The 72,089-nt window shown below is 36.7% G+C and overlaps 1 protein-coding gene, 1 long non-coding RNA gene and 1 pseudogene across 2 annotated transcripts; 2 read left to right on the top strand and 1 right to left on the bottom strand.

Moving 5' to 3' along the window:
* The first annotated feature begins 6,631 nt into the window (after nt 1-6,631).
* LOC114182656 (uncharacterized) lies at nt 6,632-8,133 on the top strand. The gene is made up of 4 exons (XR_014986213.1): nt 6,632-6,774; nt 7,271-7,393; nt 7,577-7,654; nt 7,732-8,133. It is a non-coding gene; the product is annotated as an uncharacterized LOC114182656 (long non-coding RNA).
* A 16,050-nt stretch (nt 8,134-24,183) lies between these two features.
* LOC146881695 (uncharacterized) lies at nt 24,184-27,497 on the bottom strand. The gene is made up of 3 exons (XM_085669309.1): nt 27,060-27,497; nt 25,159-25,263; nt 24,184-24,612 (listed from the first exon to the last, which is right to left on the bottom strand). Exons 1-3 carry the CDS (start codon nt 27,495-27,497, stop codon nt 24,184-24,186), a joined length of 972 nt encoding a protein of 323 aa, XP_085525435.1.
* A 7,023-nt stretch (nt 27,498-34,520) lies between these two features.
* On the top strand, nt 34,521-64,590 carry LOC146881694 (uncharacterized; annotated as a pseudogene).
* Nucleotides 64,591-72,089: the final 7,499 nt, after the last annotated feature.

Raw genomic sequence — 72,089 nt, 5'->3', positions numbered from 1 at the left:
ATACTTGGCAACATTATTTTGCTTCCTAAGGAATTTGTAATTCATAGTGATCATGAATCCCTTAAATATCTTAAGAGCCAAGGTAAACTCAATAAAAGAAATGCTAAATGGGTAGAATTTATTGAACAATTTCCTTATGTTGTTAAGCATAAATCAGGTAAGGCAAATGTTGTGGCTGATGCATTATCTAAGAGGCATGTATTATTATCTATGGTTGAAACTAAAATCCTTGGTTTTGAACTGTTTAAGGAATTGTATGTGGATGACCATGATTTTGGTGAAATCTATAAAAGTTGTGAAAAAGTAGCTTTTAAAGAATTTTTCAAGCATGATACATTTCTTTTCAAAGGAACAAAGTTGTGTGTGCCTAAAGGGTTAATGAGGGAATTATTTGTAAAAGTAGCTCGTGAAGGGTGCTTAATGGGACATTTTGGGGTTCAAAAAGACCTTAGACATATTGCATGATCATTTCTTTTGGCCTCACATGAAACATGATGTGCACTCTTTTTGTAATAAATGTATCACTTGTAAGCATGCTAAATCTAAGTCTATGCATCATGGGATGTTTATGCCCTTACCTGTTCCTAGCTCTCCTTGGATCGATATTTGTATGGATTTTGTTTTGAGTCTCCCAAGGTCCAAAGGGGGAAAAGATTCTGTTTTTTTTTTGTGGTTGATAGGTTCTCAAAGATGGCCCACTTCATTCCTTGCCACAAGAGCGATGATGCCAATCATGTTGCCAATTTATTTTTCAAATAAGTGGTAAGATTACATGGCTTTCCACGGAGCATTGTCTCAAATAAGGATGTCAAATTTGTTAGCTATTTTTGGAAGGTCTTGTGGGGTAAGTTAGGTACAAAGCTTCTCTTCTCTACAACTTGTCATCCTCAAACAGATGGCCAGACAGAAGTGGTAAATAGAACTCTTTCGCAACTCCTTAGATGTTTTGTAAAAAAAAATTTGAAAACTTGGGAGGAGTGGTTACCTCATGTGGAGTTTGCTTATAATAGGGTAGTTCATTCTACTACTCAAATGTCTCCTTTTGAGGTAGTATATGGTTTTAATCCTTTAACTCCATTAGATTTGTTACCTTTTACCTGATATTGATTCTATGACTAATAAAGATGGACTTGCCAAAGCAACCTTTGTCAAGAACTTGCATAAAGAGGTAAAGGTCCAAATAGAAAAGAAGATGGAGAAGTTAGCGTCTAAGGCTAACCACGGGAGGAAGCAGATCAAGTTTGAACCTGGTGATTGGGTGTGGGTTCACTTTAGGAAGGAGAGATTTTCTTCTAAAAGGAAATATAAACTTTTACCAAGAGGAGATGAACCATTACAAGTTCTTAAAAGAATCAATGACAATGCCGATGTTGTTGATCTACCTGAAGATTTTGGGGTAAGCTCTTGTTTCAATATTAATGACTTGTCTCCATTTGATGTAGGTTCGAAATTGAGGACAACTTCGATTCAAGAAGGAGGGAATGATAGAGGACTATTCCTAGATTCCATACAAGAAGAACTTGAAGATGAACATTTACAATTCAAAGGACATATGACAAGGGCAAGAAGCAAGAGATTGGAAAATCACATCTATTCAAGACTTTGGATACTACAAGCAATTGCAAATGGAAATTCCAAGGATATGAAGATCATGGCTTGGAGCACTCTTGAAGGATAGTTATTAGGAAATTAATTTATATTTTTAAACTTTGGGTTTTCTTTTAGAAAATAAGTTATGTTTTTGGGCTTTGGGCTTTCTTTTATAAATTAGTTTATGTTTTTGTTTGGGCCTTCTTGTAGGGTTCTTAGGTTTTCTTAAACTCATATGCCTATATATAGGGGTACCAAAAACTATTGTAGACATTTTTAGTCATATATTGAATTTGATTTCATTAAAGAGAGGATTCTCTTTGTTCTTGGCTTAGGCCTCCAGTTCTTATCAAAGATTAACATCTTTGTGGTGAATCTTCACTTGACTTATCAATCTACTAGATTGTGACGTCCTTCATTTATGTCTTATTTCACGTTCTTCTCTGATTTATTCGTGTCATGCCTCTTGAGGATTCAAATTCAGAAACGATCATACTCTTTCCTGGATAGGATCGTATAAACTCCTCTCGCCTGAGCAAGGGCTCCTAGCTTGAGCGAGACCTGACGCAGACCGCACTGTTTTCTCACATGGTTGTTAATGATTGTATGATTGGATGATTTGCTCTGGTTAAAGTATTAGGCATGTGAATATGCATGAAATCTCTGATTGTATGGGCTAGATGATGACTTTGGTATGGTCTTGGCATGGAACATGAATGGGATGGTTAGTTATAAATGTTGGTATGGAATTGATGAGTTTGGCATGATATTCACATGATATATGGTTGAATGGTTGATAATATATTGGAATGAGATTGGTATGCATGATAATTTCATACTTGGTTAGTGAGACATGATTTTATGTATGGTGAGGACGTAATTCCATGAAGGTTTCGTGGTGGGGCCTCATTGGTCAGGACGTAATTCCATGAATCTCTAGGTTAGATCTCATCGTGGTGCCTCATTTGTCAGGACGTAATTCCACGATGGTTGCGTCGTGGTGCCTCATGTTAGGACGTAATTCCATGACCCTTGTTAGTGAGAGTTCATGGTGGTGCCTCATACTTAGTATGTAATTCCACAAAGTTCGTGGTGGTGCCTCATTATATAATTTGGTAAGGATTCAAGTAAGGATTGCATCCTAACACTCTAAAGAGTCAGTGAGTCTCACATAGAGCGTACTGACTCAAGTGGTGTGAGTAGCAAGAGGCCCTAGTTTTTGGCAGGATAATGACCTTAGATGTTTGAAGGCTTACCTTGTGAGTGGTAGGGTGAAACCCATTGGCAATTGGCTTTGCAAAGTAGTAGAGGCCACCACAAGTGCAAGCATCCGATGAATCTGACTAATTATATGTATCCGGATAATTGTGTCTTGAGTCGTCGTGTTTCATTTGCGAGTCTTCATATGTTTGGTTGATGTATGTATCTTTGGCTGTAAAATTGTATGCAATGGCATGATAAAATGTTTTCTACTCTAGCTTACCCTTTCTGCTTGTTTGTATGTGCTATGTGTGGTTTTTCTCCTTTTGCGATGATCATCAATTTATTGATGTGAGCATATGCGAGAACTCCTTGTGGTCAACTGGGTAATGGAGATTCCGCTGCTTAATTCGTCTTGGATCGGATTTCGCTTTTTTTTCTGAGTTTACTTTAGGGTTGTGGCCCATGTATTGTCTACTCTTTGAGCATTTATTTTTGGATACTGTCGATCCCTTACGCTATTTTGTTATTGGCATCGTGGTGTGCTTCAATATTTCATTATAAGTACCTTGGATATTTGTAAGGAGAAATATTATTGATGAGTCATTATTTTCCCCCATTCCACTAGACTTTGTGTACCCATTTGATAGTTGTTCAGTGCTTAATTGTTTATCTTTAGTATGTTTTCATCTGTTGGGCTTTATTGGGCCACTATTCTGAATTTGGGTAAATTTCACATTATTTGGCCTAATTTTCGTTTTTAATTATTTTTAGGTATTTGGGTGAGGCAATTTTGGAGCTTGGACATTAATATTTAGTTGAAGAGACTTGCCACATCATTGCCACATCATTTCCACGTCATCTAAGTGAATGGGCCAACATTTGAGGCCTAGTAGTGTCATTTTTGTAATTCTGCACTCAATAATGACATTTTTGTAAATAGTAGTGGCAGAGTTGATTTGACCACGAGATTTTAGGTCATTTAGCATTGGCAGCCGCATCTCTTCTTCTCCAACCTCCATTTTCACGTTTTCAAGCTTTGGTGGGTGTCCATAGAGGTGCTCTCTTCGTTTTTGATGTTTTTGCACTAGTTTTTACCATTTTTATGCACATTTGACAGCACCCAATGTGGGATTTACGTTTTGAATTCATTTGGTAGCTTGGGCATCTTGTAATGTGGATTGTATTGACTTAGAACAACACCCATTGATGGGGTTTTCAGTTTTTATACCATCGCAGTGTTTTTCGTTCAATTGAAGCTCTAGAATTTTGCTTTTGATGTTGAAATCGCATTGGGAGAATTCGTAAGTTAGGGTTTTTGATTTTGTTTTCGTGATTCCAGTTTTGAAGAGCTTGTGTGCTCCATTTTCCATGTCTAGCTAAGCTTTTTGCATTGATTCTTTGACGAAATTGAAATGAAACCATGAGATTGTTGGTTGTTTTTGTGTTGTATTTGGAATTGCCTCTATTTCAGGTTGCGTTTTGATGATAAATACGTTTTTGATGCATGCTTAATCTCAAATTTGTGTGTGCACATTTTAATACCTTGTATCCATGCTTAATGTTTATGGGTTTTGTCACAACTTGCTTCAATCTGTGGGTGTTGACTGCCTGGAATTTGTTGTGCTTAATGACATATTGAATACATGGTAATTTTCACTTAGTTGATTACTTAGGGTTCATGAGAGCATATTCGAATAGAACAATTAATTTTGTAATCTGTGATTGGTGGACTTTCAATTGAAGCAAGGAATCATTGTGTTTTCATATAACTGTTAAATTTCTCTGCAATTTTGTGAATTAAATTTTGCGTGAATCTGCCAAACCCCCTGTGTTATATTGTTGTGTCACTACAAAAAAATTACTTTTTAGTAGAGGTTATTTTGAGGAGGTTGTTCAGACCTCCACAAATTAAAATGATTTAGGATGATTTTGAGAATTGTCTAAAATGACAATAATTATAGGAGTTTTAATTATTTTTTAAAGAGGTTAATAACCTCTGCAAATTAAAATACATTTTCAACTTTTTGTGTTTTCTTCCTTCTCATTTTTTCTTGTTCCTTCCTTCCATTTTTTTTCAGTTGCTTATGGAGTTTCGTTTATGGTGAGTTCTCTCGCGCCTGTTCTTCATCTCTCTAGCTCCTTATTCGACATTCTCTCACATTTGTTTTCTTTTTGAATCGGATGACTTTCTATGATGATCGGGTGTAGCTCGCAAAAGCACCGTGTGTTGCTCGTTGACGATTGGAGAAGACGAAGTGGGTACGATCCTTTTTTATTCTAGGTTTTCGAATGGAGTGTGATAGCGGGTTTTCGAATGGTTTTCAATTCTAGGTTTTCGCTTCTACAATTTTCTTGGTCTTGAATTTACTTCATATTCTGAGTGTTATCTAACGGTAAAAAATCACTGGTTATGAGGGGCGCGTAGTGGTACTAAAGGCCGAGGCAGTTGGAGAGGATTTCGATGCGACCTGTGATGTCGAGGTAGTCGTATTGTGATGGGAAGGGTTCCGACAAAAGGTATAAGGGTTGGTAGACTTGCTGCTGCGACAGAGGCAACGAGTGATGCTTCTTGAAGGAAGAAGGGTTGCTTAATTGTTAGTTTTTTTGAATTTTTTTCTTTCCTTGGTTTTGTCAACTCCTGTATGTGATTTTTCTAATCGATTTGAGAAAGCATTTGTGAAATGATTATTGTTTTCTCGAACATATTAATGGTTTGAGTAATCGATAATCCTACAAGAATAATGAAAGTCAAATTTTAATTTCTATGGGGCCTTCCAAGGGTTTTTCTTAGGGTATTACTTTGCTTGATCCTCATTCGATTGTATTATTTATTCTTACAGTTCAAGATGAAGCATCAATTGAATTATGGTGAAGATGATTGTCCTATTACTGCCCTTGATGAAGCAACCATTGCATAGGAAATCTATTGACACATTAGGCCAGAGAACTTCTTGGTATAGAGGTGTCACAAGGTTGGTTTACTTTTTTTTCAATGTTCTTGTATTTTTTTTCTAAATGCTAATTTGATGAGTGGTGAATTTTCTTTGTGAACCGAAGATGGTTATGATATGGAAGAGAAAGCTGCAAGAGCATATGATCTTGTAGATCTTAAGTATTTACAGAGGAGTATAGAGGAGTACAGAGGAGTGACAAGGTGTAATGTTGTTTCTCTGCCACTTTTTTTTTATGTATTACAAAGATTAAACATGGTGGTTAAGTAGGCTAAATAGGTTAAATCCACTTTTCATTGTTGCACAAGCACCACCAGCATGATGGATTTAAAGGGGTGATGCATTGTAGCTTTTGAGATATAATAGCATAAACCATCATGGGATCACTAATGCATTTATCAGTAGCTTCTTCCCCTGCACTTTAAAACATGTAAAGTTATGGTTTTCTTATGTTGCCATTGTCATAAGTGAGCAATGACTTTTGAATTACATTTTTTGTTCTTTTGATTTTTTAGTATCACACCTAGTAACATGACTACCACTTCTCTTTGTTATCACCATTTTTTCCAAACTATCTGAACAACTCACTAAAAATCATCTTTTGGAAAAGAAACTTATGAGTAAAATGCATCTTTTATTATTAATTGCTTCATATTAGCTACATATTGTCTTGGTATTGGGAGGTTTGGGTTTGAGCAGAGTTCGTATTCTCTCAGTTGGAGTGTCAATTTTTGTCTTTATTTTTCAGCATTTCTACTGTTTCATTAGTGATAGGTGTTCTGTGAAGTTGTAGTGAGCTATCTTAAAACAACATTCAGTTTCTTTTCTACTTTATTCCTCTGGTTGCTATCATAATTGTTTGATTTATGTGGATAATATCAGGAACCTTGACAAGCGCAAGTGGCTGTTGATTGCGATGGATGTGGCCTTTGGCATGGAGTACTTGCATGGAAAAAATATAGTACACTTTGACTTGAAAAGTGACAACTTGCTCGTGAATCTCCGAGATCCACACCGTCCAATATGCAAGGTTGAAATATTTTATTCTTGTGGTCATATTTAAAATCTTGTTCTGTATTTATTCAAACTAAAGATGCATACACTATGTTGTAAATAAGGAAATGAATAATTTGCGGACCAATTTCCTTGGATCCAAGTTTATTAATGATTTATAATTACCTTCATAGCATAGAGCAATTGAATACAGGGCCTGTTTGTTAAGATTTTATAAAAAGTGATTTATTTTTTAGAGTTTTATGTGAGGGAAAAGTAGTTTTTTGTTTTTTTTTTACGAGGAGTTTAATGGTATGCAATGACGGTGTAAATATATTTTACATAACTACTCAAAATTAACATAAATTGGTTTCCTATAGATAATTTTTTTCTTCTTCGAAAGCTTAAACAAACCCATAAAATTATTGAAGTGATATTTTAGAAGTAAAGGTGATTCCCTCTTAAAAATGTCGATACAAATGGGCTCATAGATTTTGTATCCCAGTAATCCACCCTTCTGACTTTCATTTCAGGTTGGTGACTTGGGTTTGTCCAAAGTAAAATGCCAGACTTTAATATCTGGCGGAGTTAGAGGAACTCTACCTTGGATGGCCCCATAACTGCTGAATGGGAGCAATAGTCTTGTATAAGAGAAGGTTTATTTTGTGCTTTAACTTGTTAGAAACATTGATTTATTTTTATGCTTCCTTCGTATTTTGTCATGCTATAAACAGTTTCGCTTCTCATATTTATCGTTATAGGTTGATGTGTTTTCGTTTGCTATTCTTGTTCTTACTAACTGTGTAAAGATCCAATTGTTTGTTCTTGTCATGTAAAAGGTGGATTTGACACCTTGTGTGGAGAAGCATGAGTTCTATTTTGATGTTGTTCTTGATGAGAATGTTATCAATGACGAAGTAAGGCAACTCCTTAACAAATATTAAATCTTTTTGTAGTTTCTTATTTTAATCTTTATGCTGTCTTGTTTTTGCAGCTATGAAGAGTACATAAAGATAAAAAGGTTAGAGATCTTGGAATGCATATCTTTATGTGAAAGATTTATCTTTTAATTTTCCCTTTTAAATCATTGGAGTACTGTGGGCGTGGACCAATTCAACTGAGATGGAACTACAATTATGGAGCAGCAGAGGAAAGCATTGGTAAATGGTAAGTTGAATGTGATGGAGGAAACCTTGATATTGTTCAGGCTCGTGTTGATTACTACACACAATACTATTCAAAGCTTGGAGCTGCTCCTGGTGATAACTTCACTTGCTAAGCCATCTTAGTTACTCAATGCATCAAGGATATCTTACTGGGATGGGTTGCTCATAAAGTTGGGTTACATGTTGAAAAAATCCCTTTTGTGAACAAGATTCAAGAGTCTAGCCAAGGAATTCTTTTTTCAACATTATGTATTTATTTTATATTTATATTGTAATTGACAATGAATAAACTTTATCTTAAATCATCAATAAAATTAATGTTGGTTACATTTTTGTGTATTGTATAAATTTATATATTTTATTTATTTCTTATTAGAAAAACAGATTCTATTAAATTAAGAAATCATTAATGCAGTGAGTGATTAAATAAAGGAGGTTTCAAACCTCCACAAAATAATATCATCAATAGAAGAGGTTAAAACCCTCCATTAAAAGACTTCTGCAGTATAACTAGGATACCAGAGGTTAACAAAAACCTCCGCAAATAAGTTGTGGCAACTCTAACTGTGGAGGTTTAGAAAACCTCTGCAAATTAATTTGTGGAGGGTAAAAACCTCCGCAAATTGAAATAAAAACCTCCACTAATCATCAATTTTTTTGTAGTGTGTTCATCTAGAAATTGAAACTTTGGACGAAAATATTGGTCGTTGGGAGACGACTTGGTTCAACTTTTGCATACTGCATTTAACTGTTTTAATTATTTGGTGGGGTACAACCTCCATCAATTATACTCCATGGCTTTGCTTCTTATATTATTTTGTGTAATGTTTCATTTAATTATATTATTATTTAAATGGGACGTTACACCTAACGGATGGTTCCTCATCCTCCAAAGGTGTCTTTAAACCTGCAACCTCATCTACTCCCACCGTGATAGAGGTCGTACCCCACGAAATTAAAACAAATAAATGTAATATGTGGTAAACAACCAGAGTCGTCTCTCAACGACAAATGTTCTTGTTCAAAGATTCATTTTCTAGACAAACACAACACCTATAACACAGGGGGGTTTGAGTGATTCAGTTTCAACACAAAATTACTAAAATGTAATTGGAGTTTTGATTAAACAATCACGAAAACAACAATGATTCCTTCCTTCAAATGAAATTTCACCCATCACAGATTACAAATTGAATTGATTTCGTTATTCCTCATAAAACTCATTGTTAAACAACTAAGCGGAGGTTAACCACAAATTGAACATGCAATTAAGTTATACAAACATTCATGAATTTGTCACAGTTCATTAAGCATGAAAATCAACTAAAACGAATTTAACACTCTGAAAATTAAGAAAAACATATTGGGTTCTTCAATTAAAACGCAAATCCACAACGAAGAAACAACAAAACCCAACCGAATTACAAAAATGCACTCCTATTTACAAAAATGTCATTCTGCCACTTAGAATTATAAAAATGCCACTATAGGCAGAAAATGATGGCCCAATGACGTGGACGGGCTGATTGACATGATGCAGACGTGGCAATGATTTGAAAATGACATGGCAACTCTCTTCATCTGAAGATTAATGTGCTAGCTCCAAAATTGCTTCACCTAAATACCTAAAAATAATTAAAAACGAAAATTAGGCCCAATAATGTGAAATTAACCTAAATTCAGAACAGTGGCCCAATAAATCCCAACAGATGAAAATTCACTAAAGATAAACAATTAAGCACAGAACAACTATCAAATGGGTACACAAAGGCTAGTGGAATGCAGGAAAATAATGACTCATCACACCGAATAGGTGATCATCGCAAAAGAAAGACAAACAACAAGAGACACAAAGTGTAAGGGTAACCTAGTTTATAAAAGAAATAATCATATAGCATTTAAACTTGTTACATTATAAAATAGCATATTTCAAGCATTCATAAAAAGAAATACCATACATATAATTGCAGAATTTCTAGACTCAATTATCCGGATCCATGCATTAACTCAGACATAGAAGTTGTGCACCTGTCATAAAAATGGATTGTGGCAAAGGCCCTGACTCCACTTGGTCTAACGAAAAGTGGATTGCGGCAAAGGCCCTAGCTCCACTTGGCATAACCAACATGAATCAATTTCCTCTGGACAGGGTAAGTTAGTTATGGCATCACCAGATTAGTGGTCCCACCCCTAATCCCTCCATAAGAACCTCCTTCAACTTTCACCACATAGACCATGACACTCTATATGACTTTGTAAGCCTAGTAGAGTATAGGATAACTTCTGACCAACACATATCCCTAGTCAATGCATAATAGCCTACTAGTGAGGACTGCACTTCTTCGTTAGAAGCATAATCCTTATGCAACAAACGATTCAAATTAACTTTATAATTCCATTCCATTAAGATCCACTTTCACTCTCTTACCATCATCACATTTCCTCAGAATCCAACACTTCAAAACAAAGATGCAATCCAACTTTAACCATCTCATTCCACTGATTTTGTTTCATACTTATAACCTGATCACTTCTCCATAAAACATACCCGTCAATTGTACACAACACATTCATCATATTCACAATATCATAATTCAAAATTTCATGTAATAAGCACTCTATAACAAAAATGTTCAAGAATAACTAGTAAAACTTCATAAACACAGAGAAAAACACAAATGTCACACATGATAGAGGGGGTATGACAATTCATGTTAAAGGTGAAGAAACAAATAGAAGGTTCCACAAGTAACTTAGGGATTTTTCCACAACCCGTGGATTTGGCTCTAGGACACAAAATTTACACCAACGTATTCCTTAGGTAACCAATGGATATTTCCACAACTTGTGTATTCAACTACGAGAAGTATAATTCAAACAGTGAGTTCCATAGGTAACCAGTGGATATTTCCACAACTTGTGGATTCAGCTACGAGAAGTATATATCAAACCATACAAGCAAAATAACCATACTCATCACATATCAAATTCCTCAACATGTAATCATTAATTTAGAAAAACACTACAAGGTAAAATAATACTAGCTACCTTTACCTGACAAAGCAGTTCAATCGACCCAAACAACTCAATAGACTCAAGGAACACCAAAACATCTTTTGCTCCACAAGACGCTCTATCTATACCTAGGAACAACACAAGAACGATCAAGACCTACCGTTATGATCACTTACCAACAAAGACTCATATTGATGATTAAAACATCACATGCAACCAAAGTAGGGTCACATGCAAGCCAGAATATAGAAGACCTACAAGAAAACGAGCAGAAGTTCAACTTACACGACTGAAGAAACTGATTGAATAGAAAGGAATAGCTCGCCAAGAGGATCACCCTAACGGTCTCCAATCCTCAAACAGATGAACAGAAGTTGAGGACCTCTATAGAGAAGTCAGAGAACTCTATAAAAGTGGTTTCTAGAGAGATGGTGTGTTTTTAAAATAATGAAACTCATTTATAACAAAACTATTTATACTAAAACCTTTTAATATTAAAATAATCGAGTCTCACTATTTTTAAACCACTATCAATTCTAAAATGACATTTTCAAGTACTTCTTTATTATATCAATAATATATAATAATAAAATTAATATATTACATATTACTATTAATAACAGTACTAACTTTACTACTAATAATGTTAATAATATTAATAGTAATAATATATAATAGTAAAACATAATAATAGAAATAATAATTAATAATAATAATTATTATTAATAGTGATAATAATACCTATAGTTATAATAATAATAAATAAAAATAATAATAACAATAATAATAATATTTTTAATATTTCTTTTCTCATATCAATAATATATAATAATAAAATTAATATATTACATATTACTAATAATAGTACTAATAATTTTAATAATAATAACAGTAATAATATATAACAGCAACATATATTAATAATAATAATAATTATTATTATTATTAGTACTAATTTTACTACTAATAATGTGAATAATATTAATAATAATAATATATAATAATAACATATAGTAATAATAATAATTATTTTTATTATTAATAATAGTGATAATAATAATAAAAATAATAATATATTACCTATTAATACTACTAATAACTGTACTACTAACTGTGAGACTCGTGAAAATTAATTAATTAAATAAATAATTAATTAATAAATGTAGGTAGAAAGCGCCTTTATGGAATTTATTATTGTTTAATGTGATGTGGAAAAGTATTAGCTCAAATGGTTGAGAGTACTTTGGTTGTGTTAGAGGACTTGGGTTCGAGTCCTATGTATGCTATTTATGTGCTATTGTTTTATTATTGATTTTTAATAATATGTATGAGTATGGAATTAGTATCGTAAGCTTATCATGATTGAAATGTATTACTAACATGAATTGGTTGAATTGGTTATGTACTTGAATGGTGTCTAAATGGTCATGGGTTCAAACTTGGTTGGCAATGTAATATGAACTTTATTTTTTAAAAAGTGTAGTTTTGGAGGGAATATGAGAGGGCAAAAGAAAACCTAGAAGGGAAGCCAAGAGGGGCTTGACTTTTAGGTCAAAGGAAGGGGAAGGGTTTTGGCAGTGTGGTGAATTGGTATAGAGAGGAGCACGAGATTGAGAGTGTGAGTTGAGTTTTGGGTGTGCAAGGGTTGAAGCAAGAAGGGAATTGTGAATCAAGGGGGAGCTGAACCCAATTCTCGTATTATTGAATTGTTATTATGATTTTGATGCATGTACTCTGTGAGTTTCGTGGTTAATATGATTGAACCAGAATCTGTTTGGGTTTCTATCGATTGGTCAAAATTCTGTATGTGATCCTATGTTCAGGTTATTGTGATTTGGGAATGGTTGGTTTCTTGTATGGTAGGGATAATGTTTAATTCCCTTATATGGAGGTGATGTTATGGTTTCAATTCTAAATTTTTGGAGGTTCAGTTAAGCTGAGACTCGGTCATATGTGTTGTGCATTACTTAAAATTGTTTGGTGCTGGATTGGAATGTGGTTTGGTATGGTGGTGATGCCTTGTGTGCGTGAACAGACTCGAAACCCTGCAAGTCTCGCCCAGGCGAGAGGTTTTGGAGTTCTGAGCGACAGAATACTCGCTTAGGTGAGAATGGCTCGCCTAAGCGAGGTCGCAATGAGAATTCACATTGGTTTGCTTGAATCCTCGTTTAGGCGAGGTGTGTGCGTTATTTGAGCGATGGTATGGCTCGCCCAAGCGAGAGGATCTTGCCTAAGCGAGATAACGTGATGCTCAGGCGAGGCGAACTAGCCTAAGCGAGGCTGAGGACTTAGCTTGGGCGAGAGTCCTTGGCTTAAGTGAGTTTATGCGAATTGTCCATGTTTGTGTGTGCTTGTGTGTGTGATTTGGCTACTTTACCCTAAGTATAGGAAGTATATGCATGTGGTGTGTGTTTGGGCTTGAAGGACTAAGTCCAATAAGGGTCTACGATGTAATTAATGGTTGGATACATGATGGGCATGGAACTGGTTGAGTTCCCGTCGGCTACTAATGGGCGAGGAGTCCTTGGTATGGTGATTACATGTGTCGGGCACATGATGGGCAAGGAACTGTTATGTTCCCGTCGGCTACTATTGGGCGAAGAGTCCATAGTATGGTGATTGCGTGCGTGCCAGGGTCCAAGTTGAGAAGGCTTTGATGTTTTACTACAGACGAGGAATCTGTACGGCAGGATTATGAGCGGGATAGGCTCATAGGATTGGACCACGAATGAGTCAGTTTCTTGGGAACATAGTGAAATCCCAAGACCTAGTTCATGTATATGACTCATGAAGGACTATGAGGTTATGGTTGGGTAATTTAAAAAGCATGAAAATTTTAGTTATGTTATTTTGGGTTGGGTGACATATTTATATCATGTATCTGTTTTATATATTGTGCATAGTTCACCCTTTCTGTGTGTGTTTGGTGATGATTGGATAACTTGTTATCCGGGAGCAGATGATGTGATAGGTGGGCTAGGAGATGCATAGACTCGGAGCGAGGGATAGTATGGGATTTTATATATAATTATTATTTTGGTTTTGAGATAACTTTGTAATTTTTTTTGGAGCCATTTGAATATTACTACAGTTTTATAATTATGGACTCATGTTTTATCACATTGTATTAAAGTTTTAAATTTCTCGTGTTTTTGGGAAATGATATTATATTAAATGAGACATTTATTTTTATTTCCTATTTTATATATTAAATATCAGTAATATTCCTTAGGGATGTTACACTAACTTTATTATTAATAATGTTAATAATACTTGTAGTAATAATTTATAATAGTAACATATAATAATAATAATAATAATAATAATAATAATAATTATTATTATTATTATTATTATAATACTTATATTGGTTATCAATTTTTTATTATCACTACAAATAATATTATTAATAATTAGAAATACTAATACTTATTAAAATATTCAAATGATAATATTACTTAAAATTAATATTATAGTTGAAATCATACATAAATGAAAATATGAACACAAATTGACTTTTGTAGGATTTGAACCCGAGTCCTTTTGTACTAGAGTTTTAAAATGACGAAAAAATTAATTTTTGTGACACGTGTCAATAAAAGAAAATGGGTAATGTAGTAATTTTGGTAATATCTTATTTTCTTAATATGTAATGGTTGTAATAGATGCTCTACTTGACAACACACCTTTTAGAAATATGTTAATCACCGAAAAAGTATTTTTTATTTGAAAAGAGAAAAAGAAATCGAAGGATAAAACAATGAATGTAAAATTTTATGTAGTGTGAAAGTAATATTTTCTATTAAAAAATCATGGTAACTATATTTGAACTTTTTTGGTAAAAGTGTCAATTTGTTTTTATTAATTATATGTTTTAAAATGAATTTTGACATTTCAGCTTAAGTGACACTCTAAAATTCAGCAATCACATGCCATCATGTGAAATATATCATAAAAGAAGAAAAAAAGAACAAAGACATGGCGTATAAACCAAGTCCATGTAAAAAAAATATACAAGACAAACCCACTACAAAATTTAAATCAAATGAAACATAGGGAGTTAGAACCTATTACAGAAGAAGGTTGTGGTAATAACATGAGGAAATTCACCGTATTACTTAAAATCCAACTTATTATCAATCCCAAAAGAGGTCAACTTATTAACATAATGATTTATTTTACAAAAAGATGTTACAAATATTTAACTTTGAGTCGTGATAAATCTTCATATATTTTATCCATCTTTCCTTAAAGAGTAATAAACAATTTGAGCTAAGGTAAAAGCTTGACAAAGCAAAGTAGAGTCACACTCAATCCAAACCATATAAAGCCTTAATTTCACAAAAGACTCAATAGCAAGGATAACTTGTATAATTTCAGCATATAAAGACTTTTGTATCCTTAGAAAAGAAGAGAAGCCACCAATATACTCACCCTTGTTTTCTTAAAAAATGGCTACATTAGTAGAAAGATTTGGACAACGTCTAGAAGCACCGCCATGGAGGTTTCCTTCATTAGTGGGTTTCCTTGCCATGAAAGTTTTCCTTTGATGCTCAACTTCAAATCCAGAGCTTGATGTTTCTTTATAGTAAAAGTTTCTTAAAACGCGGCTCAGTGCCAAATTGCTACTCAGCCGTAGGATTAAAATTCACTTTTCTTAGTTCATCTTTTTGACTTGAGCTACAACTTTTGGGGTTAGCACCAACGTTGTAATTTCCTTCATTTACTTGCAAAAATAGCACAAATGTATTATATTCCACCTTTTATGGTTTCTCAACACCATATTCTGTATTTATATACAATTATGGCAATTATAATGATTTTTACATTGATTTAATGCAAGTGTCTACAATTGGTGTAATGTTATTTAACCCTTTTATGTCTAAATTTATAATGGATCCATCAATTGAGTGTTTAGTAGGTTATCCTTTGTATATCATTTTGGGGATTTCTTGTTTTTACCGATGATGACATATTCATTCTTAATCTAATATTTGTACTTTCTTGTGCTATTTCTCTTACTTAAGTATTATAATTTGTTGGCTTTTTAATTTTATTTTCTTATATCCATTCCTCAAGAATTTTACTTATTACTTCTTCATGACTTAATCTTTTTCGAATTTGTATAGATGATTTTCTAAGATTAGCTTCTACTAGTATTGTCTCATCTTTTGGTGAAGATCTTAGAGCTTTATAAGATAATCTATCTTTGTAGCTCTATAATAAATTTTATAAATTATTTGTATTGGACCTGATAGTTCATCTACAATTTCATCTGGGATTTGTATATATAATTTTATTGCATTACTTGTCTTATCATTTCTAATATTCATAGAAAAATTTGGATAACTGTTGAAGAAAGTAAAACCATCATGTAGATTACTTTCTAATATTGCAATTATTGAATCATTAAATGTTTTAAGTCTTATGTCTCTTATTGGACTATTTATTCCCAACATATAGTTTGGCTTTGCAACTACTTGAATTAATCCTAAGTTAATAAAATTATATTCATCTTTAATATGTTGATTTAAAAGTGATTGTTATGAGATGTTAATAACATTTTTATTCTTAGTTCCTGGATAACTATACTCTAAAATATGGATTTCATCTTGATTTGTTGACCAAAATTTATGTTGTTTATGTTGGTAAAAAAGGAAGACTTAAAGATAAAAAGATTTTGATGATGACAAGGAATCTCAAACAAATATTGGAAGATATTTTGAAGACAAATTATTTTATGTTTAAAGCTTTATTGTAATAAGTTAATTATGTTTTAAGTAGTGTAAATTAGCTTAGATCATTATGGAATAACAACTATCTCTAAATCTTTCAAGGATCCTTTGCATTTTTGTAAAATTCATAATGATAATCGATTATCACTTAGGATAATAGATTATCCCAAGTTTTGTTCATTTTTCAAAAAAGCCACTAGAATAATTGATTATCTCTATAGATAATCGATTATCAACTCAAACTTTTGTTTATAGAAAATGCACTGGAATAATCAATTACCACTTATAATAATTGATTATCCCTAGTTTTTTTGAACTTGATTGTTTAGTTGTGTGACCTAATTTTTGAACCTCTATTTAAAAAACCATTTTCCAACTTAGAACTTGCCTTTTTGAGAACTAGGTTCTAGTGTTGTGACTACAATGTGTTCTCTGAATATTCTTAAAAATGGCTTTGAAAAGCCTTGTGTGGGTAGAGCGGTAAAGTTTTCTAAGGGGAAATGACTGGTCGTTTCTCTATGTGATTTAGAGGAAGTGACTCTTCATCTCTTGTGTCTTCAAGAGAGGTGTTTTATAATCCTTCATTTTCTTAATATGATTGTATTATGATTATTATAGTTATTAAGTTAATCTCTTTGTTTAAAGAGAATAAAAACTAGACGTAGGGTCTTTTGATCCAAACCAGTATAAATATATGTGTTGAATCCTCTTCCCTATCTCTTTAATTTACCTGCTTTTGAATTTAAAGGAACTAAGGGTTTAATTTAAACGGTAAAATTTGGAATTTTTTTTAAAGTATTAATTTTATTAATAAACCAATTCACCATATCTCGGTTTTTGACCCTAAACAAATTATTCCGCTACTCAATTACATCAATTGGTATTAGAGCTTGCTTTGATAGTTTTTCAAAAATTTTCAAAAATAGTTGGACAAAACCAAACTTTTGCTGATGGCACGTCTATCAATATACCTTCGCTTTTTACAGGTTAAAATTACCCTTTCTAGAATGTTAGGATGCAAATTCTTTTGGAATCTGTTGATAGGGGTATTTAGGATGTGATAAATGGTTTGCTTGTTCTTGTTAATGTTGTTAATTATGTGTAGGAACTAGGGCCTTTTTTACAATTGACTGTGGATGAAAATAGACGAGTTCAATATGATGTTAAAGCAAGAAACATTATTCCATCTGCTTTGACCCTTGATGAATTGATCGAGGTCGTACCCTATCAAATAAAACAGATTAAATGTAGTATGTAAAAGTTGAACCAAGTAGTCTCCCAACGACTAATATTTTCATCCACAGCTTAATTTCCAGAATTAAACACAACACCAAGGGGGGGGGGTTGATGGATTCGCACAAAATTTAATTCACAAAATTGTAATGAAATTTAACAGTTATATAAAAATGCAATGATTCCTTGATTCAATTGAAAGTCCACCAATCACAGATTACCAAATTAATTATTCTATTCGAATTTGCTCTCATGAACCCTAAGTTAATCAACTACGCAAAAATTACCCTGGATTCATTTTGTCATTAAGCACAACAAATTTCAAGCAGTTAACACCCATAGATTGAAGATAGTTGTGACAGAACCCATAAACATTAAGCATGAATACGAGCCATTAATGTGCACAAAACACGAATCTGAGATTAAGCATGCATCAAAAACGTATTTATCATCAAAACGCAACCTGAAACAGAGTCAAATCCGAACACAACCCAGAAACGACCAACAATCTCATGGTTTCATTTGAATTTCTTCAAGGAATCAATGCAAACAAAAATTAGTTCCTCATGGAATTCAGATTATATCTCAAAAGAAACGAAAATGCATTGGAACGAACTGAAAGAGTTGATGAAAGGAAACAAACCAACGAAAATCGAATTAAAATTAGATGAAAAACGCAATCTGCACAATCACCAATCTATAAAACAAAAACGAAAATGGAGAAACCACAAAATGAAAATGGATTGCTGCCAAAGGGAAAAAGAAGAAGTGGCTGCTTGAGAAAAAATGACCCAAAAATGTGGTCACCTCAATTTTGCCACTCAGAATTACAAAAAGGCCACTATAGGCTGAAAATGTTGGCCCAATGACATGGACGGCTGACTAACATGGCACAAACGTGGTAAAGATGTGGAAATCACGTGGTAACTCTCTCTTGACCTTAAGATAAATTTCCAAGCTCCAAAATTTGCTTCACCCAAATACCTAAAAATAATTAAAAACAAAAATTAGGCCAAATACTGTGAAATTATCCCAAATTCAGAACAGTGGCCCAGTAAAATCCAACAGACGAAAATGCACTAAGAACAAAAATTAAGCACTGAACAACTATCAAATGGGTGCACAAAGGCTAGTGGAATGGAGGAAAATAATGACTTATCAAAATCAGCCACACTACTGAACAACTATCAAATGGGTGCACAATGGCTAGAAGAAGGGTTTTCAAGGTTATAATGGGGCTGAGGAAAAAGTGTGGAACATATGGATACGTAGCTAAGCAACAAAGGAAACATAGGAGCAATGGGGAATAAGTTACATTCAAGCATGAAAGTAATCTTAAATGCCAACACTTCCAAATTTGGTTCTCACACAATGCTCAAATCCAAACTCCTTTTATTTATTTTCTTTGTTTTCTTTTCTTTTCTTTTCTCTTTGTTTTCTCCTTTTTTTATACAAAGAACATGCAGAGAAACAACAATTTTGAAATTCCACCTGGGTATACAAATAAGCAATTCCAAGAATAAATAATAAGTGTGCGCACAACCAGGGCAGGGTTAGTGAGGAATGGCCTCAAACGATGCCCATTCACTTTGAAGCTCTTATCGATGGATTGTTGCAAATTTGATAGAGGTCTTACCCCACCAAATTAAAACAGTTAAATGCAATATACGAAAGTTGAACCAAGTCGTCTCTCAACAACCAATATTTTCGTCCAAAGTTTCAATTTCCAGATGAACACAACACTATAACACAAAAATGGGGGTTGACAGATTTGGTATGCTAATCAACAAATTAAATTGAATGCGACAATATTAAAAACATATTGACATCCTTGATTCAAACACAATTTCACTTATCACAGGCCACCAAATTAACACATCTGCCTTCTCTCAATCCACTAGATAAGAACTCACTAAGTGAAAGTTACAATCAAGCTTCATTGTGCAATTAAGCAATGCTCACATCCTTAATTTCGTGACAGCCAAGCTACATACATGAAACATGAACATAACTTAACCCAAACACATGCAATTACTCTGTAAATTAAGCACAAACAGATTCATCACATGCATTCCCCGAATTCAGAACAAAGAGGCATGACAAATTTCACAAAACAAACACAACCTCAAAGATTCATTGCATTTTTCATCAAGGAGTCAATACACGAATTTAACTAGATATGGAAATGGGCCAATTAAACACTTCAAATCTGAATGCAACAAAACAAAACATCAAAAGCCGAAAACCCTAACCTAGGAATTTTTCAAACACAAATTCAAGAGCAAAAGAGAAATTTCAAAGCTTTGAATGAACGAAAATCAATACTATCATATAAAAACTGAAAATCCCATCAAGTCAATACATTCCATGAAATGAGATGCCCAAGTTAGAAAATGAATTTAAAATGTTAAAACCTAATTGGGAAAAATGGTAAAAACTAGGCAAAATAGTGAAAAACCGCAACAAGCACCTCTATGGACACCCACCAAAGCTTGGAGAACGAAAATAGAGGTTGGAGAAAAGTGAAGAAGAAGTTGTGCATGGCTGTTGCATGGGTCAAGACCTAATTTTCGTGGTCTTTTCAACTCTGCCACCATTATCTACAAAATTGCCACTCTACCACTCAGAATTACAAAAATGTCACTACTAGGCCTCAAATGTTGGCTCATTCACTCAAATGATGTGGAAATGATGTGGCAACTCTCTTCAACTGAATATTAATGTTCAAGCTCCAAAATTGCTTCACCCAAATACCTAAAAATAATTAAAAAATTGAAAATTAGGCCAAATATGTGAAATTAACCTAAATTCGGAACAATGGTCCAATAAAACCCAACAGATGAAAACGCAATAAAGATGAACAATTAAGCATTAAACAACTGTCAAATGGGTACACAAAAGCTAATGGAATGGAGGAAAATAATGACTCATCAATTGTCTCTTGATCTTAACTACACCATAAGGATAAACATTAGTCACCACAAAAGGACCAATCCACTTTGACCACAATTTACCACCCATGAGACCAAGTCTGGAGTTGTACAATAATACTTGCTGACCGACAACAAAGTCCTTTCTAGCTATTGAGCTATCACGAAATCTCTTGGTCTTTTCTTTGTAGAACATAGTGTTCTGATATGCTTCCAAACGAATGTCATCTGACTCGTTCCACTACAACTTCCTTTCCTCCCTAACTTCATCAAGTGAGAATTTCCATGATTTGATAACCTAGTAGGCTCAGTGCCTTATCTCCATAGGTAAGTGACAAGGCGTTTGAAAGAAAACTCGATAGGGAGACATCCCAATAGGTGCCTTGTAAGCAGTCTTGTGAGCCCAAAGAAGGTCCTCAATTCTGTTGCTCCAATCCTTCTTGTTGGGCTGCACAATCTTCTTTAATATCCGCTTAATCTCCCTATTTGAGATCTCTGCTTGCCCGTTAGTTTGGGGATGATATGGTGTAGAAATCTTATGCACAACCTCGTACTTCTGAAGCAAAGCCCCATGGACCTATTGCAGAAATGGGTGCCCTGGTCAATAATGATAGGTATAGGAATTTCAAACCTGTAAAATATGTGAGACCTGACAAAGTCTATAACAACTCGAGCATCGTTAGCCTTGGTGGCTTTAGCTTCAATACACTTTGAGACATAATAAATAGCAAGTAAGATGTAAGTGAAACCAAAAGAAATAGAGAAAGGGCCTATGAAATCTATACCCCAAACATCGAAGACCTCACAAAACAACATAGGTTGTTGAAGCATCTGTTGTCTCCAAGAAATGGCTTCTCCCGCTCTCTGGCATTGGTCACATGTGATGCAAATCCTCCACACATCCTTGAAGATGGTGGGCCAGTAAAATCCACAATTCAGCACCTTACGAGTTGTCCTTTGTGTGCCAAGATGACCACCAGGTGCAGATGAATGACATAATTGAAGGACCGAGTCAATCTCGTGGTCAAGAATGCATCTCTTGTAACCTGATCACTACATATCTTCCACAAATAGGGGTCATCCCAAATATAATACCGATCATCGCTCTTGAGTTAATCACATTGAGCTCTGGATGCTAGGGGAGGAAAAACAGAAGTAGCAAGATAATTCACAATATTAGCAAACCAAGGTGAGGAAAAAGAAGAAAATGTCAACAAACTCCCATCAAAAAATCATCCCAAATTGGTGAAGAATCATCAGCAGACCTCCCAATCCTGATCAGATGGTCTACAACCAAGTTTTATGCTCCACTCCTATCACGAATCTCCAAATCAAATTCCTAGAGCCAGAGCATCCATCTAATCAGCTGAGGCTTGGATTTTACCTTCTCAAACAGGTACTTATAGCTGCATGGTCAGTAAACACGACAACAGAAGAACCAAGCAGATAAGATCTAAACTTTTAAAGTGCAAAAATAACCGCAAGAAGCTCCTTCTCTATTGTGGTGTAGTTTGCTTGGGCAACATCTAATGTCTTGAAGGCGTAATAGATTACCCTTGACTGCTTGTCAATCCTTTGAGCCAGAACAACCCTCAATGCATAATTGGATGCATCACACATAAGCTCGAATAAGGTTGTCCAATTGGGTGCCTGAATGATCGGAGTGTTGGTCAAGGCCTGCTTAAGGCAATCGAAAGCCTTTTTGCATCCTTCACCAAAGATGAAGTCAACATCCTTTTTGATGGACGTCCTTGGAGTAGGAGAGGGAGGAAATCCATGGAGAATGTTGAGGAGAAGATGAAGTGCAGCGGAATTTGGAGAATTAGAGAAAGGTTGCTCTCGGAAATGGAGATTTTGGTGAAGATGAAGAGTAGAAGTGGAGCTATGGTATGGAAGGTGGCTAGAGGAGATGAAGGAGAAGGTTAGCCATGTGTGCTCTCAAATTAATAGAAGTGTGGAGTGATCTCAAACACTAGCATTTATTAGCAATTCAAGAGTAACCATTACAAAATTTGAGTGGCTCTATTTATAGGCACATGGCCGGCCAAATGAAAAGAAAATGCAACAAAGATGAAATGTAAATGTAGCTTGGAGAAGAAGCTTGATTATAGACCATGTGATGTAATAGATGAGTCTAGATGGTGCCAAGTGGCATATCACACTCTCCTTGCCCAAGTCACACGCACCATGCTTCCATCACATGCTCCTTGCTTAGTTCATGCTTTGCTTGCATCCAAAAGGAGAGCCACTCTAGTAACTCTCGGCCAATGGAAGCACATTGGGCTCGGCCCAAATGATCCCAACAAGTGTTCTAGCTTTTATTGAAAGCAAAGCCTAAACAATGGCCCAATTTAAATCTAGACTACTTCCTTCATGCATCATCTCATATTTTAGAGATTTCTTTAGCCCATGTAAATAATGTAAAAAGCCCATGATTGACTTGATCATCTTGTGAGAGGCCCATGTGAATCTTTCTCATCATGCTTCTAGTGATTGGGCCTTGATATGGGCTTGGGCCTTGATATGGGCTTGGGCTTGTTGGGGTCACATCACTTTTGCAACAACTTAGATAGTGGAAGGGCCTTCTTGTTGAAATCCTGAATAAAGAACCTATAAAACCCTGCATGGCCAAGAAAAGAACGAACCTCTCGCACAAAAGAAGGGTAAGGCAACAATGAAATAACTGAATCTTGGCAGGGTCAATTTCAATGCCCTAACTTTAAATGATGTGTCCCAAAACTATGCCTTGTTCTACCATGAAATGGCATTTCTCAAAATTGAGAACAAGGTTAGATTGGATGCACCTATTCAAAACTCTATCCAGACTATCTAAACATGCATCAAATGAGGATCGATACATAGTAAAATCATCCATAAACACCTCTATGTAGTTTTCAAGAAAATCATTGAAAATGCTAAGCATGCACCGCTGCAATGTGCTAGGGGCATTGCATAGGCTAAAAGGCATCCTCCTATAGGCAAAAGTGCCAAAGGGGCAGGTGAATGTGGTTTTCTCTTGGTCTTCAGGTGCAATATGGATTTGAAAGTAACTAGAAAAGCCATCAAGAAAGTAGTAATGGGATTTAGTTGCCAAGCACTCAAGCATCTGATCAATAAAAGGTAAGGGGAAGTGGTCTTTCCAGGTTTCTTGATTTAGCCTTCTGTAGTTTTTGCAAACTCTCTAACTATTTTGCACCCTTGTTGGAATCAGCTACTCTTTTTCATTCTTGACTACAGTGAGACTTGTCTTTTTGGGAACCACATGGATGAGACTAACCCACTGATTGTCTGAAATGGGGTAGATTATCTCGGCTTGTAGAAGCTTGGTCACCTTCTTCTTCACAACCTCTAGAATGACACGGTTCAGTCACCTCTGCGGATTTTTGACTAGTTTTGCTCCATCCTCTAATAAAATCTTATGCATGCATGTGGATGGGCTAATTCCAGGAATGTCAGCCAATGTCCACCCAATGGCTTTCTTGTGCTTCTTGAGCACTTCCAACAACCTTTGGTCTTGCTCAATAAAGAGGGAGGTAGAGATGATCACATGTAATCTTTGCTCATCCTCCAAATATACATACTTGAGGTTGTCTAGTAGGGGTTTTAACTCGAAAGTGTTGGATGCTGGTTGAATATCAGGAACCAAAGGGAAGGGAGAAATGGGTTCCACAACCTGTACCTCAACATAACAATCGGATGCATATGTACTTCCTGCAACATGGTTAGTGCAATCTGATTGTATAACATCAAAGGCAATAGGTACAACACTTAAAGAGTCAAACTCAACAGATTGAACCTGAGTAGATTCAACATTATCCACATCATATTCAGAATTAGAATCAAGAATATCAATGCATGCAAACTCAGATTACTTAAACACAGAATAATATTTTATGCATTGTAAAGGGTGAAAATTAGAAATATGTCCATCAATAGTGTAAGACCCGCTAAATTTAAATAATTAAATAATTAATTATTTAATTAATGCGAGTGAGAGAAGCCTTTATGGCATTAAATGCTAACCTTTATGACGTGGAAAAGTACTAGCTCAATTGGTTGTGAGTACTTTGATTGTGTGAGAGGATTTAGGTTCGAGTCCTATGTATGCCATTTGTGTAAGATTTAATTTTATTTATTTATTTTTCTAATATGTATGTGCGTGTAAGTAAGAAGATAACAATTGGGTTATACTAGTTGGCATGAAATATGAATTGGCATGATGGTTTGGTATTAACTTAGTAATTGCATGGTTGTGGGTTTTAGTCTTGGGGAAAACCTAAATTAAACTTTATATTTTTTTGCTAATGCTAGATTTGGGTGGAATGGAAGGGTTAGGGGAAACCATAACTGATCTAGCAGCCAAGGGAGGCTGAAAAGCAGCCATAAAGGGACCATGAATGGCCATTAACCAATAATTAAGTAGGAAACCCGTTTTTGCCTTATTGACCTAAATTTAAGCATTGTTTAAAAGGTAAAAGTTGAGTATTAGGAAGGGTTTTGCCAAGGCTGAGACTAGACTAGAAAGAGAGCGCGAAAGGAGAGTAATTGTGAGTGTTGAGTGAGGTTCTGGGTCTGAATTGGTAGAAGAGTAATAGGGAGATTGGAAAAGAAGAAAGAAGTAGCACATTTAGCAAATTGAGCAAGGAATCCATGTTAGGGGAGTTCCTTTTGATTGGTTTAAGTGCCATTGTACATAATCGTGAATTGCTTAAGTGTTTGGTATTGCGTGCTGTTAGTTTCATCTAAATTTAGTCGGGTTTCTGGAATTTTCTAGAAATCGCCTGACGGTCATGCATGCACCATAAGGCGACATAAGCGGTAGACCCAGTTTCTGGGTTTTTCTTCATGAATCGCTTGGCGGCAGAGGATGAACCGTCAGGCGACGTGAGCACGATTTCAGGATTTTTCGCTGTTTTGAGTATTTTGTGATAATTATGGTTTTGCTGTGATGATGTCATACTGGAATGCAAATCTTGATGATCCTATTTGGTTGTGTAGTTATGGTTATGTTGAATGCATCAATTCTATATGAATTAAGGGTTAGGGTTTATGTTGGGGACTGGATGGAGTTCAGTTTGATTGATGACTATGATGAATATTACTGTATGCGTGATGAATTGCTGAATTCTTGGATGAAAAGGGGGAATTTCGGATTAAGTTAGTGTTGTGGGTGAGTAAGCGTCAAACTCATGAATTTATGGACATATGGTATATATGAATAATGTTTAAATGAATGCAGTTAATCTTTGTATGATGAGTATAATGGTGTTATTGCAACATGATAGCATGTACTGGAATTGGGGTGCTTGGTCATGCTTGGGTACGGGGATCATCTTCAATTGTGAATTGTAAATCGTAAATAGGACATTATATTATGAAATTGATGACTTTGGGTTTGGTCAAAAAGGTAAAAATGATGAGCATGAAATAGAATGTGGCATTTAATTGTGGAAAATATGGTTAGATGTCTGAAATTGATATTGGTGTTGGTTTGGATTGCATGTACAATATTTGAGTCATCTAAGGTATGAGATACATTGCAAATTTTTGTTGTTTGACTTTTGTGAAGTTGGTAAGCTAGTTATAGAATCAAACTTGAAATGCCACAAGCGTACTATAATTTGATGGATTGAATGTTTTGTAATTTAGTATAGAATTGTGAATGGAGTGCAATAATTGTACTACAAGTTTGTATGCGGTGTGATTTGGACCCTTTGGGGAATCTGTTAAAGTGTCAAGAAACCAGTAGCATTGCGCTACTGGTGTGGCGCCTGGCAGTGTGGGCAAGCCGCCAAGTGGACGGAACACCAACCTATGACAGTGGTCATAGTGCGCACAGGGCGCCTGGCGGTAGAGGGGGTTCCGCCAGGCGGAATAATGCAATTGAAACCTTGGAGGTTCGGTGGCGCCTGGCGACGCGAGATAGATGCGCCAGTCAGTGGAGCCGCGAGGCACCTAGCGGCAGAGCGTGTGATAATTTTATAGAAGATTTTAATTGTAACACGTACTGATGCGATTTATTTTATCTATATTGGCGCGTTGGACTTTAATGTTTAAATTTTCCCGCGTTTTTGGGAAATTGATGATTAATAAATGAGGTGATTATTTTATTTATTTTCTTATTTATTTTAATAAGTAATTTTCGGATAGAACGTTACAAACAACATGATCAATCATATCAACGTGAAAAACAGAGTGATCCTTAGAAGGATGTTTGATGGCATCCAAAATATTAAAACGCACCACAATGTCATCAAACTCCATGGATAAGGTGCCAGCATGGACATCAATCTTGGTTCGGGCTGTGTTTAGAAATGATCTTCCGAAAATGTGTGGGGCAGAACTACGGGAAAATCCCTTTTCCATATCAAGAATGTAAAAATCAGCAGGAAAAATTAGTTCACCAACCCGAACCAAGACATCCTTAATGAAATCGACATGGTGGGCAACACTTCTATTTGCCAATTGAATGACCACACCCGTTGGTTGCAATGGTCCAAGAGACAGAGAATTGAAAATAGATAGAGGCATGGCATTAATCGAAGCACCTGGATCAAGCATAGCATTCTCAAACTTATTATTACCAATAATGCAGGGAACACAGAATATACCTGGGTCTTTACACTTCTCAAGGATTTGAGGAACAGATTTACCTATTAGTGCATATACGTTTCTCCCCATGTTGATCCTCTCATTGCCCTTCAGCCTCCTCTTGTGCGTGCATAACTCCTTAAGGAACTTTGCATATCTGTGGATCTATTTAATGGCATCCAATAAAGGTATGTTCACATCCACCTTCCTGATTGTTTCTAAGATCTCCTTGTCAACCTCTTCCATCTTTTTGCTTGGAATGGCTCTTGGAGGGAAATGAAGAGGTGGAAGGCGTAGGAGCCACACTAGACATGGAAGGACCGATTGCATGAGCATCACGCTTTCTCTGAAGTGTGGCAGGGTCAACTTCCTTTTCAGGTGTTGGCTAAGCAGTGGGAACTTATCAGAATTTTAAGTATGTGCTTTATGAAGTTGTGTAGCCATCTGCCCTATTTGATTTGTCAAAGTCTAGATTGAGGCTCTAATCTCCTGCTGGAATTGCATATTCTGAAGTGTCATGATTCTGACCAACTCCACCATTGAAGTAGAAGAATAAGAAGCAGGTGCAACAAGAGCTGGTGTGGGTACAAATGGAACAGGAGCAGCTTGTGTAGGCGCAACTCTTTGTTGAGGAGGTGGCTACACGTTTTGAAACTAATAGTTTTACTGCTGTTGGTTGCCCTGGTTTCCCCATCTCAGATTAGGGTGATTCCTCCATCCTGGATTGTATCTATTTGTTGACAAAGCATGGTTTTGTTGCTGGTGTTGGGACCTATTGTGTTGAAAATATCAGTGGCATACGCCTGAAGAGTATCCACGGGTGTAGAAGAAGTATCCTGTTGTTGCAATGCTAGGCAAGAGTTTGTGAAATGATCAACGGATGTAAAAATGCCACAAAATATTGCTGTTGGAGTTCTTTGATTGGAAGAAATTTGGTTGACCAGTGTGGTAAGAGCATCAATCTTAGTCTCCAACTTCTTGGTGTATTCGGCTGCCCCTACATCATGAACTCCTTTAACAACTATGGCATCACTCCTTGTGCCAAATTGTTTAGAATTAGAAGCCATGTTCTCGATTATTTGCCTAGCTACATCTGAGGTCATGTTACCAAGAGCACCACCACTTGCAACATCAATCATGTTTCTATCCATATGGTGCAGGCCCTCATAAAAATATTGTAGAAGGAGATGTTCTTGAACCTCTCCTAGTATTCGTAGAGGCTCTCCCCAGACTGTTACTTGATGCCAGAAATTTCCTTCCTTATGGATGTTGTCCTGGAAGAATGGAAGAATTTGGCCAGGAACAATCTCTTCAAGTCATCCCAACTTGTGATGGACCTGGGTGCAAGGTAGTACAACCAGTCTTTTGCATTGCCCTCCAAGGAATGAGGAAAAGCTTTCAAGTAGACATGGTCTTCTTGGACATCTCCAGGCTTCATGGTAGAAGACACGACATGGAACTGCTTCAAGTGTTTGCACGGGTCCTCACCTGTAAGGCCATGAAACATTGACAACAAGTGTATTAATCCAGTTTTTGAAACATAAGGAACTTCCTCCTCAGGATACTGAATGCACAAACTATCATAAGTGAACTTAGGTGTAGTGAGCTCACTCATTGTCTTCTCATGACGTGGAGGTTGAGCCATATTATCAGTATGAAAATCAGATAGATCAGAATGCACAATATGCTCAGAATGCAAAAAATGCATAAAATGAGAAATGTCATGAGTATGAGGGAATTAGAAGAATAAAGAAAAGTCACAGAATAGTCAGCATGCAAAGATGGATTCCTAAGATGCCTAACTCCTCTGTGGAAGGTCCTATCAATCTCAGGATCAAATGGTTGTAAGTCACTTAGATTTCCCCTAGTCATGCACCAAAATACATTAATTCTAGTGGTATCAGCATAATAAAGGGTAAAACTACAAGTATACTCAAACGAATTCCAAATGACTTGAAAATTGGTAGGATTGTCCCTTGAGTGATCAAACAGTACCATAACAAAAAAATCAACTTAAAACTCAAAGTTTAAGTATTTTTAAAATTTTTTCAAAAGTGAAAAAATGAAGATAAATCACAAAAAACATTGATGAAACATAGATAGCAGCATTTTCTGGAGAATCTAAGCTCGATAACCAACAGAGCGAGTTTCAACAAGGTAGGAAATTAAATTCCACCCCAAATGCATATAAAATAATTGTGATTCTGATAACCAAAGCAAAAGTTTGATTGAAAATCAGTCCAAATTTTTTTTGAATCTCTCAAATCACACCATTCCAGCTGCTCCAGTCATTTTTCCCATCAAGTTCAAGGTCTTAGAAGTGAAGAAAAAACATTTCAAGTCAAAAAAAGGACCGTAGCTACCATAACAAAATTCCACAAGTTAAATGCCAGAATTCAACATTATTCATGCGCCGTGACACTATTCACTCTACCACACAAACAACACGCACACACTCATGGAAACACCACTGGAATGGAAATAAGTACTGAACAAAACAATAACACCACAATGAACATTCGCACATGACTCACCAAAACATCAAACACACTTAATCCCACAATTTAGAAAACAACACACACATAAAACACAACTCAACTCAACACTGGAAATAGTATGAACGGAAACATTGGTCCCTAACAGTGGCGCTAAATTTGATCGAGGTCGTACGTGATCAAATAAAATAGATTAAATGTAGTACGTGAAAGTTGAACCAAGTCATCTCCCAACTATCAATATTTTTGTCCATAGCTTAATTTCCATAAATAAACATAACACCAAAGGGGGGTTGATGAATTTGCACAAAATTTAATTCACAAAAATTGCAGAGAAATTTAACAATTATATAAAAAAAAATGATTCCTTGATTCAATTGAAATTCCATCAATCACATATTATCAAATTAATTGTTCTATTCAAATTTGCTCTCATGAACCTTAAGTTAATCAACTAAGCGAAAATTACCATGGATTCATTATGTCATTAAGCACAAAAAATTTCAGGCAGTTAACACCCACAAATTGAACCAAGCGCGATAGAACCCATAAACATTAACCATGAATACGAGCCATTAATGTGCACAAAACACGAATTTGAGATTAAGCATGCATCAAAAACATATTTATCATAAAAACACAACCTGAAACAGAGTTAAATCCGAACAAAACCCAGAAACGACCAACAATCTCATGGTTTCATTTCAATTTTGCCAATGCAAACGAAAATTAGCTCCTCATGGAATTCAGATTATATGTCAAACAAAAATGAAAATGCATTGGAACGAACTGAAATAGTAGATGAAAGGAAACAAACCAACGAAATTTGAATTGAAATTAGATGAAAAACACAATCTGCACAATCACCAATCTGTAAAACAAAAACAAAAATGGAGAAACCCTAAAATGAAAATTGAGGATGCCAAACAGAAGAAGAAGAAGTGGCTGCTTGAGAAAAAAATGACCTAAAAATGTGGTCACCTCAATTTTGCCACTTAGAATTACAAAAATGTCATTCTGCCACTTAGAATTACAAAAATGATAGTAGGGGCTGAAAATGTTGGCCCAATGACGTGGACGAGATGACTAACATGGCACAGATGTGGCAATGATGTCAAAATGACGTGGAAACTCTCTCTTGACCTTAAGATAAATGTCCAAGCTCCAAAATTTGCTTCACCAAAATACCTAAAAATAATTAAAACGAAAATTAGGCCAAATATTGTGAAATTAACTCAAATTCGGAACAATGGCCCAATAAAACCCAACAGATGAAAATACATTAAGAACAATAATTAAGCATTGAACAACTATCAAATGGATGTACAAAGGCTAATGGAATGGAGGAAAATAATGAATCATCTTGAATTTGATAGGACATTTATTTGCACCAATTCACGATATTGTGTACTTGAAGGCTTTTCCTTATTCCTTGGAGGGCAATGCAAAAGATTAGTTGTACTACCTTGCACTAAGCTCCATCACGAGCTTAAATAACTTGAAGAGATTATTCTTGGTCAAATTCTTCCCTGCATCGAAGACAACAACCATAAGAAAGGAGATTCCTGACATCAAGCAACAGTCTAGGGAGAGTCTTTATGAATATTGGGAGATATTCAATAATTTGTGTTCTAGTTGCCCACACCACAAAATATCTGAGCATCTACTTCTTTAGTATTTTTATGAAGGCTTGCACCATATGGATAAAAGTATGATTGATGCTGCAAGTGATGGTGCTCTTGGTAATTTGACCCCAGCAACAGCAGGGCAATTGATTGAGAACTTGGCCTCTAGCTCTGAGCAATTTGGTGCAAGAAATGATGCCATTGTTGTTAGGGGAGTTCATGATGTAGGAGCTACCGTGTACACTAAGAAGTTGGAGAGCAAAATTGATGCTCTTACCACCTTAGTCAACCAACTTGTTGCAAATCAAAAAGCTGCACCTTCTATTGCAGGAGTTTATGGCATTTGCACGTCAATTGAGCATTTCACAGATTCTTGCCTCGCCTTGCAACAAGCCACGACTTCTACACCTTCTAATACTCCTCAAGCCTATGCTGCTAACATTTTCAACAATAGGTTACCCCAATAACACCAGCAAAACCATGATTTGTCCACCAATAGATACAATCCAGGTTGGAGAAATCATCCTAATTTAAGATGGGGCAACCAGCAACAGCAAGAAAACCAACAGGTTCAAAATGTGTAGCCACCTCCTCACCAACAACAAAGAGTTGCACCTGCACCACAAGATGCGCCAGTTCCACCTATCCCTATTGCTACCCCAGCTCCTGCTACACCATCATCTTCTCCACTCTCCATTATCGTTTACTAACAGCATCATCTTCCCCACTCTCCATTTTAGGTTTTTGAAGCTTTGGAAGGAGACCCATAGAGGCACAAGTTCATTTTTCATGTTTTCCACTCATTTTTCACGTTTTATGAGTTGTGGACAACACTAATTGTTGGGGTTTTCGTTTTCTATACCTTGGGTAACATTTATATTGAAGCATTTATGTTTTTGTTGGTTGTTTTCGTTCTTGCCCCATTCTCTCCTTGCACATTTTCGTTTCTTGTACCAATTTAGGTTTTCTCCACTATTTTGTATCAATTTGAATGGTTGAATCACAAATTATGTTGAACCCTAATTCGAATTCCATGAGGCGCTAAGTTTACGTGTTGATTCTTTGCAAATATTGAATTGAAACCTTGAGATTAGTATTTTGTTCAGTGGAGTTTTGTTAAACTCTCCATTCTGAATTTGTGTTTGGGTTTAATGAAGAAACCATTTTGTTTTTGCTTAATTTACAGAGTGGAATCGTTGTGTGTTCATGCTTAATGAATTGTAATAGAACCTTTTTATTTGTAATCCGTGATTGGTGGATTTTCATTTGAAGCAAGGAATCAACGCTATTTTTACATCGTTTTTACACATCTGTATTTAAGTTTTCAATTGTGTGTTACATCCGTAAATCTGCCAAACCCTCCCTATGTTATAGTGTTGTGTTCACTTGGAAATTGAAGCTTTGGATGAAAATTTTGGTCATTGGTAGACAACTTGGTTCAACTTTCATATACTGCATTTAATCTGTTTTAATTTGGTGGGGTACACCCTCTATAAAATTTGGTGCCGTTGTCGAGGACCAATAGTTTTGTTCTAAGTAAAATTTTCAATGTGTTTGTGTTTGTATATATTGGTGTTTGTGTTTGTGTTTGGTGTTTTGGTGTGGTTAAGTTGGTATATGTTGATTGTGGTAGTGTTTCTATGTGTTTTTGTGTACTATGCGTGTTATTTGTGTTGTAGAGTAAATAGTGTCACGGCGCATGAATAATGTTAATTCTAGTGTAGTGAATAGTGTTGGATATTGTTCGATTTTGGCATTTAACTTATGGAATTTAGTTATGGTATCTATGGTGCTTGTTTTGACTTGAAATATTTTCTTCCCACTTTTAAGACTTTGAACATGATGGGAAAAAAATTTGGACTAATTTTTAGTCAAACTTCAAAGGACCATAACTTTTGCTCTAGTTATCAGAATCGACATTATTTTTATGCATTTGGGGTGGAATTGAATTTCCTACCTTGTCAGAACCCGCTCTGCCAGTTATCAAACTCAGATTCTCTAGAAAATGTCGGTTTCTATCTTTCAGCAATGTTTTTTGTGATATTTCTTCATTTTTCTCACTTTTGAAAAAAATTTAAAAATACTTTCACTTTGAGTTTTGAGTTAATTATTTTTTGTGGAACTGTTTGATCACTCAAAGGACAATTCTACCAATTTTCAAGTCATTTGGAGTTCGTTTGAGTATACTTGTAGTTTTACCCTTTGTTATGCCAATACCACTAGAATTAATGTATTTTGGTTCATGACTATGGGAAACCCAAGTGAATTACGACCCATTGACCCTGAGATTGATAGGACCTTCCATAGAGGACGTAGGCATCTTAGGAATCCATCTTTGCATGCTGACTATTCTGTGACTTTTCCTGATTCTTCTCATACTCTTAACATTCCTCATTCTGTTCATTTTTTGCATTCTGAGCATATTGTTTATTCGGATCATTCTAATTTTCATACTAATAATATAGCTTAACCTCCTCCACCTCATGAAAGAACAATGAGTGAGCTCACTGAACCAGAGTTCACTTATGACAGTTTATGCATTCAATATCCTAAGGAGGAAGTTCCATATGTGTTAAAAACTGGATTAATACACTTGTTGCCAAAGTTTCATGGCCTTGCAGATGAGGACTCGTGCAAACACTTGAAGTAGTTTCATGTCGTGTGTTCCACCATTAAGCCTGTAGATGTCCAAAAAGACCATGTCTACTTGAAGGCCTTTCCTCATTCCTTGGAGGGTAATGCAAAAGACTGGTTATACTACCTTGCAGCACGGTCCATCACGAGCTGGGATGACTTGAAGAGATTGTTCCTGGCCAAATTCTTCCCTGCTTGTAGGACAACAACCATAAGGAAGGAAATTTTTAGCATCAAGCAATAATCTTGGGAGACCCTCTACAAATACTAGGAGAGGTTCAAGAATCTTTGTTCAAGTTCCCCACCATCAAATCTTTGAACATCTATTTCTAAAATATTTTTAGGAAGGCTAGCACCACATGGATAGGAACATGATTGATGCAGCAAGTGGTGGCGCTCTTGGTAACATGACACCAACTGCAGCTAGACAACTAATCGAGAACATGGCTTCCAATTCTCAACAATTTGGCACAAGGAGTGATGCCATAGTTGTTAGAGGAGTTCATAGAGGAGTTCATGATGTAGGGGCAGCCGAATACACCAAGAAGTTGGAGAGAAAGATTAATGCTCTTACCCCACTGGTCAACCAACTTGCTTCCAATCAAAGAGCTCCAGCTACAAGAGTTTGTGGCCTTTGAACATCCGTTGATCATTTCACAGACTCTTGCCCAACATTGCAACAATAGGCCCTTCTTCTTCTACACCAGTGGATACTCCTCATGCGTATGCAACTAATATTTTCGATAACAATAGGCCCCAACACCAGGATGGAGGAATCACCTTAATCTGAGATGGGGAAACCAAGGCAACCAACAACAGCAAAACCAACAGTTTCAAAATGTGCATCCACCTCCTCAACAAAGAGTTGCGCCTACACAAGCTACTCTTGTTCCACCTATACCACACGAGGTTTAGCTCCTCCTGCACATGCACCTACCTCTTCTACTTTATTGGAAGAGTTGGTTAGAATGATGACACTTCAGAATATGCAATTCCAAAAGGAGACTAGAGCCTCAATCCAGACTTTAACAAATCAAATGGGGCAGATGGCTACACAACTTAATCAAGCATAGGCTCTAAATTATGATAAGTTGCCATCACTAACAGTGGAGAATCCGAGAAATGTGAGTGCCATCACATTGAGATATGGAAAAATATTGAAGTTCCCATTCTTGAGCCTACACCTCAAGAGGAAGTTGACCCTGGTGGTACACATAAGAGAAAGCATGATGATGTTCATGTAGCCCTTCCTTCCACATTTTTTATACCTTCCATGACTCTTCCCTTTCCTCTGAGAGTTATTCCAAGATAAATGATGGAAGTGGTTGACAGGGAGATCTTACAAACATTCAACAAGGTGGAGGTTAACGTACCTCTTTTGGACGCCATCAAACAGATTCCCAAATATGCCAAGTTCTTGAAGGAGCTGTGCACGCACAAGAGGAGGCTGAAGGGCAATTAGAGGATCAACATGGGGTGAAACGTATCTACACTGATAGGTAAATTTGTTCCTCAAATCCCTTAAAAGTGTAAAAACCCAGGTACATTTTGTGTTCCCTGTATTATTGGTAATAATAAGTTTGAGAATGATATGCTTGATCTGGATGCTTCGATTAATGTCATGCCTCTGTCTATTTTCAATTCTTTGTCTCTTAGACCATTGCAACCGACGGGTGTGGTCATTCAATTGGCAAATAGAAGTGTTTTCCACTCTGCCGATTTCATTGAGGATGTCTTGGTTCGGGTTGGTGAACTAATTTTTCCTGCTGATTTTTACATTCTTGATATGGAAGAAGGATTTTCCCGTGGTTCTACCCCACTCATTTTAGGGAGACCATTTTTAAATACAACTCGAACCAAGACTGATGTCCATGCTGGCATTTTATCCATGGAGTTTGATGATATTGTACTACATTTTAATATTTTGGATGCCATGAAACATCCTTCTGAGGATCACTTTGTTTTTTCACGTTGATATCATTGATCATGCTATTGATGGACATATTTCTAATTTGCACTCTTTGCATGCATTAAAATATTCATCTATGTTTGAGTTATCTGAGTTTGCATACATTGATGTTCTTGATTCTGATACTGAATATGATGTGGATAATGTTGAATCTGCTGAGTTTGATTCTCTATGTGTTGTACCTATTGACTTTGATGTTATATAATCAAATTGCACTAACCATGTTGCAGGAAGTACATATGCATCTGATTGTTATGTTGAGGTACAGGTTATAGAACCCATTTCTCCCTCCCCTCTAGTTCTTGATATTCAGCCAGCATCCAACATTCCAAAGTTGAAACCCTTACCAGACAACCTCAAGTATGTCTACTTGGAGGAGGAGGACAAATTGTCCGTCATCATTTCCAACTCCCACACTACTAAATAAGAGTAGAGGTTGTTGCATGTTCTTGAAAAGCACAAGGCAATTGGATGGACATTGGCTAACATTCCTGGTATTAGCCCATCAATATGCATGCACAGGATATTGTTGAAAGATGGAGCAAAGCCAGTGAGACAACAACAAAGGCGACTTAACCATGTAATATCAGATGTTATCAACAAGGAGGTGACCAAGCTTCTACAAGTTGGGATCATCTACCCCATTTCAGACAATCAGTGGGTCAGCCTTATCCATGTTGTTCCCAAAAAGACAAGCCTCACTGTAGTCAAGGATGAAAAAGAAGAGCTGATGATGAAGGCATGACCAACTCCTTAGAAGCTCCCTCAAGAAGGATCACTAGAAGCATGTCTAGAGGGGAGTCTTCTATTCCATCACCTTTATCTTTGTTTTGCATTACTTTAGTTTGAATTCCCTAAGTTGGTTTCTAGTTGATTTATTTTGGTTGACTTGTTGACTTTGATCCAAAGTTGACCTTTGACCAAGATTAGATTAACTTAAACCAACATGCTAATCCTTGTTTGTCTTGTTTTGTAGGTAATTAAGAGAAAGTAGAGCATGGCTAGGTGGCACTTGGTGATTGGAGCACTTGGATGAACTGGAAGAGAGAGGAAAGCAAAAAGCGTAAAGCAAAAGCAAAAGTAGACATGTACCTTGTCTCCTTTTGCCTTTGTAGTTTACGCCTTAGAAGGTCACTTGGTCTCCTTCCTCTTTTGGCCTAGAATCCTCATGGGAATGCCTCCACCAATCATCTCCCTTCACTTGACCAAGACTCACTCTCACATTAGGTTTAGGGTTTGCTAGTTAATCCTTTTTCATGTTTTTGTATTTGCTAAAGGACCCCTATGAACTCCTATTTAAAGGGTGCTCCTTGTCTTGTAAAAGGGTTGATCATTTTTGTTATAAACTTTATGCATTCAACCACCAATTTTTGTGAGCTCTCCTTCCTAGAAGTGAACTCACCTTTGCCTTATCTTGCTTGCAAGTGGCGGCACCATCACTCATCTCTAGGGCTTGGTTGGCTTAGATCCCCCCCTATGAGTGGCGTGCTTCTTCCATTCTTCATCTTCTATGCTTTCCATTTTTGTTGTTTCATCTTTCATTTTTCTCTTTAGTGTTGTTATTGCCGTGTGTGTTTAAGCTTGAATCCAACTCTCTTCTTCCTTTCATGAGCTTGAGAAATGAACCTTCACATCTACATAGCATGCTATCTTAATGTCCAGTGGGAATTTTCAAAAAGCTTTCTTAAACAACTTCACCATATTCATAACTCTAAAAGGAAACAAGGTAATCCTTCATCATTTGGTATCTAGAGCTTTGGTTGTCCTTGAATATGGTGTTTTCATGTTCTAACCTTGTCTTGTGTAGCTATCTTTGAATGGTCCACATAAAAACAGTGCTGGCAGCAACGTGTGTGTTTTTCAAAAACATACTGCAGCTAGCTTAGTGGTCCAAAAGTAACGTTCTTTATATCAAACGAAAGCTCTGAGTCTAGTTTCCAACAAAAAAAGAATTAACGCATTTGGAATTCTGTGGAGAGAGTTATGATCAAATGAGTGAGCAAAGGTCAGAGTTGCCGAGAATACGAAAAACAACGTTTTCAGGTTATGTTGTGGCAATTTTGGCTTCGGTTTTGTGACTCTTTTGCTCCTAAATGTGGTTGGATAACATGTCTTTGGATGCTTGAGTCTCTTGTCATATGCTTCTTTGAGTTTTCTTGTTCTTGTTTCTAAGTATTTGAGCTATTGCATGAGATCTATGCCTTTTGTTGTTATATGCTCCTTGAAATTGATTTTGACCTAATTTTTTTGGGAACTAAGTGTTTAAGACACCCTAAAATATCCTTCTCATCATCTTAAGTACCTAGTTTTGAAAAGAAAAATTATTTTCATGACCAAAAACAGTTTAGAGCTAATGTGTTGCTTGGTGAATCCATTTGGCCATTTTTACTAGGTGTTATGCTACCAAATTTTATACTTGGATTTTGGGTGATATTGGCAAATTAGTTCCATGCTTTAACTTGGTTATGATCTTTCTTGGTGTATGCATAATTTGAGGTATAATCTTGGCTTGTTTAAATGCTTTCCATAGAGTCTTTGAAAGTGCTTTTCGTTGCTTTAGTCTTGTTCAAGTTTTGTCTTTAAAAACAAGTTTCCTTAGAAGTTAAACTTTCTTGTTTTTTGAGCTTTGCTTGCTTGTCTTTAGGTAATCTTTGTTTTGTCTTAGTAGTTTTCTTTTCCTTGTCTTCCTCGAGTGTTGTGGCCGAGCCACTTGTTTGAGCTTTGAAAAGGTTTTCATCTCTTTAAATGTATTTTCACTTGTTTGAAAGGTTTTTGAGTACGAGCCTTGCTTGTGTGCTTTGAAAGTGTGATAAAAAACACTTGGGTGCTTGAGAAGACCACACTTGGTCTCGGGTTTGGAATTTTTTGTTAGCTAACCTCTTCATTGTCTCGGTTTTTGGTGAGTATTTGGTGTAGGAACATGAATATGGATCCAATCTTGGAGGTAGAAGAAGAGGAGGAGTCGGTCTCACCTTATTCCCCTCCCATGGTGACTCCTATGGCCTAAGAAAGTGAACAAATGACCCTTGCCAACATCTTACATGAGATGGAAGTGAGTAGGAGAGAAACTTTTGACCAATTGAGGGCGGATAGGAGGAAAAGTTAGATCTTCCTACAAGAGCACATCCAAAGACTTGAGCTTAGGGAAGATGAGAGGAGAAGGAGGAGGTCCTCTTCCGAGGACTCTAGCCATGGTGGAAGAAGAAGAAGGCACGACTATGATGGTGGTGGAAGGCGCAATCAACTCCCACAAAGACAACCTCCACCAATCAAGATTCCAAAGTTCAAGGGGAAGAATGACCCAAACCTCTACATAGAGTGGGAGCAAAAAGTGGACCAAATCTTCAACATTCATTTAGTTGGTGATCAAGAACAAGTAGATTTAGTAGTTTTAGAATTTGAAGATTATACCATGACATGGTGGCATCAATTGTGTATGGACAATATTAACCAAGAGCCACCCGCGGCCTCTTGGATGGACATTAAGACTTTGATGCGCGCTAGATTTGTTCCTTCCTACTATAGGAGGGAGACTCTTTTGAAGCTCCAAAGGCTTCAACAAGGGTCTATGTGTGTGAATGAATATTTTAAAATGATGGAGTCCATGATTCTCAAAGTAGGACTCCAATTTGAAAGTGAAGAAGAAAAGGTAGCTAGATTTGTGAGTGGTCTTAGAAGAGAAGTTCAAGATGTAGTTGAGTTATATGAGTATTCCACTCTTGACAAAATTTTACACTTGGCCTTAAAAGTTAAAAGTCAATTGAAAAAGAAACAAGAGGCCAAGAGGAATACTTCATACAATGAATACTACTCTAGAACTTGGAAAGGAAAAGAAAGAAAGGATGAGAAACCACCTTCCAAAGACCACCCACCTAGGACTAATTCGTCTAGAACCTCCCATGAAAGTGCAAACTCTTCTCAAAGTTCAAGAACTAGTTCCATCAAATGTTTTAAGTGTTTGGGCTATGGTCACATTGCTTCAAATTGCCCAACAAAGAGGAACATGATCTTGAACCCTAAAGGAGAGGTTGAAAGTGAACATTCTTCTCCCCCCTCCCCTAAAGGTTCTTCCTCCCACACTTCTTCCCAATCTTCAAGTGAGGATGAAATCAAACTTAATGAAGGAGGTTTGTTGGTGGTTAGGCGTATACTAGGCCAAGTGCCTAAAGAATTTGAAAATCAAAGAGAAAATATTTTTCACTCAAGGTGCCAAATCAACAACAAAACTTGCTCCCTCATAATTGATAGTGGAAGTTGTGTTAATGTGGCTAGCACAAGGGTTGTGGACAAGCTTGGCTTGAAAACCATCCCTCATGCCAAGCCCTATAAGCTTTCTTGGCTTAGTGAGGAAGGTGAGATTAAATAGGACAAACAAGTCCTTATTAACTTCTCCATTGGAAACTACAAAGATGAGGTATTATGTGACTTAGTGCCCATGGAAGCAACCCACATTTTATTAGGAAGGCCATGGCAATTTGATAGGAAAGCTTTTCATGATGGCCATGCCAACAAGTTTACATTTAGCTTCTAAGGCAAAAAGATCACATTACTACCTCTTTCACCAAGAGAAGTCAATGAGGACCAATTACAAATGATAAAGAAAAGAAAAGAAGAGAAGGCGCAAAAGAAGGCACAAAAGAAGGCGCAAGGGCATGCCAATGAGTCCAAGAAGAGCATGATCACCCTCAAAGGGGTGAAGAAGGTAATGCTTACCCAAAAACCCATCTTCCTAGCTTATCCTAGTGAATCTTCCCCCTCCTTCCAAAACCCTCACTCTAGATGTCCCTTATACTTGTCATTAGTCTTAGATTAGTTCAAAGATGTTTTTCAAGAACCTTCAAAGGGTCTCCCACCCCTAAGAGGTATAGAACACCAAATTGATTTCATACAAGGCTCATCTTTGCCTAATAGGCCAGCCTATAGGACTAGTCCCGAGGAGGCTAAGGAAATTCAAAAACAAGTGAATGAGTTGTTAGAAAAGGGGTGGGTGCAACATAGCATGAGTCCTTGTGCAATGCCCGTGATTCTTGTCCCCAAAAAGGATGGAACATAGAGAATGTGCATAGATTGTAGGGCTATCAACAACATAACCATCAAGTATAGGCATCCTATTCCTAGATTAGATAATTTGATTGATGAGTTACATGGTGCAACCATATTTTCCAAAATAGACTTGAAGAGTGGGTACAATCAAATTAGAATCAAAGAAGGTGATGAATGGAAAACCTCTTTCAAGACTAAGTTTGGATTATATGAGTGGTTAGTCATGCCTTTTGGCTTGACCAATGCACCTAGTACATTTATGAGACTCATGCACCATGTTCTTAGAGAGTTCTTAGGGAAGTTTGTTATGGTGTACTTTGATGACATTCTCATTTATAGTATGTCTCAAGATGACCACTTGCATCATTTAAGGAGTGTGTTAGAAACCTTAAGGAAGGCATCCTTATATGCTAACATGGAGAAATGTGTGTTTGGGATGGATCATGTGATCTTCCTAGGTTTCAAAATAAATCAACATGGGGTCCATGTGGACCAAGAAAAAGTGATGGCCATCAAGGATTGGCCTTCCCCAAAGAATGTAAGTGAGCTTAGGTCTTTCCATGGGTTAGCTAGTTTCTATAGGAGGTTTGTGCCAAACTTTAGCACCATAGCCGCCCCTCTCAATAAATTGGTCAAGAAAGGTGTGGCCTATAAGTGGAGCAAAGATCAAGAAAAGGCTTTTGAAACTTTAAAACAAAAATTGATCAATGCACCACTCTTAGCCCTCCCTAACTTCTCCAAAACTTTTGAAATTGAGTGTGATGCATCCAATGTAGGCATTGGGGTCGTGCTTCTCCAAGAAGAGCACCCCATAGCTTATTTTAGTGAGAAACTCAAGGGGAGTCACATCAACTACTCCACCTATGACAAAGAGCTTTATGCCCTTGTGAGAACTTTGCAAACTTGGAAACACTATCTTCTTTCAAAGGAGTTCGTGATACATAGTGACCATGAGTCACTCAAATTTTTGAAAAGCCAAGGCAAGTTAAACAAGAGACATGCTAGGTGGGTAGAGTTCTTAGAACAATTTCCATATGTGATCAAACATAAGCAAGGAAAGGCTAACATTGTGGCGGATGCCCTTTCAAGAAGGCATTCCCTCCTTTCCATTCTTGAAACTAAATTTCTTAGTTTTGATCATATTAAGGAATTGTATCCAAAGGATGTTGATTTCTCCCCCATTCTTAGTGAGTGCCACCAAGGGGCTTACAAAGACTTTTACCTTCTCAATCAATATCTTTTCAAAGGTAAGAGACTTTGCATTTCCCAAGGTTCCTTAAGAGCCTTACTCATTAGAGAGGCACGTGAGGAAGGATTAATGGGGCATTTTGGGCCAAACAAGACTTTGGAAGTCTTGAAAGAACACTTCTATTGGCCTCACATGAGGAAGCATGTAGATAGGCATTGCAAAGGTTGCATAGCATGCATGAAAACCAAGTCTAGAGTCCAACCCCATGGTCTTTACACCCCTTTGCCTATCCCTTCCAAGCCTTGGGTTGACATTTCTATGGATTTTATCTTAGGCCTCCCAAGGACCAAAAAAGGTAGGGATTCCATTTTTGTAGTGGTGGATAGGTTCTCTAAGATGGCCCATTTCATTCCTTGCCATAAGATTGATGATGCAACTTATATTGCAAATCTTTTCTTCAAGGAAGTGGTAAAACTACATGGCCTACCTAGGTCCATTGTAAGTGATAGGGACTCCAAGTTCCTAAGCCATTTTTGGAGAACCTTGTGGGGTAAACTTGGCACCAAGCTTCTTTTCTCCACCACTTGTCATCCCCAAAGTGATGGCCAAACCGAGGTGGTTAATAGAACCCTAGGGCAAATGCTAAGATGTATGATAGTGCAAAACATTAGAGAGTGGGAGGAACTTCTTCCCCGCATAGAGTTTGCCTACAATAGGGTTGTGCATTCCACTACTTCTCATTCCCCTTTTGAGGTTGTGTATGGGTTCAATCCCCTAACTCCCTTAGACCTCCTTCCCCTACCCACTCATGAGGCATGGACTTGCCAAGATGGTGAAGCCAAAGCCAAGTACATCCAAGACTTGCATTCACAAGTCAAGGAAACCATTGAGAGGAGAGTTAAGAAACAACAAGAGGATGGTAAGAAGGGAAGAATGGAAGTCATCTTCCAATAGGGAGATTGGGTTTGGCTTCACTTGAGAAAGGAGAGATTCCCTACTCAAAGGAAGTCTAAGCTCCTCCCTAGAGGGGATGGCCCCTTTCAAGTCATTAGGAGAATTAACAACAATGCTTATGAGTTAGACTTACCCCCAAGCTACAACATAAGTAACTCATTTAATGTTTGTGAACTCCTATTTAAAGGGCGCCCCTTGTCTTGATAAAAGGGTTGATCATTTTGTTATAAACTTTGTGCATTCAACCACCAATTTTTGTGAGCTCTCCTTCCTAGAAGTGAACTCACCTTTGTCTTATCTTGCTTGCAAGTGGCGGCACCATTAATCATCTCTAGGGCTTGGTTGGCTTAGATCCCCCCCTCTGAGTGACGTGCTTCTTCCATTCTTCATCTTCTATGCTTTCCATTTTTGTTGTTTCTTCTTTCATTTTGCTCTTTAGTGTTGTTATTGCCGTGTGTGTTTAAGCTTGAATCCAACTCTCTTCTTCCTTTCATGAGCTTGAGAAATGAACCTTCACATCTACATAGCATGCCATCTTAATGTCCAGTGGGAATTTTCAAAAAGCTTTCTTAAACAACTTCACCATATTCATAACTCTAAAAGGAAACAAGATAATCCTTCATCATTTGGTATCTAGAGCTTTGGTTGTCCTTGAATATGGTGTTTTCATGTTCTAACCTTGTCTTGTGTAGCTATCTTTGAATGGTCCACATAAAAATAGTGCTGGCAGCAACGTGTGTGTTTTTCAAAAACATACTGCAGCTAGCTTAGTGGTCCAAAAGTAACGTTCTTTATATCAAACGAAAGCTCTGAGTCTAGTTTCCAACAAAAAAAGAATTAACGCATTTGGAATTCTGTGGAGAGAGTTATGATCAAATGAGTGAGCAAAGGTCAGAGTTGCCGAGAATACGAAAAACAACGTTTTCAGGTTATGTTGTGGCAATTTTGGCTTCGGTTTTGTGACTCTTTTGCTCCTAAATGTGGTTGGATAACATGTCTTTGGATGCTTGAGTCTCTTGTCATATGCTTCTTTGAGTTTTCTTGTTCTTGTTTCTAAGTATTTGAGCTATTGCATGAGATCTATGCCTTTTGTTGTTATATGCTCCTTGAAATTGATTTTGACCTAATTTTTTTGGGAACTAAGTGTTTAAGACACCCTAAAATATCCTTCTCATCATCTTAAGTACCTAGTTTTGAAAAGAAAAATTATTTTCATGACCAAAAACAGTTTAGAGCTAATGTGTTGCTTGGTGAATCCATTTGGCCATTTTTACTAGGTGTTATGCTACCAAATTTTATACTTGGATTTTGGGTGATATTGGCAAATTAGTTCCATGCTTTAACTTGGTTATGATCTTTCTTGGTGTATGCATAATTTGAGGTATAATCTTGGCTTGTTTAAATGCTTTCCATAGAGTCTTTGAAAGTGCTTTTCGTTGCTTTAGTCTTGTTCAAGTTTTGTCTTTAAAAACAAGTTTCCTTAGAAGTTAAACTTTCTTGTTTTTTGAGCTTTGCTTGCTTGTCTTTAGGTAATCTTTGTTTTGTCTTAGTAGTTTTCTTTTCCTTGTCTTCCTCGAGTGTTGTGGCCGAGCCACTTGTTTGAGCTTTGAAAAGGTTTTCATCTCTTTAAATGTATTTTCACTTGTTTGAAAGGTTTTTGAGTACGAGCCTTGCTTGTGTGCTTTGAAAGTGTGATAAAAAACACTTGGGTGCTTGAGAAGACCACACTTGGTCTCGGGTTTGGAATTTTTTGTTAGCTAACCTCTTCATTGTCTCGGTTTTTGGTGAGTATTTGGTGTAGGAACATGAATATGGATCCAATCTTGGAGGTAGAAGAAGAGGAGGAGTCGGTCTCACCTTATTCCCCTCCCATGGTGACTCCTATGGCCTAAGAAAGTGAACAAATGACCCTTGCCAACATCTTACATGAGATGGAAGTGAGTAGGAGAGAAACTTTTGACCAATTGAGGGCGGATAGGAGGAAAAGTTAGATCTTCCTACAAGAGCACATCCAAAGACTTGAGCTTAGGGAAGATGAGAGGAGAAGGAGGAGGTCCTCTTCCGAGGACTCTAGCCATGGTGGAAGAAGAAGAAGGCACGACTATGATGGTGGTGGAAGGCGCAATCAACTCCCACAAAGACAACCTCCACCAATCAAGATTCCAAAGTTCAAGGGGAAGAATGACCCAAACCTCTACATAGAGTGGGAGCAAAAAGTGGACCAAATCTTCAACATTCATTTAGTTGGTGATCAAGAACAAGTAGATTTAGTAGTTTTAGAATTTGAAGATTATACCATGACATGGTGGCATCAATTGTGTATGGACAATATTAACCAAGAGCCACCCGCGGCCTCTTGGATGGACATTAAGACTTTGATGCGCGCTAGATTTGTTCCTTCCTACTATAGGAGGGAGACTCTTTTGAAGCTCCAAAGGCTTCAACAAGGGTCTATGTGTGTGAATGAATATTTTAAAATGATGGAGTCCATGATTCTCAAAGTAGGACTCCAATTTGAAAGTGAAGAAGAAAAGGTAGCTAGATTTGTGAGTGGTCTTAGAAGAGAAGTTCAAGATGTAGTTGAGTTATATGAGTATTCCACTCTTGACAAAATTTTACACTTGGCCTTAAAAGTTAAAAGTCAATTGAAAAAGAAACAAGAGGCCAAGAGGAATACTTCATACAATGAATACTACTCTAGAACTTGGAAAGGAAAAGAAAGAAAGGATGAGAAACCACCTTCCAAAGACCACCCACCTAGGACTAATTCGTCTAGAACCTCCCATGAAAGTGCAAACTCTTCTCAAAGTTCAAGAACTAGTTCCATCAAATGTTTTAAGTGTTTGGGCTATGGTCACATTGCTTCAAATTGCCCAACAAAGAGGAACATGATCTTGAACCCTAAAGGAGAGGTTGAAAGTGAACATTCTTCTCCCCCCTCCCCTAAAGGTTCTTCCTCCCACACTTCTTCCCAATCTTCAAGTGAGGATGAAATCAAACTTAATGAAGGAGGTTTGTTGGTGGTTAGGCGTATACTAGGCCAAGTGCCTAAAGAATTTGAAAATCAAAGAGAAAATATTTTTCACTCAAGGTGCCAAATCAACAACAAAACTTGCTCCCTCATAATTGATAGTGGAAGTTGTGTTAATGTGGCTAGCACAAGGGTTGTGGACAAGCTTGGCTTGAAAACCATCCCTCATGCCAAGCCCTATAAGCTTTCTTGGCTTAGTGAGGAAGGTGAGATTAAATAGGACAAACAAGTCCTTATTAACTTCTCCATTGGAAACTACAAAGATGAGGTATTATGTGACTTAGTGCCCATGGAAGCAACCCACATTTTATTAGGAAGGCCATGGCAATTTGATAGGAAAGCTTTTCATGATGGCCATGCCAACAAGTTTACATTTAGCTTCTAAGGCAAAAAGATCACATTACTACCTCTTTCACCAAGAGAAGTCAATGAGGACCAATTACAAATGATAAAGAAAAGAAAAGAAGAGAAGGCGCAAAAGAAGGCACAAAAGAAGGCGCAAGGGCATGGCAATGAGTCCAAGAAGAGCATGATCACCCTCAAAGGGGTGAAGAAGGTAATGCTTGCCCAAAAACCCATCTTCCTAGCTTATCCTAGTGAATCTTCCCCCTCCTTCCAAAACCCTCACTCTAGATGTCCCTTATACTTGTCATTAGTCTTAGATTAGTTCAAAGATGTTTTTCAAGAACCTTCAAAGGGTCTCCCACCCCTAAGAGGTATAGAACACCAAATTGATTTCATACAAGGCTCATCTTTGCCTAATAGGCCAGCCTATAGGACTAGTCCCGAGGAGGCTAAGGAAATTCAAAAACAAGTGAATGAGTTGTTAGAAAAGGGGTGGGTGCAACATAGCATGAGTCCTTGTGCAATGCCCGTGATTCTTGTCCCCAAAAAGGATGGAACATAGAGAATGTGCATAGATTGTAGGGCTATCAACAACATAACCATCAAGTATAGGCATCCTATTCCTAGATTAGATAATTTGATTGATGAGTTACATGGTGCAACCATATTTTCCAAAATAGACTTGAAGAGTGGGTACAATCAAATTAGAATCAAAGAAGGTGATGAATGGAAAACCTCTTTCAAGACTAAGTTTGGATTATATGAGTGGTTAGTCATGCCTTTTGGCTTGACCAATGCACCTAGTACATTTATGAGACTCATGCACCATGTTCTTAGAGAGTTCTTAGGGAAGTTTGTTATGGTGTACTTTGATGACATTCTCATTTATAGTATGTCTCAAGATGACCACTTGCATCATTTAAGGAGTGTGTTAGAAACCTTAAGGAAGGCATCCTTGTATGCTAACATGGAGAAATGTGTGTTTGGGATGGATCATGTGATCTTCCTAGGTTTCAAAATAAATCAACATGGGGTCCATGTGGACCAAGAAAAAGTGATGGCCATCAAGGATTGGCCTCCCCCAAAGAATGTAAGTGAGCTTAGGTCTTTCCATGGGTTAGCTAGTTTCTATAGGAGGTTTGTGCCAAACTTTAGCACCATAGCCGCCCCTCTCAATAAATTGGTCAAGAAAGGTGTGGCCTATAAGTGGAGCAAAGATCAAGAAAAGGCTTTTGAAACTTTAAAACAAAAATTGATCAATGCACCACTCTTAGCCCTCCCTAACTTCTCCAAAACTTTTGAAATTGAGTGTGATGCATCCAATGTAGGCATTGGGGTCGTGCTTCTCCAAGAAGAGCACCCCATAGCTTATTTTAGTGAGAAACTCAAGGGGAGTCACATCAACTACTCCACCTATGACAAAGAGCTTTATGCCCTTGTGAGAACTTTGCAAACTTGGAAACACTATCTTCTTTCAAAGGAGTTCGTGATACATAGTGACCATGAGTCACTCAAATTTTTGAAAAGCCAAGGCAAGTTAAACAAGAGACATGCTAGGTGGGTAGAGTTCTTAGAACAATTTCCATATGTGATCAAACATAAGCAAGGAAAGGCTAACATTGTGGCGGATGCCCTTTCAAGAAGGCATTCCCTCCTTTCCATTCTTGAAACTAAATTTCTTAGTTTTGATCATATTAAGGAATTGTATCCAAAGGATGTTGATTTCTCCCCCATTCTTAGTGAGTGCCACCAAGGGGCTTACAAAGACTTTTACCTTCTCAATCAATATCTTTTCAAAGGTAAGAGACTTTGCATTTCCCAAGGTTCCTTAAGAGCCTTACTCATTAGAGAGGCACGTGAGGAAGGATTAATGGGGCATTTTGGGCCAAACAAGACTTTGGAAGTCTTGAAAGAACACTTCTATTGGCCTCACATGAGGAAGCATGTAGATAGGCATTGCAAAGGTTGCATAGCATGCATGAAAACCAAGTCTAGAGTCCAACCCCATGGTCTTTACACCCCTTTGCCTATCCCTTCCAAGCCTTGGGTTGACATTTCTATGGATTTTATCTTAGGCCTCCCAAGGACCAAAAAAGGTAGGGATTCCATTTTTGTAGTGGTGGATAGGTTCTCTAAGATGGCCCATTTCATTCCTTGCCATAAGATTGATGATGCAACTTATATTGCAAATCTTTTCTTCAAGGAAGTGGTAAAACTACATGGCCTACCTAGGTCCATTGTAAGTGATAGGGACTCCAAGTTCCTAAGCCATTTTTGGAGAACCTTGTGGGGTAAACTTGGCACCAAGCTTCTTTTCTCCACCACTTGTCATCCCCAAAGTGATGGCCAAACCGAGGTGGTTAATAGAACCCTAGGGCAAATGCTAAGATGTATGATAGTGCAAAACATTAGAGAGTGGGAGGAACTTCTTCCCCGCATAGAGTTTGCCTACAATAGGGTTGTGCATTCCACTACTTCTCATTCCCCTTTTGAGGTTGTGTATGGGTTCAATCCCCTAACTCCCTTAGACCTCCTTCCCCTACCCACTCATGAGGCATGGACTTGCCAAGATGGTGAAGCCAAAGCCAAGTACATCCAAGACTTGCATTCACAAGTCAAGGAAACCATTGAGAGGAGAGTTAAGAAACAACAAGAGGATGGTAAGAAGGGAAGAATGGAAGTCATCTTCCAATAGGGAGATTGGGTTTGGCTTCACTTGAGAAAGGAGAGATTCCCTACTCAAAGGAAGTCTAAGCTCCTCCCTAGAGGGGATGGCCCCTTTCAAGTCATTAGGAGAATTAACAACAATGCTTATGAGTTAGACTTACCCCCAAGCTACAACATAAGTAACTCATTTAATGTTTGTGAACTCCTATTTAAAGGGCGCCCCTTGTCTTGATAAAAGGGTTGATCATTTTGTTATAAACTTTGTGCATTCAACCACCAATTTTTGTGAGCTCTCCTTCCTAGAAGTGAACTCACCTTTGTCTTATCTTGCTTGCAAGTGGCGGCACCATTAATCATCTCTAGGGCTTGGTTGGCTTAGATCCCCCCCTCTGAGTGACGTGCTTCTTCCATTCTTCATCTTCTATGCTTTCCATTTTTGTTGTTTCTTCTTTCATTTTGCTCTTTAGTGTTGTTATTGCCGTGTGTGTTTAAGCTTGAATCCAACTCTCTTCTTCCTTTCATGAGCTTGAGAAATGAACCTTCACATCTACATAGCATGCCATCTTAATGTCCAGTGGGAATTTTCAAAAAGCTTTCTTAAACAACTTCACCATATTCATAACTCTAAAAGGAAACAAGATAATCCTTCATCATTTGGTATCTAGAGCTTTGGTTGTCCTTGAATATGGTGTTTTCATGTTCTAACCTTGTCTTGTGTAGCTATCTTTGAATGGTCCACATAAAAATAGTGCTGGCAGCAACGTGTGTGTTTTTCAAAAACATACTGCAGCTAGCTTAGTGGTCCAAAAGTAACGTTCTTTATATCAAACGAAAGCTCTGAGTCTAGTTTCCAACAAAAAAAGAATTAACGCATTTGGAATTCTGTGGAGAGAGTTATGATCAAATGAGTGAGCAAAGGTCAGAGTTGCCGAGAATACGAAAAACAACGTTTTCAGGTTATGTTGTGGCAATTTTGGCTTCGGTTTTGTGACTCTTTTGCTCCTAAATGTGGTTGGATAACATGTCTTTGGATGCTTGAGTCTCTTGTCATATGCTTCTTTGAGTTTTCTTGTTCTTGTTTCTAAGTATTTGAGCTATTGCATGAGATCTATGCCTTTTGTTGTTATATGCTCCTTGAAATTGATTTTGACCTAATTTTTTTGGGAACTAAGTGTTTAAGACACCCTAAAATATCCTTCTCATCATCTTAAGTACCTAGTTTTGAAAAGAAAAATTATTTTCATGACCAAAAACAGTTTAGAGCTAATGTGTTGCTTGGTGAATCCATTTGGCCATTTTTACTAGGTGTTATGCTACCAAATTTTATACTTGGATTTTGGGTGATATTGGCAAATTAGTTCCATGCTTTAACTTGGTTATGATCTTTCTTGGTGTATGCATAATTTGAGGTATAATCTTGGCTTGTTTAAATGCTTTCCATAGAGTCTTTGAAAGTGCTTTTCGTTGCTTTAGTCTTGTTCAAGTTTTGTCTTTAAAAACAAGTTTCCTTAGAAGTTAAACTTTCTTGTTTTTTGAGCTTTGCTTGCTTGTCTTTAGGTAATCTTTGTTTTGTCTTAGTAGTTTTCTTTTCCTTGTCTTCCTCAAGTGTTGTGGCCGAGCCACTTGTTTGAGCTTTGAAAAGGTTTTCATCTCTTTAAATGTATTTTCACTTGTTTGAAAGGTTTTTGAGTACGAGCCTTGCTTGTGTGCTTTGAAAGTGTGATAAAAAACACTTGGGTGCTTGAGAAGACCACACTTGGTCTCGGGTTTGGAATTTTTTGTTAGCTAACCTCTTCATTGTCTCGGTTTTTGGTGAGTATTTGGTGTAGGAACATGAATATGGATCCAATCTTGGAGGTAGAAGAAGAGGAGGAGTCGGTCTCACCTTATTCCCCTCCCATGGTGACTCCTATGGCCTAAGAAAGTGAACAAATGACCCTTGCCAACATCTTACATGAGATGGAAGTGAGTAGGAGAGAAACTTTTGACCAATTGAGGGCGGATAGGAGGAAAAGTTAGATCTTCCTACAAGAGCACATCCAAAGACTTGAGCTTAGGGAAGATGAGAGGAGAAGGAGGAGGTCCTCTTCCGAGGACTCTAGCCATGGTGGAAGAAGAAGAAGGCACGACTATGATGGTGGTGGAAGGCGCAATCAACTCCCACAAAGACAACCTCCACCAATCAAGATTCCAAAGTTCAAGGGGAAGAATGACCCAAACCTCTACATAGAGTGGGAGCAAAAAGTGGACCAAATCTTCAACATTCATTTAGTTGGTGATCAAGAACAAGTAGATTTAGTAGTTTTAGAATTTGAAGATTATACCATGACATGGTGGCATCAATTGTGTATGGACAATATTAACCAAGAGCCACCCACGGCCTCTTGGATGGACATTAAGACTTTGATGCGCGCTAGATTTGTTCCTTCCTACTATAGGAGGGAGACTCTTTTGAAGCTCCAAAGGCTTCAACAAGGGTCTATGTGTGTGAATGAATATTTTAAAATGATGGAGTCCATGATTCTCAAAGTAGGACTCCAATTTGAAAGTGAAGAAGAAAAGGTAGCTAGATTTGTGAGTGGTCTTAGAAGAGAAGTTCAAGATGTAGTTGAGTTATATGAGTATTCCACTCTTGACAAAATTTTACACTTGGCCTTAAAAGTTAAAAGTCAATTGAAAAAGAAACAAGAGGCCAAGAGGAATACTTCATACAATGAATACTACTCTAGAACTTGGAAAGGAAAAGAAAGAAAGGATGAGAAACCACCTTCCAAAGACCACCCACCTAGGACTAATTCGTCTAGAACCTCCCATGAAAGTGCAAACTCTTCTCAAAGTTCAAGAACTAGTTCCATCAAATGTTTTAAGTGTTTGGGCTATGGTCACATTGCTTCAAATTGCCCAACAAAGAGGAACATGATCTTGAACCCTAAAGGAGAGGTTGAAAGTGAACATTCTTCTCCCCCCTCCCCTAAAGGTTCTTCCTCCCACACTTCTTCCCAATCTTCAAGTGAGGATGAAATCAAACTTAATGAAGGAGGTTTGTTGGTGGTTAGGCGTATACTAGGCCAAGTGCCTAAAGAATTTGAAAATCAAAGAGAAAATATTTTTCACTCAAGGTGCCAAATCAACAACAAAACTTGCTCCCTCATAATTGATAGTGGAAGTTGTGTTAATGTGGCTAGCACAAGGGTTGTGGACAAGCTTGGCTTGAAAACCATCCCTCATGCCAAGCCCTATAAGCTTTCTTGGCTTAGTGAGGAAGGTGAGATTAAATAGGACAAACAAGTCCTTATTAACTTCTCCATTGGAAACTACAAAGATGAGGTATTATGTGACTTAGTGCCCATGGAAGCAACCCACATTTTATTAGGAAGGCCATGGCAATTTGATAGGAAAGCTTTTCATGATGGCCATGCCAACAAGTTTACATTTAGCTTCTAAGGCAAAAAGATCACATTACTACCTCTTTCACCAAGAGAAGTCAATGAGGACCAATTACAAATGATAAAGAAAAGAAAAGAAGAGAAGGCGCAAAAGAAGGCACAAAAGAAGGCGCAAGGGCATGGCAATGAGTCCAAGAAGAGCATGATCACCCTCAAAGGGGTGAAGAAGGTAATGCTTGCCCAAAAACCCATCTTCCTAGCTTATCCTAGTGAATCTTCCCCCTCCTTCCAAAACCCTCACTCTAGATGTCCCTTATACTTGTCATTAGTCTTAGATTAGTTCAAAGATGTTTTTCAAGAACCTTCAAAGGGTCTCCCACCCCTAAGAGGTATAGAACACCAAATTGATTTCATACAAGGCTCATCTTTGCCTAATAGGCCAGCCTATAGGACTAGTCCCGAGGAGGCTAAGGAAATTCAAAAACAAGTGAATGAGTTGTTAGAAAAGGGGTGGGTGCAACATAGCATGAGTCCTTGTGCAATGCCTGTGATTCTTGTCCCCAAAAAGGATGGAACATAGAGAATGTGCATAGATTGTAGGGCTATCAACAACATAACCATCAAGTATAGGCATCTTATTCCTAGATTAGATAATTTGATTGATGAGTTACATGGTGCAACCATATTTTCCAAAATAGACTTGAAGAGTGGGTACAATCAAATTAGAATCAAAGAAGGTGATGAATGGAAAACCTCTTTCAAGACTAAGTTTGGATTATATGAGTGGTTAGTCATGCCTTTTGGCTTGACCAATGCACCTAGTACATTTATGAGACTCATGCACCATGTTCTTAGAGAGTTCTTAGGGAAGTTTGTTATGGTGTACTTTGATGACATTCTCATTTATAGTATGTCTCAAGATGACCACTTGCATCATTTAAGGAGTGTGTTAGAAACCTTAAGGAAGGCATCCTTGTATGCTAACATGGAGAAATGTGTGTTTGGGATGGATCATGTGATCTTCCTAGGTTTCAAAATAAATCAACATGGGGTCCATGTGGACCAAGAAAAAGTGATGGCCATCAAGGATTGGCCTCCCCCAAAGAATGTAAGTGAGCTTAGGTCTTTCCATGGGTTAGCTAGTTTCTATAGGAGGTTTGTGCCAAACTTTAGCACCATAGCCGCCCCTCTCAATAAATTGGTCAAGAAAGGTGTGGCCTATAAGTGGAGCAAAGATCAAGAAAAGGCTTTTGAAACTTTAAAACAAAAATTGATCAATGCACCACTCTTAGCCCTCCCTAACTTCTCCAAAACTTTTGAAATTGAGTGTGATGCATCCAATGTAGGCATTGGGGTCGTGCTTCTCCAAGAAGAGCACCCCATAGCTTATTTTAGTGAGAAACTCAAGGGGAGTCACATCAACTACTCCACCTATGACAAAGAGCTTTATGCCCTTGTGAGAACTTTGCAAACTTGGAAACACTATCTTCTTTCAAAGGAGTTCGTGATACATAGTGACCATGAGTCACTCAAATTTTTGAAAAGCCAAGGCAAGTTAAACAAGAGACATGCTAGGTGGGTAGAGTTCTTAGAACAATTTCCATATGTGATCAAACATAAGCAAGGAAAGGCTAACATTGTGGCGGATGCCCTTTCAAGAAGGCATTCCCTCCTTTCCATTCTTGAAACTAAATTTCTTAGTTTTGATCATATTAAGGAATTGTATCCAAAGGATGTTGATTTCTCCCCCATTCTTAGTGAGTGCCACCAAGGGGCTTACAAAGACTTTTACCTTCTCAATCAATATCTTTTCAAAGGTAAGAGACTTTGCATTTCCCAAGGTTCCTTAAGAGCCTTACTCATTAGAGAGGCACGTGAGGAAGGATTAATGGGGCATTTTGGGCCAAACAAGACTTTGGAAGTCTTGAAAGAACACTTCTATTGGCCTCACATGAGGAAGCATGTAGATAGGCATTGCAAAGGTTGCATAGCATGCATGAAAACCAAGTCTAGAGTCCAACCCCATGGTCTTTACACCCCTTTGCCTATCCCTTCCAAGCCTTGGGTTGACATTTCTATGGATTTTATCTTAGGCCTCCCAAGGACCAAAAAAGGTAGGGATTCCATTTTTGTAGTGGTGGATAGGTTCTCTAAGATGGCCCATTTCATTCCTTGCCATAAGATTGATGATGCAACTTATATTGCAAATCTTTTCTTCAAGGAAGTGGTAAAACTACATGGCCTACCTAGGTCCATTGTAAGTGATAGGGACTCCAAGTTCCTAAGCCATTTTTGGAGAACCTTGTGGGGTAAACTTGGCACCAAGCTTCTTTTCTCCACCACTTGTCATCCCCAAAGTGATGGCCAAACCGAGGTGGTTAATAGAACCCTAGGGCAAATGCTAAGATGTATGATAGTGCAAAACATTAGAGAGTGGGAGGAACTTCTTCCCCGCATAGAGTTTGCCTACAATAGGGTTGTGCATTCCACTACTTCTCATTCCCCTTTTGAGGTTGTGTATGGGTTCAATCCCCTAACTCCCTTAGACCTCCTTCCCCTACCCACTCATGAGGCATGGACTTGCCAAGATGGTGAAGCCAAAGCCAAGTACATCCAAGACTTGCATTCACAAGTCAAGGAAACCATTGAGAGGAGAGTTAAGAAACAACAAGAGGATGGTAAGAAGGGAAGAATGGAAGTCATCTTCCAATAGGGAGATTGGGTTTGGCTTCACTTGAGAAAGGAGAGATTCCCTACTCAAAGGAAGTCTAAGCTCCTCCCTAGAGGGGATGGCCCCTTTCAAGTCATTAGGAGAATTAACAACAATGCTTATGAGTTAGACTTACCCCCAAGCTACAACATAAGTAACTCATTTAATGTTTGTGAACTCCTATTTAAAGGGCGCCCCTTGTCTTGATAAAAGGGTTGATCATTTTGTTATAAACTTTGTGCATTCAACCACCAATTTTTGTGAGCTCTCCTTCCTAGAAGTGAACTCACCTTTGTCTTATCTTGCTTGCAAGTGGCGGCACCATTAATCATCTCTAGGGCTTGGTTGGCTTAGATCCCCCCCTCTGAGTGACGTGCTTCTTCCATTCTTCATCTTCTATGCTTTCCATTTTTGTTGTTTCTTCTTTCATTTTGCTCTTTAGTGTTGTTATTGCCGTGTGTGTTTAAGCTTGAATCCAACTCTCTTCTTCCTTTCATGAGCTTGAGAAATGAACCTTCACATCTACATAGCATGCCATCTTAATGTCCAGTGGGAATTTTCAAAAAGCTTTCTTAAACAACTTCACCATATTCATAACTCTAAAAGGAAACAAGATAATCCTTCATCATTTGGTATCTAGAGCTTTGGTTGTCCTTGAATATGGTGTTTTCATGTTCTAACCTTGTCTTGTGTAGCTATCTTTGAATGGTCCACATAAAAATAGTGCTGGCAGCAACGTGTGTGTTTTTCAAAAACATACTGCAGCTAGCTTAGTGGTCCAAAAGTAACGTTCTTTATATCAAACGAAAGCTCTGAGTCTAGTTTCCAACAAAAAAAGAATTAACGCATTTGGAATTCTGTGGAGAGAGTTATGATCAAATGAGTGAGCAAAGGTCAGAGTTGCCGAGAATACGAAAAACAACGTTTTCAGGTTATGTTGTGGCAATTTTGGCTTCGGTTTTGTGACTCTTTTGCTCCTAAATGTGGTTGGATAACATGTCTTTGGATGCTTGAGTCTCTTGTCATATGCTTCTTTGAGTTTTCTTGTTCTTGTTTCTAAGTATTTGAGCTATTGCATGAGATCTATGCCTTTTGTTGTTATATGCTCCTTGAAATTGATTTTGACCTAATTTTTTTGGGAACTAAGTGTTTAAGACACCCTAAAATATCCTTCTCATCATCTTAAGTACCTAGTTTTGAAAAGAAAAATTATTTTCATGACCAAAAACAGTTTAGAGCTAATGTGTTGCTTGGTGAATCCATTTGGCCATTTTTACTAGGTGTTATGCTACCAAATTTTATACTTGGATTTTGGGTGATATTGGCAAATTAGTTCCATGCTTTAACTTGGTTATGATCTTTCTTGGTGTATGCATAATTTGAGGTATAATCTTGGCTTGTTTAAATGCTTTCCATAGAGTCTTTGAAAGTGCTTTTCGTTGCTTTAGTCTTGTTCAAGTTTTGTCTTTAAAAACAAGTTTCCTTAGAAGTTAAACTTTCTTGTTTTTTGAGCTTTGCTTGCTTGTCTTTAGGTAATCTTTGTTTTGTCTTAGTAGTTTTCTTTTCCTTGTCTTCCTCAAGTGTTGTGGCCGAGCCACTTGTTTGAGCTTTGAAAAGGTTTTCATCTCTTTAAATGTATTTTCACTTGTTTGAAAGGTTTTTGAGTACGAGCCTTGCTTGTGTGCTTTGAAAGTGTGATAAAAAACACTTGGGTGCTTGAGAAGACCACACTTGGTCTCGGGTTTGGAATTTTTTGTTAGCTAACCTCTTCATTGTCTCGGTTTTTGGTGAGTATTTGGTGTAGGAACATGAATATGGATCCAATCTTGGAGGTAGAAGAAGAGGAGGAGTCGGTCTCACCTTATTCCCCTCCCATGGTGACTCCTATGGCCTAAGAAAGTGAACAAATGACCCTTGCCAACATCTTACATGAGATGGAAGTGAGTAGGAGAGAAACTTTTGACCAATTGAGGGCGGATAGGAGGAAAAGTTAGATCTTCCTACAAGAGCACATCCAAAGACTTGAGCTTAGGGAAGATGAGAGGAGAAGGAGGAGGTCCTCTTCCGAGGACTCTAGCCATGGTGGAAGAAGAAGAAGGCACGACTATGATGGTGGTGGAAGGCGCAATCAACTCCCACAAAGACAACCTCCACCAATCAAGATTCCAAAGTTCAAGGGGAAGAATGACCCAAACCTCTACATAGAGTGGGAGCAAAAAGTGGACCAAATCTTCAACATTCATTTAGTTGGTGATCAAGAACAAGTAGATTTAGTAGTTTTAGAATTTGAAGATTATACCATGACATGGTGGCATCAATTGTGTATGGACAATATTAACCAAGAGCCACCCACGGCCTCTTGGATGGACATTAAGACTTTGATGCGCGCTAGATTTGTTCCTTCCTACTATAGGAGGGAGACTCTTTTGAAGCTCCAAAGGCTTCAACAAGGGTCTATGTGTGTGAATGAATATTTTAAAATGATGGAGTCCATGATTCTCAAAGTAGGACTCCAATTTGAAAGTGAAGAAGAAAAGGTAGCTAGATTTGTGAGTGGTCTTAGAAGAGAAGTTCAAGATGTAGTTGAGTTATATGAGTATTCCACTCTTGACAAAATTTTACACTTGGCCTTAAAAGTTAAAAGTCAATTGAAAAAGAAACAAGAGGCCAAGAGGAATACTTCATACAATGAATACTACTCTAGAACTTGGAAAGGAAAAGAAAGAAAGGATGAGAAACCACCTTCCAAAGACCACCCACCTAGGACTAATTCGTCTAGAACCTCCCATGAAAGTGCAAACTCTTCTCAAAGTTCAAGAACTAGTTCCATCAAATGTTTTAAGTGTTTGGGCTATGGTCACATTGCTTCAAATTGCCCAACAAAGAGGAACATGATCTTGAACCCTAAAGGAGAGGTTGAAAGTGAACATTCTTCTCCCCCCTCCCCTAAAGGTTCTTCCTCCCACACTTCTTCCCAATCTTCAAGTGAGGATGAAATCAAACTTAATGAAGGAGGTTTGTTGGTGGTTAGGCGTATACTAGGCCAAGTGCCTAAAGAATTTGAAAATCAAAGAGAAAATATTTTTCACTCAAGGTGCCAAATCAACAACAAAACTTGCTCCCTCATAATTGATAGTGGAAGTTGTGTTAATGTGGCTAGCACAAGGGTTGTGGACAAGCTTGGCTTGAAAACCATCCCTCATGCCAAGCCCTATAAGCTTTCTTGGCTTAGTGAGGAAGGTGAGATTAAATAGGACAAACAAGTCCTTATTAACTTCTCCATTGGAAACTACAAAGATGAGGTATTATGTGACTTAGTGCCCATGGAAGCAACCCACATTTTATTAGGAAGGCCATGGCAATTTGATAGGAAAGCTTTTCATGATGGCCATGCCAACAAGTTTACATTTAGCTTCTAAGGCAAAAAGATCACATTACTACCTCTTTCACCAAGAGAAGTCAATGAGGACCAATTACAAATGATAAAGAAAAGAAAAGAAGAGAAGGCGCAAAAGAAGGCACAAAAGAAGGCGCAAGGGCATGGCAATGAGTCCAAGAAGAGCATGATCACCCTCAAAGGGGTGAAGAAGGTAATGCTTGCCCAAAAACCCATCTTCCTAGCTTATCCTAGTGAATCTTCCCCCTCCTTCCAAAACCCTCACTCTAGATGTCCCTTATACTTGTCATTAGTCTTAGATTAGTTCAAAGATGTTTTTCAAGAACCTTCAAAGGGTCTCCCACCCCTAAGAGGTATAGAACACCAAATTGATTTCATACAAGGCTCATCTTTGCCTAATAGGCCAGCCTATAGGACTAGTCCCGAGGAGGCTAAGGAAATTCAAAAACAAGTGAATGAGTTGTTAGAAAAGGGGTGGGTGCAACATAGCATGAGTCCTTGTGCAATGCCCGTGATTCTTGTCCCCAAAAAGGATGGAACATAGAGAATGTGCATAGATTGTAGGGCTATCAACAACATAACCATCAAGTATAGGCATCTTATTCCTAGATTAGATAATTTGATTGATGAGTTACATGGTGCAACCATATTTTCCAAAATAGACTTGAAGAGTGGGTACAATCAAATTAGAATCAAAGAAGGTGATGAATGGAAAACCTCTTTCAAGACTAAGTTTGGATTATATGAGTGGTTAGTCATGCCTTTTGGCTTGACCAATGCACCTAGTACATTTATGAGACTCATGCACCATGTTCTTAGAGAGTTCTTAGGGAAGTTTGTTATGGTGTACTTTGATGACATTCTCATTTATAGTATGTCTCAAGATGACCACTTGCATCATTTAAGGAGTGTGTTAGAAACCTTAAGGAAGGCATCCTTGTATGCTAACATGGAGAAATGTGTGTTTGGGATGGATCATGTGATCTTCCTAGGTTTCAAAATAAATCAACATGGGGTCCATGTGGACCAAGAAAAAGTGATGGCCATCAAGGATTGGCCTCCCCCAAAGAATGTAAGTGAGCTTAGGTCTTTCCATGGGTTAGCTAGTTTCTATAGGAGGTTTGTGCCAAACTTTAGCACCATAGCCGCCCCTCTCAATAAATTGGTCAAGAAAGGTGTGGCCTATAAGTGGAGCAAAGATCAAGAAAAGGCTTTTGAAACTTTAAAACAAAAATTGATCAATGCACCACTCTTAGCCCTCCCTAACTTCTCCAAAACTTTTGAAATTGAGTGTGATGCATCCAATGTAGGCATTGGGGTCGTGCTTCTCCAAGAAGAGCACCCCATAGCTTATTTTAGTGAGAAACTCAAGGGGAGTCACATCAACTACTCCACCTATGACAAAGAGCTTTATGCCCTTGTGAGAACTTTGCAAACTTGGAAACACTATCTTCTTTCAAAGGAGTTCGTGATACATAGTGACCATGAGTCACTCAAATTTTTGAAAAGCCAAGGCAAGTTAAACAAGAGACATGCTAGGTGGGTAGAGTTCTTAGAACAATTTCCATATGTGATCAAACATAAGCAAGGAAAGGCTAACATTGTGGCGGATGCCCTTTCAAGAAGGCATTCCCTCCTTTCCATTCTTGAAACTAAATTTCTTAGTTTTGATCATATTAAGGAATTGTATCCAAAGGATGTTGATTTCTCCCCCATTCTTAGTGAGTGCCACCAAGGGGCTTACAAAGACTTTTACCTTCTCAATCAATATCTTTTCAAAGGTAAGAGACTTTGCATTTCCCAAGGTTCCTTAAGAGCCTTACTCATTAGAGAGGCACATGAGGAAGGATTAATGGGGCATTTTGGGCCAAACAAGACTTTGGAAGTCTTGAAAGAACACTTCTATTGGCCTCACATGAGGAAGCATGTAGATAGGCATTGCAAAGGTTGCATAGCATGCATGAAAACCAAGTCTAGAGTCCAACCCCATGGTCTTTACACCCCTTTGCCTATCCCTTCCAAGCCTTGGGTTGACATTTCTATGGATTTTATCTTAGGCCTCCCAAGGACCAAAAAAGGTAGGGATTCCATTTTTGTAGTGGTGGATAGGTTCTCTAAGATGGCCCATTTCATTCCTTGCCATAAGATTGATGATGCAACTTATATTGCAAATCTTTTCTTCAAGGAAGTGGTAAAACTACATGGCCTACCTAGGTCCATTGTAAGTGATAGGGACTCCAAGTTCCTAAGCCATTTTTGGAGAACCTTGTGGGGTAAACTTGGCACCAAGCTTCTTTTCTCAACCACTTGTCATCCCCAAAGTGATGGCCAAACCGAGGTGGTTAATAGAACCCTAGGGCAAATGCTAAGATGTATGATAGTGCAAAACATTAGAGAGTGGGAGGAACTTCTTCCCCGCATAGAGTTTGCCTACAATAGGGTTGTGCATTCCACTACTTCTCATTCCCCTTTTGAGGTTGTGTATGGGTTCAATCCCCTAACTCCCTTAGACCTCCTTCCCCTACCCACTCATGAGGCATGGACTTGCCAAGATGGTGAAGCCAAAGCCAAGTACATCCAAGACTTGCATTCACAAGTCAAGGAAACCATTGAGAGGAGAGTTAAGAAACAACAAGAGGATGGTAAGAAGGGAAGAATGGAAGTCATCTTCCAATAGGGAGATTGGGTTTGGCTTCACTTGAGAAAGGAGAGATTCCCTACTCAAAGGAAGTCTAAGCTCCTCCCTAGAGGGGATGGCCCCTTTCAAGTCATTAGGAGAATTAACAACAATGCTTATGAGTTAGACTTACCCCCAAGCTACAACATAAGTAACTCATTTAATGTTTGTGAACTCCTATTTAAAGGGCGCCCCTTGTCTTGATAAAAGGGTTGATCATTTTGTTATAAACTTTGTGCATTCAACCACCAATTTTTGTGAGCTCTCCTTCCTAGAAGTGAACTCACCTTTGTCTTATCTTGCTTGCAAGTGGCGGCACCATCAATCATCTCTAGGGCTTGGTTGGCTTAGATCCCCCCCTCTGAGTGACGTGCTTCTTCCATTCTTCATCTTCTATGCTTTCCATTTTTGTTGTTTCTTCTTTCATTTTGCTCTTTAGTGTTGTTATTGCCGTGTGTGTTTAAGCTTGAATCCAACTCTTTTCTTCCTTTCATGAGCTTGAGAAATGAACCTTCACATCTACATAGCATGCCATCTTAATGTCCAGTGGGAATTTTCAAAAAGCTTTCTTAAACAACTTCACCATATTCATAACTCTAAAAGGAAACAAGATAATCCTTCATCAGCTGATTCCAACAAGAGTACAAAGAGAGTTTGCATCTACTACAGAAGGTTAAATCAAGAAACCAGGAAAGACCACCTCTTCCTGCCTTTTATTGATCAAATGCTTGAGCACTTGGCAGGTAAGTCCAACTATTGTTTTCTTGATGGTTTTTCTAGTTACTTTCAAATTCATATTGCACCTGAGGACAAAGAGAAAACGACATTCACCTGCCCTCTTTGGCTCTTTTGCCTATAGGAGGATGCCGTTTGGCCTATGCAATGCCCTTGGCACATTCTAGCAGTGCATGCTTAGCATTTTCAGTGATTTTCTTGAAAAATGCATAAAGGTGTTTATGGACGATTTTACTTTGTATGGATCTTCTTTTGATACATGTTTAGACAATCTCGACAAAGGTTTGAATAGGTGCATCCAATCTAACCTTGTTTTTAATTTTGAAAAATGCATTTCATGGTAGAACAAGGCATAGTTTTGGGGCACACCATTTCGAGTAAGGGAATTAAAGTTGACCCTGCCACGATTTCAATTACTTCATAATTGCCTTACCTCTCTTCTGCTCGAGAGGTTCGTTCTTTTCTTCGCCATGCATGATTTTAAAGGTGCTTCATCTAGGACTTTACTAAGAAGGCTTTCCACTGTCCAATTTGCTGCAAAAAGATGTTGAGTTCATTTTCAGTGACGAATACAAAAAGGCTTTTGGTTGCCTCAAGAAGGCCCTGACCTCCACTTCGATCATTGAGGCGCTCAATTGGACAACCCCATTCGAGCTGATGTGGGATGCATCCAATTATGCATTGGGGGTTGTTCTGGCTCAAAGGATTGATAAGCAGCCGAGGGTAATCTACTACCCCTCCAGGAGATTGGATGTTGCCCAAGCAAACTACACCACAACAAAGAAAGAGCTTTTTGCGGGTGTTTTTGCGCTTTAAAAGTTTAAATCTTATCAGCTTGGTTCTCCTGTTGTTGTGTTTACTAACCATGCAGCTCTTAAGTACTTGTTGAAGAAGGCAGAATCCAAGCCTCGGTTGATTAGATGGATGCTCTGGCTCCAGGAATTTGATTTAGAGATCTGTGATAGGAGCAAAGCACAAAACTTGGTTGCAGACCACCTGAGCAGGATTGAGAGATCCGATGAAAGTTTGTTGACACTCTCTGCTTCTTTTCCTTCCCCATGGTTTGCTAACATTGTGAATTATCTTGATGCTTCTGTTTTTCCTCCCTTAGCATCCATAACTCAATGTGATAAACTCAAGAGCGATGCTAGGTATTATATTTGGGATGACCCCTATTTGTGAAAGATGTGTAGTGATCAGGTTACTAGGAGATATATTCTGAACCACAAGATTGACTCGGTCCTTCAATTTTGTCATTCATCTGCACCTGGATTGTCGATTTACTGGCGCACCATCTTCAAGGATGCGTGGAGGATTTGCAACACAAAGGAGCAATGCTAGAGAGCGAGAAAAGCCATTTCTTGGAGACAACAGATGCCTCAATAACCCATGTTGTTTTGTGAGGTCTTTGATGTTTGGGGTATAGATTTCATAGGCCCTTTCCCTGTTTCTTTTGGTTTTACTTACATCTTACTTGTTATTGATTATGTCTTAAAGTGGGTAGAAGCTAAAGCCACCAAGACTAACGATGCTCGATTTGTTATAGACTTTGTCAGGTCTCACATATTCTGTAGGTTTGGAATTCCTAGAGTTGTCGTTAGAGACTAGGGCACCCATTTCTATAATAGGTCCGTGGGGCGCTTTGCTTTAGAAGTACGGGGTTATGCATAAGATTTCCACACCATATCACCCCCAAACTAACGGGCAAGCCGAGATATCAAGTAGAGAGTTCAAGCGGATCTTGCAGAAGATTGTTCAACCCAACCGAAAGGATTGGAGCAATAGACTTAAAGACGCTCTGTAGGCTCATAAAACTGCTTACAAGGCATCTATTGGGATGTCTCCCTATCTGGTCGTCTTTGGTAAGCCATGCCACCTACCAGTGGAAATAGAGCACCGAGCCTACTAGGTTGTCAAATCATGCAACTTCTCACTTGATCAAGTTGGGGAGTAAAGAGAGTTGCAGCTGAATGAGTTAGATGAGATCCGTTTGGAAGCATATCATAACTCTATGTTCTACAAAGAGAAGACCAAGAGATTCCATGATAGCTCCAAAGCTAGGAAGGAATTTGTTGTTGGTCAGCAAGTGTTATTGTAAAACTCTAAACTTGGTCTCATGGGTGGTAAGTTGCGGTCAAATTGGATTGGTCCTTTTGTGGTGACTAATGTTTATCCTTATGGTGCAGTTGAGATCAAGAGCCAATCCACCGAGAAGAGCTTTAAAGTGAATGGGCATCGTCTGAAGCCATTCCTCAACAATCCTGCCTTGGTGGATACTGTTGTAGAGGAGACTTCCTTGCTTGACCCCACTTTTGTTTCATCATGATTCAAAGAGTTTTATTTTTCCTTCCTTACTTTTATTACACTTGTCCAAGCCCATCTACTGATGTTTCATTGGTTGATACTATGCTGAGTCAGGTTAAGACAATGTGTAGTTTAAGTGTGGGGGAGTCTGTCTGTTGTTGTTTCCTTTTGTTTGTTTCCATTTTGTTAATTTGTGTTAAGTTTTTGTTTTCTGTTTGGGACACTCACTTCACTTTTGGAGGATGCATTGTTGGTTGTTCCGTGCACTGATATCCTTGCTTTCTCTTTGCATGTCAACTTTATTTTGAATTATTTTACCCTGTGTGAGAATTTAAGCCACTCTTTGTTCTTTCTTATGTGATATATGCCTCTTGAATGTTTGCACAATGGCCTTGGCTTGACTCTTTCTGATGCTTTTCTGATTCACATGCAAGTTTGGATATGATTTAGGCAATTTTGTTCTGGTGAGCCTATAGGCAGATGAGCCTACCTTGGACTGTTTCCGTTGATAGCCCTTTTTGAGCCTGTATACCCTTTCATTGTTCTATAGCTTATTACAAGCCCTTAACCTGAAAAACCATGATTCATCCTGCCTTAGGAAATTTTGGAGCTTTGGAATTGTTTTGGGAATATGTGTTATCCTTTAAGTGTGGTTGCGCATAATAAGTGTGGTTGTGCACACACACCTATTTTGTTCATGGATTGCTCATTTGTACATTTTAACGGACTTGAAAACAGTTGTTTCTCTACTCTAAAATGAAAATAAAAAAAATGAAAAATGAAGAAAAAAATGAAAAGAAAGAAAAGAGGTTTGGGTTTTGTAACATTGTGCAAGAATTGAATATGGAAGTGTTGGAGTTTGGAATTGCTTTCATGCTTGATTTTGACGTATTTCCCCATTGCTTCTCTATTTCCTTTTGTTCTTTTTAGCCACTTATCCATATGTTCCACACGTTGTCCTCAACCCCATTACAACCTTGAAAAGTCATTCTGATCTTGATTTGCATGTGCTTTGGTTTGGTTGTTGGTTCTATAGGCTTGCCAATTCTGTTTGATGTTAAATTTTTAGGGGTGCTTTAAGAGTAAACAATAGCCTAGAGATTTGAGTGATATAGTGCATATTTTACGAGGTTATGCAGCTTTCAATTTACCCCGAGATGAATTGAGTACTTGACATGTTTTGAATTGCTTGGATGATGTTCATGGATACCTTGCAGCTCTGAATCCTTTTGTGTTGGATGTGTTTCCATTTGTCTGTTTCGAGTCTATTTGTCTTGTGTCTCTTTTTGTCTCTCTTGTTATGTTTGTGATGTCCTTGCTTTGCTTTACTTTTTAATTTTGCCAAGGATTGCAAAAGGGTAAGTGTGGTCGATTTTGATGAGTCATTATTTTGGTGTGATTGTGGAATATATCTAATTGTATTGTAAATATGTTTATTTTGTTAGCTCACCCTATCTGCTTGTGTGTGGCGATGATCGTATACGCGGTATACGTGAGCAAATGATGTTGCAGGTGGATCTGGTGAGGCTTAGAGCCGAAACGGGGCTAGACTTGGGATATTTCATCATGGATTTATGTTTTATGATTTTAAGTCATTTGTAAACTCTTATATTATCATACTTTAATTTTATAATGGATATTTACTCGTTTGGATTTCACTTATTGTCATGGTGAAATAAAAGTTTTAAAATTTCCCACGTTTTTGGGAAATAGATTTATAATTAATGAGATTTTAATTTCTTACTTTATTTTATTTATTTAAATCCATAATATCCGGTCGGGATGTTACATTCTTCACAATAGTTGGAGAACAAATAATTGTTAGACAAATGTCATCAAAAGGGGGGTTGAATTGATGCTTTTAAAAAAATTGTCTTGATATGTATACTTATGAAAATATCCTTTTTTTAATTATTAATTAAGTGCGTTACTAGAAGTGTAAAAAAGAGGTAAAGGAAAGAAGAAATTCACACAGTAATATATACTAGTTTGGGTATAGCCAACCCTGCATCCAATTCCTAGTCACCTCAATGTGAGAGTGACAATCCCAATTCACTATCTTTAGAGTATTTCAATTACAACCACAATGACATAGTGAAACATGCAATAGAAAATTTCTAAAGATTGATTAACACTTATCTTGAGCCCTTTCAAGATGTGACAACACCTTCCTTGAATCACATAAGTGATGAAACACCTCCTCTGTACAAAACAAACGATGAAAATTACTACTAAAAAAATGAAGCATTTTCTCATGGAAAGTAAGAGTATAAAGATAGAATGCTCAACAGTAAACTCCTTTCACAAGTGAATTCTCGTTACCAACTTGAATAAGAGAGGAAAAAACTCAATCAATATTTTCAGGCTTCTCAATAGTAGTGTGTTATGTTTTTTCTCATTCTCAAATTGGGTTGTTTAAAGAGTTTTAATTGAGTTTTCTTAAAAAAAGATAATTCAATTAATTCAAAAACAAAATCAAATAAATTCGAAAATCAATTTTTATTCTTTGTAGAAAAGATGATTTTTAGGAGAAGATATAGTCAGAGAATACTTGATTTAAGAAATAGTTTCAATTCAAAAGATATTTTTATTTTTGAAAATCTATAGAAACATAATTTAATTAATTTAAATAAAATCAAATAAATTCGAAAATGAAATTTTATTCTTTGTAGAAAAGATGATTTATTTTAAAAGATATAGTCAGAGAATACTTAGATTTAAAAAAATAGTTTCAATTCAAAAGATATTGTTATTTTTGAAAAAACTGTAGAAACATAATTTAGTTATGTTTTAACCTTAATTGATTATGTGCGTGGAAAAATGATTTCACTTGTGAAGAGAGATGATTTTGCTGATAATTCTTCTTATGCTTCCTCTTTATCTAGAGTGACTTGACACCCTAAATACTCTATATCTTTATCTTGAGCTTTCCTTCATCTTGTAGTATTTTTGCTTGAGTATCCATCAAAATCTTTAGCTTTCAAAGATGTAGTGGTGACATCCTTTTTGCTAAAAATAATCGTTCTCAATGGACCACCTTCTCATAAGAGCTTTGAAATGAGTTTTTTAGAGAAGAAAAAAAGTTCGTAGTATTGGAGAACATATTTTCGACCAACATTTGATATTCCTCATCATCACGTAGAATATGAGTAAGAATAGTTGCATGTGCATCTAGTATTTTGCAACTACCCACAAGGAATTTGAAGGTTTTTTGTGTAGCGTAAAAGCATGTAGTTCTTCTATTATACAAGGGGTCCGACAAAAAATTATAGGTGACGGTAACGGTGTTGATACTGAACAAAACCTCAACATTAAGAGATGTTTTTTCTTAATTTTTAAAGATAATGATGAAGATTCAAGCTTAGTCTACATCACACAATCTTAAAAATTGAATTAAATCACTACAAAAAACAATATAAATTCTAGTAGTTACTTTCTTCAAATGTGGCGATTTTAACTACCACAATTCACGCTTGCAGCGGATTTGAAAACCATCGCAATTCAGGTTATCACAAAGAAAAAATGTGGCAATTTCAAGCAAACTACCACCATAACCGCCATATATTACATTATCTAAAGTGACGATTTTCTGAGGTAAATTACGAATGTTAAAATCATCATAATTGTTCAAACAAAAATTAAATACATCGAAAAGAATGGCTCTTTAAAATGGCGCAACTTACATTATCTTACGACGTTTATAACTGTTGTTATTGCTATTATCAAACATTACCTAAATTTTACATGATTTACTGGAGTGAAATGATTTAAACATTTTCTAAAATGTTAAAGTAAGTTAAAAATGAACTTTAGAACTTTTAATCTACTACATAATGGGTTAAATTGTTCTTCAGAGGTTCTAAGAACAATATTAGCCATTATGTAGGAAGAAACTTAAAACATAGTGCTTTTCAAGTTTTTATATAACCAATTATATATCCGTTTAGATTCTTTTTATAATAAATTTAATCAACTTTTGTAATTAATAAGGACCGTTCTAATGAAATAAATGATGTAATAATCAATTATTTTAGATAGACATCAATATCTTTTAAAAATTCTATTAGAATAATGGATTTTCAGCTAATGTAATTAATTATAGATGTCAACATCTATTTTCAAATTGCATTTTTCAAACATTATGAAAAGAGTATCAATCTTAATCTTTGTAAGAACTTTTGCAATAAATCAAAGATATTCTTACAATTGTTTTCTGATATCAAAATGCAATCACTAAGTGATCGAAAAGATTTCAAAGAATTCTCAAGTGTTTTCTCTTCAACTTACTCATATGGTTAGTTTTTAGGGTATGTCATGTTATGTTGTAATTAAGTTCCAAGTTCTTCTCCCATGGTTTCTTCTTTTCATTATCTTTACAAGATTGCTTCTAGGTTTGTGTTTGTTTTGTAAATTGCTGAGGTTGTCAATAGTGGTTTTTGGATTGTTGGTTGAGTTGATAAGGCTAGACATCTTCTCAGATAGTGAAAGAGTGAATAAGGCCAAGATTCTCTTGAGTGAGTCAAGAGTGGATAGGACAAAGATCCTCTTTGACATTTAATGTAATATCGAGGTTGATATCCTCTAGAGTCTTGTATTTTCTTTGTACAAACTTTTGTTTTTGAATAGTTGAACTAGATGTAAGATAATTGGTAATTTCAACTAGCATAACCTTTTTTTTGTGTTTTTTCTTTATCTATATAATCTTTTATTGATCTTATAACTCTTGTTTTAATTAGTTTCAAGAAAATTGCACTCTAAGTTTATAAAATCATAGACGGTCTTAATCATAAAGAATAATATTTATTGCACATTTGACACACTTTGAACTCCAAAATTTGGATACCTTAAATACCCTAAATTGATGGAGCTCAAAAGTGGTAAATATTAAAGGTGTTAGTCTCTAATAAGACTTGCTTAATATTTATTTTTTGGAAGGCATCAATATCTTGGGAAATATCCTTTATTTGTGGATTCATGTGTGATCCAAATAAATATATGTGTACACGGTGCATGCATATGATGACACAATCAGGAATTGTAATAATTATTTTCATCATTTGTGCTAGTTTAAATATTTCATCATAATATGATGACATTTTGATTTAAGGAACTTAGCCTTGTGATATTTGGCAATGTCACCTACTATGCATGTATTTGATACATGAGCAAATCCCTTTCCAGATTTAGGATATGCATATGAAGGAAAAGCATAAGATAAAATTCTTAAAGACTTATTAATAAATTTCTCGGTGTCTTTAACACAAACATGAGCATTTACCGGTGGCTACATCACAATGTTGTTTATCACATAATCCTGGGGGACAATATGGACAATCAACAGCAGTTTTACATTTTTGATCTTGCTTTCCTACTATGCTCACCGGGTATCGACAAACTTTATTATCACAAATAGCTGAATCTTTGCATAAATCTATTTTCCCCTTGCAATCTTTACTCTCATTACATTCTTCCTTAGCTAAGACAAATTCTACAAAAAACACATGTCATGATTAGAAGATATATAAAATCATATTAAGTATCAAATTTTAACATGTAAACTATAAAACTATACGTGTATATTTTTATTATGTATTCAAACATTAAATCTCATGAATTAAGAGTTTAATATCTACATTGCTTGCCACAGAAATGATTTATCAAGTGAACAGAAAAACTCAAACACCTTATCATTACAAGCTATCAAAGCAAAAACAATTGCTACCAAAGTAACTTTCATCAAAGCCATTCTTTGGCTTGTTTTGTTTTACTATTTGTTCTAGTATATCTTATTATTCTTTTTGCATGAGGCACATATTTATATTATTAGAATGAGGTCATATATGTTGTGTAAAAGTGATAAGAATTCTCTGAAACTGATGTACCTTTGTCAAAAGAAGAAAAATATTAAGTCCGTTACATTAGATGGTTCAAGAGTCAAACTTTTCTTTTTATGCAACATTCTTCTTTAATGTAATATTTAATTAATTTTGAAACATTCATTCAATGATGTAACATGGTTTTTATTTTATTAAATAATTAAAATTGTATCGTAAATATCTTCATTTTATATTTATAGAATATTAGTATAACATTTATACAAATAATAAATTAGGTCCTAATTAAAAGAAGACCAATTTATTATTTATATAAATGGTATTAATTAATTTATTTTTATAAAAAAATATGGATTAATAATATATTAGTTTTAAATACTCATTTTTTTCGTAAAAATATTTATATTTAATTAGTTTTAATCTTATAAAAAGAACATAGATTAATAAAACATGGATTAATAATATATAACAATGTAATATGTTAAGAAGAAACTTTTAATAAAACTATTAGTATAACATTTATATAAATAATAATTTTGATTTCAATTTAGAGAGAGTATTACTCTAATTTAAAAAAAAAAATTGAGACTAAATTGAATCAAAGAGATATATGTGGGAATTAAATTGGATCAAAGAGACATATATATGAAATAAATTGAAATTAAGACAATAACATTTGACATTGACACATGTCAATGTTGCCATGTGGCACTGAGTGCCACGTGTCACACAAGAGACCTGACACGTGGCATAAAGAAATTTGGACAAAAATATTAAAATATTTAAAAAAAAATTAAAAAACTAAAAGAAAACACAAATTGACACTTGGCATGTCGTTAACGTTGTCAGTAATTGATACTTCTTTTCAAAAATTAGGAAAATTGAAACTTTTTTAAAAACGGAGATGACATTGAAACGTTCCAATAAAAGTGGAAACGAGTAATTAAGCTTATATAAAGTAACATTTATATCACCTTTCACTACAAAAAAAAATTGTATTTAACAAAGAATTTTTACCTGAGGTTAATATAACATCAATAATGGATTCAACTAATTGAGGTTTTCTAACCTTCATTAAGTTTCAAAGGTTTATTATTAAATCTTAACGAAATAAGTAGGCTTATCTCAAACCCCAGTTAACAAATAATTTTAATAAGTCTTATTTTACTTTTTCCTTCACTTTCTTTTAATTTTCCCTCTTGTAAAGACATTTTTTTCTTTATTCTAAACTCTAACATTGTGTTTCTTTGAGTTAATCATTAAAATCCATTGATTTGTGCGGATTGAAAATATTTTTCATTTTCCTTTCTAATTATTTAATAGCAAATGAATAGATTGATTTGTGAGATAGCATAAAAAACTCATCATTCATAGACTGCAAAAATAAAGGATGTTTTTAAAAATTTAACTTTATCATCTCCATTTACATAATTTTTTTTTCTTTTTATAGTGCTTCAAAAGTTTGTGGTGGTGGAATGCATTATTTCTTAAACTTTATGTATATACATATATATCATTAACAATTATATATTATATATTATTATTATTATTCTTTTATTTATATATCTATATATATAATAATTTAAATTAATAATAAATGTTTACAATAATTAATAATAATAAAAATATAATATAACAATTAATGCTTAATTATTGATTTAGTCTTTTAATTTGTTACTTTGGTTTA

The sequence above is a fragment of the Vigna unguiculata genome, chromosome 11 (assembly GCF_037176805.1).
Source record: "Vigna unguiculata cultivar grain cowpea cultivar isolate G323 ecotype 2 chromosome 11, ASM3717680v1, whole genome shotgun sequence".
Classification (NCBI taxonomy): domain Eukaryota; kingdom Viridiplantae; phylum Streptophyta; class Magnoliopsida; order Fabales; family Fabaceae; genus Vigna; species Vigna unguiculata.
Note: the sequence above shows the minus strand (reverse complement) of the source record. Positions and strands in the feature narration are given on the sequence as shown.

What these genes read in the sequence shown, in the direction of transcription:
- LOC146881695 (XM_085669309.1), bottom strand. Translation starts at nt 27,497, where the DNA reads ATGGGGAGAAACGTATATGCACTAATAGGTAAATCTGTTCCTCAAATC. An exon ending in TGGAGTTTGATGACATTGTG is followed by an intron (nt 25,264 to 27,059) that starts GTGCGTTTTAAT and finishes GCTTAAATTTAG; the next exon opens with GTCAATAAGGCAAAAACGGG. An exon ending in TGGCTGCTAGATCAGTTATG is followed by an intron (nt 24,613 to 25,158) that starts GTTTCCCCTAAC and finishes GAATCTACTCAG; the next exon opens with GTTCAATCTGTTGAGTTTGA.